This window comes from Hippoglossus stenolepis, chromosome 14 (assembly GCF_022539355.2).
Source record: "Hippoglossus stenolepis isolate QCI-W04-F060 chromosome 14, HSTE1.2, whole genome shotgun sequence".
NCBI lineage: Eukaryota > Metazoa > Chordata > Actinopteri > Pleuronectiformes > Pleuronectidae > Hippoglossus > Hippoglossus stenolepis.
This window is the reverse complement of record NC_061496.1, coordinates 3,921,267-3,991,010: the sequence shown is the minus strand read 5'-3', so window position 1 is coordinate 3,991,010 and position 69,744 is coordinate 3,921,267. Positions and strand designations below refer to the sequence as shown.

The window sequence follows — 69,744 nt, the reverse complement described above, 5'->3', positions numbered from 1 at the left end:
TTATCTTGGAAAATGTGTTTTCGAACCCTACGTCTGATCTTGATCTTTGAACTTTGACCGATCGGCTCCAAAAGGTTAATCATCTGTATCAAATAATCAAATTCTGGTTCCAGGAATAAACTTCCAGGGTCTTCCAGGCGCTTTGTGAAACATTGGCCGAGAGTTTTGAGAGTTTTTTGAGGTGCCGCCGCACGACAGCCTGTTCAGCCTCTAAAGACTCTTTATTCAGTACATCCTTCACTGGCTGTCCATCCACTGTAACGTTTTATGAAGTGCAACTGCAGCTGCTGCCGCGGCTGCTGCTGCACCAAAGGCACAACTTTCAAAAGTGATGCAGGAATTCAAGGTTGGTTGGTTCCTGGTCCGGGCGATATTACCCTCTGGAGGGAGGGTGCATCAATCTCGCTTGTCTGGAGGAACAAAAGCTCGAGTCTACAGCCGGGGAGGTTTTTGTTTTTATTTATTTATTATACTTCCTCCTTCCTTTCCTCCCCAAAAACCTCCTCCTCTGACTTTCATCAGACGGGGCTCTCGAAATTGCATCAAAAAAACATTAAAAACAGAATAACAATAAAACAAATCTTCAAACAAAAATGTGAAATAAAATTAAAGCATTTCCCTTTGAAGGAAAAACACAGTGAGTGCGCATTGTTCTGTTCCTCTGTATTTTTGTCGGGAGGCTCCGGGACGTCGACTCCTATTTGAATTCTCTCGCACTTAAATTGCAAAATATGCAAACGAGGATTTTTGGAAAAATGATGAATAACTGTTCGCAGAACCACGGGCATCAAAGAGGGGGAAATAATGTGATTTTAATCTCTGACTTATCTGCCAACAAGATGCTTCACTTGGTTCATTTTCCTCAAATTAAGTTACTTGACCCGGAGATTTCGAAAAGATTAAGTCGGGGCACGCAGCCAATTTTGCCATTTCATTTCACTCCCCAGTTCCCAGCTTTGTTCTCGGCCTTATCTCTTCCTGGTGTGACTCTGGGTCCGGCTCATATTTCTCAGACTCTCCTCGCGTGACATCCCTCCGACCACCTTCCTCCCGCGCTCCCAGCAATTACAAAAACATGATTAATTTACTTCTTGCCCAGTTGATGTAGTGCATCCTGAGGCCTGGTGGATATTATGCAGTCTGTCTCTCTCTCTCTCTCTCTTGTCGTACACTCATTCTCATGCACAGCAACCTTTCTTTCACAAGGTCAGCTCCGTGCACGTGATGTACAACAGTAGCTACAGTTCAATGTCCCCGCTCTGCACAGACAGTAAAGTTAACTGTTTGGAAAAAAGGAGCACCGTCATTCTTGGTTTATTCTAATTATCCGTACTGTCTTTTCTATAAATACGCCGGGTCGGCCGTCGCTGGGGAGAGATGAAAAGAGGGGGAGAAAGCTGGAGAAATGAAATGAAGGAGCGGGGAAGGACAGGAGGAGATATGGAGGAGGATGGAGGATGGGGAGGGGGGGGGGGGTTATCTGGGATTGACAAAGTAAGCAGAAAAAAAAAGCACGTGGGAGAAGTAAAGGTGTGAAATCTGAAGGAGGACTTGGCAAAGGGAGGAGAGAGAGGACGACGAAAACAGATAAAACCTTAAGAATGAAATAGTTTTCTTCTAAAAAAAAAAGGATTATTCTCTGTAAACAACCTGGTCACATGGGAGCTGTGTTTATTAGTTGTTTACCTCTTGGAGAAAAGATCTATTACGTCCATATTGTTTTTTTATTGTAGTAAACTACATCGTGAAAGATACGACAGATGCTACTTAAAGGGAAAAACAATCTGAGATTACGAGGATTAAATCACAATATTACAAACATGTGGTCGTAACAGAATAAAGTTGTAATTTTGACATTATTATCATAATATTATGACTTTTTTTATCAATAAATTACAACTTTCTTCTCATAGATTTGACATTTTTCCGGAAAAACATGTTTTTCTTGTAATATTATGACTTTATTCTCATTTACGACTTGATTTTATTTATTACTTATTATTACTCTTTTCCTGTCTATGGCCCTGATCCTCTGTGGTAGAGAGACGAGCCGTCAGAGGGTAAAAACCTTGTGATGACAGGCTCCTGGTGTGTGAAGCTTCTTTCCAACATTTTAAAGATATTTCAGTAAACATCCTTCACACAGAGTCTCTTTAACTACAAAGAAACAAAACAAGGCCTGACAGCGCTTTGTGTGTCTTCCTCTTTTCCTCCCTTTGAGTTTGGTCATTATTCTGCACCGAGCGGAGAGAGGCAGCCGAGTGTTGGCAGGTGAGAGCATCTCGACTCGACAGCTGTCAGAGCCGCTCCGAGTGCAGGGGCAGCATCACCAGCCGAGGCCTCAGCGCTCTGACGGCTCAGACGCAGGTACAGTCGCTGTACAGCAAACACACGGAGCGTGCACGCAAGGGGCGGCCTCGCGCCACCGCACGCACCTGCACGGGTGGTATCGTTGCCATGGCAACCGCTGATTGATCCCCAGAGTTATGCAGAGAGAGAGAGAGAAGGAATATTAATGAAGGAGAAGAAGAAGCAGCGGACAATGAAACATGGAGGGATGGTGGGAGAGAAAACAGCTAATGTACACACTGTGGCTACCTAATGTGCCGAGGGACGGACCAGAGGAAACAGCGTGTGCAGTGATTTGTGTTGGACGACACTGTCACATGCTGGATTTTAAACTGCTGCTTGCCACCGATCGTGAGGACGAGTGTTTGTTATGCACGAAATGTTGGTTGTAATCCACGGAAACATGGGAGGGAAACAAAACAAAACACTCTTCAGAGATGCTTCTGGGACGACGGAGACTCACTAAGCACAAAAAGCTGATTTCAGACTGGTGTGAGTGGGAGTGGGTCCTGTTTTATTTTGAAATCTAACCTTTTCTTAAAAAGTTCCCAAGTCGAACGAGCTTCGAAACAGCACTTCTTTTCAAACCAATGGAGTCGCCCCCTGCTGGTCATTTGACAGAACACAGGTTTCAGGCGCTTTCGCATTGGCGTCACTACGTCCATCTTTATAAGCAGTCAGTGGTTTCTCATGGAGTCCGGATGTAAACGCTGTCTCATGCAGGGTCAAGGTCTTGATTCCTGCAGCGACAGAGGTCAGAGTGAGGATGAGTCTCGAGGACGTGGTTGAATGTCCATGTTTCCTCTAAATATTCAAACATGGACTCTTTGTACATGGATCTCCATGATACAGCTTCTGCCATCAATACTTGTACTCATCATAGTAGCAGCTATACCACTGCCTGAGGTGCTACTTAAACTAGCATTGCCACAAATACTTTTACGAGCATCACTTCAGGTACACATGGTTTGATGCTACTGTTGCATTTAGCATCTGGCTACAATCATCCTGCACCGAGCAGCGTGCAGAAAAAAGAAAATCTCCAGAAAACACTTCAGATTCATATTTGCAGCACATTCCGTGTCTTCACGGCCCTGACGTGTGGAAGGTAGAACGCAGAGCTGAGACATTTTCATATGCAGTGTGAACACCGTGTACGAAATGGGGGATTAGACAACAAGAAACAGAGCCCGAGCAGATAAGAGCGGTATGAGCCACGGAGAAGAAAGTGATGAGTGGATTTGCTGACGCTGTGAGGAAACGATTCTCGGCGATGCATCGGGGAACGTCTCATTATCAGAGATTCTTCTTCTTCTTCTTCTTCTTCTTCTTCTTCTTCTTCCTCTTTTTGGTGGAAAAGTGAAAACATAAATCTGTCAATCTGTGTAGGAACAGACGCTGGCGACCGCTCGCTCCCATCAAACGCTTCTAATCTCAACACCACATGTAAAAATAACTCAGGTGCTCCTCTGTGGCAACATGAAAGAATCCTCTGTCAGTCATTTTCTTTTCTTTTTATTCCAAATGAATAAATATTATGCAGACGAACTTATTTTCCAGAACCTGATTTTCTCCCACATTCATTATTGATGTGTTTCTTCCACTGTAGGGAATCATGGGATGCACAGAATTGCTGCAACAGATCAACACGTTTCCCCATTTTCTCTCTTTGAGGGCGTCGAGGCTCAGCGTGGTGAAACCTCGCCGTCTTTGACTCGAGGCCAGCGGCTCTGTAACCCCACCGCGTCAACCTGGAGACCCGCTGGCCCGCAACTCGTTTATTTTCCTTCCCCCCCCCTTTTTTTTGTTCTGCTGAATCGCTTTTTCCCCGAGAAAGAAGATTATTGTGCCTCTGATAAAGTGTTTAAGTTGCCGCAAGGTCAACGTAATTCCTGCTCCTGATAAAGCAACACAGAGAGACCTGGCGCTCGGGAGCCAGCGGATAAAACTGCACTGAGGGGGAAAGGATTCTCGGAAAAGATAAGAAAGAGGGAGAGAGAGAAAGGGAGAAGACGATGAAGGGAGAGTTTGGGGCGGTAATGGATCGCCAGGTTCCACAGCCAACGGGACGTCATCTGTGATTGCTGCAGGCCTCCCACACAGGAGCAGCAGCAGCGACAGGCCGCTTACTTATCTACCTCGGCCCACTGAGCCTCAAGGGTCGAGTATTATTAGAGATAAATGCTGCATCCCCCGATGAGTGGAGCGACTGGGCCTGATGCAGCAGAGTAAGCAGCAGCACTTTGTACAAACAAATCTGAGGTTACTTTTCAAAAATGCATGTGACAGGTGATATTAAACCAATGTAGATTATTGTCAGTTTAAACTGAGCGAATTCAAATTGTGACAAAAGTGTCCTTTTTTTTATTTATTCCTGCTGTAAATAAAGTTTTTCTGTGACTTCTCAGTTTATTGGATCATTTTCAAACTGTGTTTTATATTTATATTTTATTCACTGTCAGGTTTTGTCTCTGCAGTTTGGCTGTCGAGCAACAAAACAAAGCAACTCTGCCCTCCGCAGTTCAAAACTGAAATTACACTGAGCTCACCTTGTTTGGCTTTGACAGAACAGGGAGGAAAACGTTTTTCATAATGAATTCTTACCTTGATCTGTAGATTGTGGAAACATAAGTGAAGCATTAGAAAATAAATCAGCATGGTTTAATACATTTGAACAACTTGACTCGCATTTTAAACTATGATCTACCTCAGATTTTGATAATAAAACATCAAAGGAACTAGTTTATCATGTAATCCTCAATTAAAACTAAACTAAAATGGATGATTTATAACGAGTCGGGGCGTCAAAATGATTCTAAACATTCACAAATATAAAGATAAGATGAGACTTTATTGATCCCACGCTGTCCTTGTTACAGCAGCAGAGAGTCAACATGAGCCAGACAAGAGAACACGTAAGAATACAACACTGAATAAAGAATGAAATGAAATTTAAGAGAATATGTACATAATACAGTATTCACCTTTTACTACAGAGGGAAATATTATATGCAGAGAAAAGGTACCTGAGTAAAATGCAACAAGAGTATGTATAGTATACTGTAAAAGGAGATATGGAAATATAAATATGCATATACAGACTTAAGGAAGGAGGCATTATTAATTAGTGTATTTGGGACCAAAATAAGTGTATTTAAATGAACTGAAAATAACATTGAGATGCTGTTGAGCTTATTTGCCGGTGACGAGAGGACGTGACGTTGTGGAGCGACACAGATCCGAGGGAGTCGGCCTCAGTTGGTGTTTCAGCATCTTTTCCACGGGAGTGTTTTATTTGCCATCTCGTATCGAGAGCTCCAGGATTACTGTGCTCAAGCAGCTGTGAAATCTCTTACGGCACCTAAAGCCACTGGAACAACTGGTGGCGGCCTTTCCTATTACAGAAACACACACTGGCCGGGGTCCATCTTGAATAACAAGGAGGACCCACACTCACACACACACACACACACACACACAGAGTCAGAAGGATTGGGACCCGTCTTTTTTCGACTTCCAGACACCAACCTGACACGCCACCAATCCAATTTGTGTCAACCTCCGTCCGTCCACCCGTCCCCTGCACCACGACCACAGCAACAACAAAAACAGCAATTCATGTTGACAGTAGACGGGAGAATACTTACTTGACACGTTGTCGTAACCTTCCCCCAAAACAAATGTCATCATAGCACAGCCCCGACTCGGCTGACACGAGCCGTGTCCGGCGTTTCAGCTGAGACATTTTAAAAAGTGAAGATGACACATGAGCAGGAGACGTGGACAGAATCCATTTAAACCCCACAAATAGAAATGTGGACACGTGTTTGTGGTTTTCTTCAGCCTGATCCTTCATCTGGAGTAAATCCAGGTGGATCACTTTAAAATGCAAAAAAATATTACATTTTTAATGGTGACATTTTTATCTGCAAAAACTTATTTAATTAACTTATTCTGGCTGTCTGACAAGTCGTAGTTGAAAAACAGAAGCAGCCGGGGAAATGTTTCTCATAAATAAACAAAAACACTCTGTGTCTGAATTCCTTTCTCAAAACTGACAGAAACCTTCCGAAACATCCACACAAACAAACACACTATTATAAAGACGTACGAGGATGGAGCAGCTGTTTAGGTTATGAACCGTTATTCATAATTAATGAGACGACATCGTGCTTAGAATTGGAAAACTTTTCTTTATCCATGTTGGTCTGGAACTGACTATATGAAGATTCTTAATATAAGTTATGAGACAGTGGATTCCCTGAGAGGATTATCGATTGGACGTCAAATGTCAGTTGCCGCGTCACCTTAAAATAAGTAAAAAAGTCATAACTTGTGTCTCACTTCAGGATCCGCATCCTTGAGAGGCTGCTTCTGAAGACAGATTTCATCACAGCAGCGTGACTCAACTGTCCCGTTTCGAAAGGCTTCCTCAAATGTGTCTCTTCGTCCCCGAGCAACGAAGGATCCAACCGGTGGACGAGTTGTTTTTCAAAGAGAAAATGGCGGCAACAAGCGACAGGACGTCTGAAGGATCAACTCAACCAAACACCCAACAGGACACATGATTAAAAAACCAAGGGGCATTTAAACTTTTGGGAGGAAGAGACGCGTCGCCAATCTTTATATACAGTCTATTTTCAAACTGTTTGATTTTTTGTTTATTACAGATATCTAGGAATAAACTAAAAGGTGAACATACAGTGGATGATCTCTAAAACCTCCACACACACTTGTTCCACCGATCAAAGAAATCGACTTGCTTTTTACTGCGTGTACTCAACATGGCCGCCTTACTGGACTTGGAAAAATATGCATGAAAACACATTTGAATTGGTCTCTTTTGTTGATTTAATCAGACATTTTATTATGCACCAGTTCAGAGACAATGTGAGAAAATAGCAGCCAACTATTGCATGAATATATGCAAACTTCAGGCTTGTGAGACAGATCCAGTCTCTTTAAATCCCTAATGGAGCGCATCATCTTTGTTACGACAGTTTTTTAAACTGCTGACTCTCTCCAAGTGTTTCTCCCTCTCGTCAACGCTTTTATTCCTCGGCGCAGAAAACAGATTTCTTCTTTTTTTTTTCTTCTCACTTCCTCTGCAAGGAACACACATTTGCATTTCAAACCATCACATTCAATCATTTTGACAAAAATTTCCCGAGACGACGCTGCACCAAAGGAGAGCAAAGACAAACAAAGAAAACAAACTGTATGCGTGAGTGCACCCTGACAGCCAATCGGCAACCTGAGTCATGAGTGTAATCAGGAGTGGCGGCAGGATCCGTCGTGTCCTGCTGGCGAGCCGGTGATTGTCCACCGGAGGAGGTGGGGTTGGAGGGAGGTGTCGGGGGTGCAGCCTACAGATTCATGACGGCCTCCTGCAGAACCTTGTGGACTGATTACACTTCTGAGAAAATGCATGCGGCAAACGGATATTAAATCACCGCAGCTTATTGCCATGCCAGAGCAGGGCCGAGTCCGAGCGTGGGCAAACTGCCTCTGCTGCTCAGCCCCATGAGCACTGGAGGTGATGGCAGAATTACATTTCTATGGGGGGGCTCCGGATGAGTTAGGCAATCTCCCTTTCCACAGCGATGATTAATAGTGATGCTCCCATAAATTGTTCTGTCTGAGAAATATATTGCCGCCATAGTATCTGTTGTTTTGCACCGGGAGGCCCCCCCCTTCTGCTTCTGAGGGCATAAGCAGACCAGGAGAAATCCCCTCAACCTACAGCAGAGCCAATCACAACCATCACAACCATCAGGTTAAAGTCCTCTCACGTGAAATTAAGCATCTGCATCAGGCAGAAATCTGAAATCAGGCTGCATTGTCTCATCTGTATCTCCCTGACCCCTCGCTGCTCGTTCAGCCTGTCATCTAAACAAAGGAGGAGTCTATTTTTAGCTGACTGCGAGGCAACAGTCGCACTTGAATACGATCCCCGGACCGTTTTTTTTTGTTTTTTTGACAACTCTCAATTTTCACAAACATGATTGTGTTTATTCGGCTTTGTCTCCTAGAAATTCATGTTTTCTATTCAACAAATGTGCCACAGCTATTGTGTTGTTGTTGGAAAAAATGTAATTTGAGGCCAGATAATGTTTCCTGTTAACGTAATGATGATGTAAATTTACAGATTTAGCAAGTCACTGAATATGTCAGTGAAATATTTATAGAAAACATATAATATCACTGTCTATTTGCAGTGGCCTTGGTAAACTTGGTTTTATGGTTGTGGTCTGGAAGACATATTCTGCTCATATTCAGGTTCCTAATTTTAATTTGTGTCATCAGTTGAAAACACATCACTTTCCTCAGACTGTCCATTTCTGCTGCTCCTCTTTTCAGCCTCTGTCTGAAACTCTTGGTTTCAGCTCCTGTCTCTTTAAGACCCCCCCCAGTCTGCTCTGATTGGTCAGCTGGTCCACTCTGTTGTGATTGGTCAACCGCTTCCAATGTGTGTAGTAAGAGTCGGCTTCCGCTCTCTCTTTACCGAGCTTTGTTAGCTAGCTTGTGTCATGCAAGTGTGTGGTATCAGGATCTCATGCCACATCACACTGATACAGAATTGTTGGCCGGACGACTGACGCGGTGTTTCAGGAGCGTCAGTGTTTTCTGAGGAACTCGCTGTTCCACAGACTTTGGACTTATTAACTTTGCAGAACTTTAACATTCATAAAACACACTGTATAACACACTGGAGGAATGAAACGATGAAAAAACATCATACGTCTCTTTTAAAACAGAAAAAAACAACCGAGGTGCTTTTGTTGAATTACGTTTCCTACAAAACTTTATTTGCTGTTGCTGTTTGGTTGTACATAAAAGTGAGTTTTAGGAGAACGGGTTGTGACTCGTAACTTTTCATGGTTATTGTTCAAAGTAGACTCTAGCATGTTTTTTCATTTACCTGGTGTTTTCCTGCAGTGCTGTTCCCACAGAACTACAGCACTTGAGTAAATGCACTTAATTACAATTTATCATGAGTTAAAGAGAATAGAAGCTCAACAGATTCAGTTAAATTAATCTTACTACAAACTGGAGGCAACCAGTGTTGGCGGATATCTGGGCGAAGACTTCCGACAAGTTTCTTTTACCACACAAGTTTGTGTTTAGGTCCAGACAACATTTTTATCTAATCTCTACTAACATCTCTCTCATATGACTTCAGATAAATCAAAAAGCTGATAACATTTACAGAATCAATGTTAATCAGTGTAAGTTTGAATATTTTGAAACAAGTTTGAAATTTACATTAACAAAAATCCATCCAGTGCACTTTTTTTTTATAACTTAGCCTGAAGGTGTCCTGATATTCTGTGGTCGAGGTTTTGGCTCCGTCTCGACCCTGTTGGACCTGTTTTTACAGACTTGGAACGAGCCCCCCCGGTCGTCCTGACTGCAGCCGGCTCTGACTGACAGTTTCCTCAACTCACAGAAATGGGGAGTCTGGCTTCTGCTCGGTGAAAAATCACAGTGACACACACTTTACTTACCCTCGTGATAAGTGTTATGGATTTTAGTGTTAGCTTATTGATGAACTGACTAAAAATGAGTTATTATGCACTTTGCCAATTGCCTGTTAAGCAGAAAATCCACAGCACTCAATCAAGTCACGGCCAAGAGCAATGCTTTGATCAATGGAGAATACAAGTGAGATTTTCCTACAGCATCCGGCCACTCGGCCTCAAGCGACTGAGAACTGTGGAGAAACTAGAACGCTGCAGAAACCTGAGGAAGCAAACAGCTGGAAAATCACCTCTTTCTGTCCTAACACGACATGATGACGAAAATAAAATCATGCATGTTAAAACTTTAATGAATAAGAAATAAAAATGCTTTACATTGCTTCTTTTTCATTGTTTATACAACGATTTTTTATCAAATTTCATGTGAAAATCCAAGTGCAACACGTTGAAAACCTTCAAGAAGCAACTGTCGGATAATACGTGCCATATATTGAACCTATACCTCATCCCCCCTCTCTGTTTGTGTGTGTGTGATTCACTCGAGAGTGGTCTTTCATAACAACCATAAGCAGCTTGTCGAACGAAACCAATTCTTATCGAGCTGCACCCGACCTTAAAAGCGTGTGTGGGGTTTTTACACGGCCTCCCTGTGGAGAACCTGTGCCTGGTGTTTGTGTGGGTTTCCTCCACCAACCCACAGAGATAAATATCAAGCAGCCTCGAGGCGCTGCATTGCTGATACGCATGAAGGTACCACTCCATTTGTACCAGTGCCGTGATGGACAGCTTTCCAGTCCATGAACAGGTTTTCGTGGGCACCTGCTTGTGGCACAATAAAAGCCGACAGTGTTGCCGGTGAAGGGCTCTAACCTCACGTGACCTCAGTAAAAAAAACACAACATAAATAAATGAACCCATGAGCACATTGTGGATGTCTCGCACAGACTTCAATCGCAAACGAATGTTAAATCAGAAGAGCTAGTGTCAACAACTTACCCCGTGATGGCTCTAATTTGTCAAAGTGAATCATCAGTCGCCCTAATGCCACTGAGATGTGTGATATATAGATCACACTAATGGCTGCTCATTCTTTTCCGAAAGACAAATAACACAACAAAAAGCAGTTCATCTATTTTCTGAGTAATGTCCTGATTTAAAAATGTCTCTTTAAAGTTTACAAATCCCCATATGTAGTAATGACTTATTTATAATTAAGGTTTTATAGATGGATGGATGGGGGATGGATGTGATGATGTATCGTTTCTATATCTAGCTCTTTGTCTTCATGCGTGTTATTTAATTCATCCGGGAATTGAACCTTTGATCCTCCGATTAGTGGACGACCCACTCTATCCCCACAATTGTCCATGTCTGTTCTTTTCTGCTCTGTGATTATAGCCTAGATTCCCTTGTTTTGTTGCACCAGCATTTCACATTTACAAATCATAAGGATATAGGCATACTTTTAATATACGTGTATACATCAAAGCACATGTGCCAGGAGACTGTGTAAATGTTATGGTGACATTTCAGTCGCATGTGTTATGAATGAGCTCTGTGGAACTAAATAGAGCGAATACATCCACCAGCAATTCGTCAACAAATCCCAGTTTCACGTGTCAGGATTTCATTGCAGCTTGAAATGTTTTTGTTCATGCCTCATTACCAACCTGTTTCACATGACGGGGGGGGGGGTGCACACATTCCCCTGACAGTCTCTGAAATGGGACATGAAAGATGCTTTTTTTATTATAGTCACTTTTAAGAGTTTGAGTGGATTATCATATCCTTTGGCCAAAAACGTGGGAAAGTTCTTTATGCCACTAAATCCGTCTTTGTCCACTTGTACTTGATAACGTGCTCTGTTTGGGACCCAGGAAGTTGAGGTTACATCCCTTTTATCATGGCAACTCTTCAGCTAGACAGTGGGAATCAGCTTTCCTCTTGCCCCGTGAACAACCTTTGGTAAAGTTACGATAACCCCAGTGCAGGTTTGATACTTGGAAGAAAGAACGAATGATTCTCCTCTCGCACATGGGACTTTGTGATGGATGAAGCCTCCTTACAGAAATAAGCTTTTACCTTTTTTAAGGGCTCTACACCTTCAAATCCAGGCAGGAGGGCAAAGACTGCAGCTTTAGTTTTGAAGTTCAATCCATCCTGACTAAAATGACCAGGGGTTGTAGAGATCAGTTGGACATTCAAGCTGCTTTATCCGCTCCCTCTTGTCTGTTATCATATGTATTAATGCTGCGAGCAGGTATTTGAACCCTAATGCTATTCTGCGCCGTCTCTCATAACATCTTGGGCTTTGTGTCAGGATATTACCCCCTTAAGGCCAAAGCTGTAGATCTCTTTGATGGTGTGAATCCAGTCTGAAATGATGGATTTCTCCCTTGGCTTTGAGAAAATGGAAGAAAAAAAAAAAAAAAAGGCATTTGAAGTGAAGCACTTCTGTTCTGCCTCATCAGAGATCTTTAGATTTGTGATTGATTCCCGGAGCCTGTGAGCCTATTCTGGGCTAACGTGGCGAATGTGAAATGGTTAATTCTGAACCAAAGCATTTCCACCTGCATTTGATGAAGGAGGAGAAACAGAAATCTTTGAGGATGAAGGAAGAAATAATCTGCAGCAGCAGCAGCAGCAGCGATGCCTCCGCTGAACAGACGGAGAGAGATGACTGAGGAATCGTATCTGGCACTCGGGCGATCCACTCCTGTTTGCCAGATCTGGGCCACAAGTAAGCCATAGTAACATCTATCTAACTGTGTATCTATCTATCTATCTATCTATCTATCTATCTGTCTATCTATCTATCTATCTATCTATCTATCTATCTATCTATCTATCTATCTGTTATCTATCTATCTGTCTGTGTATCTATCTATCTATCTGTCTGTGTATCTATCATCATCTAATCTATCTATCTATCTATCTATCTATCTATCTATCTATCTATCTATCTATCTATCTATCTATCTATCTGTCTGTGTATCTATCTATCTATCTGTCTGTGTATCTATCTATCTATCTATCTATCTATCTATCTATCGTCTGTGTATCTATCTATCTATCTATCTATCTATCTATCTATCTATCTATCTATGTGTATCTATCTATCTATCTATCTATCTAATCTATCTATCTATCTATCTATCTATCTATCTTGTTCCTATATCTATCTATCTGTATCTATCTATCTATGTGTGTATCTATCTATCTATCTATCTATCTATCTATCTATCTATCTATGTGTATCTATCTATCTATGTGTATCTATCTATCTATCTATCTATCTATCTATCTATCTATCTATCTATCTATCTATCTATCTATCTGTCTGTCTGTCTATCTGTGCATCTCTCTCTCTCTCTCTCTCTAGCTCTAGCTCTAGCTCGCTCGCTCGCTCGCTCTCTCTATCACATGTCTTTTGTTTACATGTGACGTCATCGTGAACGTACACGCTGGGGCTCGCGCGCCTGCCATACCTTCGAGGGTCACGTGCGTTGTATTTTGGACGACGTCACGTGGCTCGCCGTCAGACGCTGCTTTCCGGTTTGGTGACGTCAGGTGGGCTTTTTTTTTTTATAGCTTTTAACCGTTAGCCACAGCCGCCGCTAACAACAAAGGCTGGCGCGTGAGTGCAGAGCTTCCTGTCCCGTCGCCGCATGTTGCATCCAGGTCAACAGCTCGATCACTTTCTGGCCGTGTGTTCCTTTGTCTCCATGTTGTCTCGGGCAGGAAGTCTCCCGAGGCTGGCGTGGACCGGCTGCCGAAGGTCGTACCCGCTAGCTTGACTCCCAACATAGCTAGCTAGTCAACCATCCACCTAGAGATCATTAGAACACGTTTAAAGAGAAGATTAAAACACGTTGTTCACGTCAGCTCATGATACGACAGCACTGGGATCAATGTTCTGCTCGCAGATGTTTGAGAGGCTCGTGTTTCCACTGCCACATGTTTACCTAGCGTAACTTCACGTAATTTAAAGTTCGATTCACTTTAAAGCGTCTTTTTCGTGAACTAACGCATTGTTTTCTTCATTTTTACAATTCAATAGGTTATTAAGGGGAGTTCGGCGTAAATATGATCCATCGCTGAGTTGTTATTTCGTCAAAATGTTCATATTTATCTCTGCAATCTCTTATCGCTGTCATCGTTAGCTCAGACATACCGGTCACGTTCCAGCTACTGCGAAGCAATTACAAATATTGTGTGTTTAGTTGAAACCAGTTCTGTGACGTGTATGACAGTGATGCCGAATTTACTCTAAGATGCTTCGGTTTCGTTAAACACCTGCAGTGACTTGATAGGAAGTTTGTTAATTTCAAACTGGGCTGGTTTTCTTGATTTTGACAGATTTCCAACCAGCTTTGGTCAGACGCTCAACCACGTAAGAAGTTAGTTTTAAATTGGATGTTGGGATTACAGGGGTTTTCACTTTTAGGGACCATTGATAAATTCTTGTTTCAGCAGGAGATACCTGAATTGTTTTAAATGGCTTTGATGTCATGTGACTCCAAATCACATCAAAGAGGTCAAATTACATTAATTAAGAGACTTTGATGATCAGGAATAATATTTTAACCGTTGAAACAATGTCATATGCTCCTTTTGTATAAACCACAGGTCGGTATGCTATCAACTGCTTTTTAAGAAAAACGTGTTTATTCAGAATGATAAGTGCTACACGACCCACAATCCGAGTCAGTCATTGATTTCTCTCTCTAACATGCCGCAGTTTTTCAGAGATTAGGAAAAGAGTCCAAAGGTGAAATTCACAGCAACAAGGTTAAAGGTTCAGTGTGTAAGATTTAGGTGAAAGGGATCTAATGGCAGAAATTGAATATGAAGTAATCCTAGTGATGTTTTCACGAGTGTGTTTCATCTAAATTGTACAAATTATTGTTTTCTTTACTCTAGAATGATCCCTTTATATTTTATATGTACATCAGGAGCAGGTCCTCTCTACGGAGGCCGCCATGTTTTTTTACAGTAGCCCAAACTGGACAAACTAAACAGCTTTTGAGTTTTTATGACAACTGAAGTTTACCACAGGTTCTCCTTCATGTTTGGAAGTGGAGGGTGAGTTGAGGGGTGTTCAGCTGCAACATGACCACTTCACCACTAGATGTCACTAGATTCTACACACTAAACATTTAACTTCAAGAAGTGCACTGGAAGTTGTTGGAAAAAGGATCAGCTCTTTTAAACTCCCCCAAGACAAACAATAATTTGATTATTTGATTTTAGTACATCCTCTATTTATATGAATATTTATAAAATCGTATTTTTAATAGCTTCCATGTCATGTGACCCACTGACTCCAAACAAATGCTGAACTGTATTGTAAACACGGTCCCTAGTGAAAGCCCATTGATCTGGAGGGAACAAATACATCCAACCTAAAACTAACTTCACCAAGGTGTCAAATCTCAGCCAATTACCAGTGACAGTGAGGAGCGTGATTACTCCTAATCCTGGATTAACAGCAAATAAATCTCACTGCAGTCGCAGACCAGGCATCGTACGGAGTAAAACAACGCTGCTTAAAACGTGGTATTCATTATACCAGAACTATGGACATGAGTATTTTCAGACCAGCAGTTATCCTCCAGTTAGATAGTATTTTAATGCTAATTATTAGCCTTCAGCTCGTCTCTTCTTATGAAATCTCCTCACTTATAAGGTTGCCGCTGAGTTTTTCAGTTAATAATGGTTGTGTGTAAATTAGCTCAGTAGATTCTAATGTAGAGTAATGTTAAAAATGCTTTATACTGTAGACTGCAATGTTGTGATTTGTCTTCTTCAGAATGGGGAATTTCACATCGTCCACGACTGGGAGTCTGTCGAGCACATCCTGCGTACAGTATGTTCAGGTAAGAAGATGCTGGGAGATCTGATACCTTTTTAGCAACTCGCTAAAACCTTTTGGGGAAAGTCTGGTGTTGGAAGTCTTTCTACAATCTAGTTTTAAATGTCTGCGTCAGATAAATTTGGCATTTAAAACTAAATGTTAAATTTCAGTTATTCAGTTATTCCATATTTTGATTTCCCACAGTTCAGCCCCTCTCTTTGGGGTCTTATTCAGTTGTATTGCTTGATGTCTGTCAGTTTGTTCCAGTGTATTTCATCCTGTTCTCAAGCTTTTCTGCAAGTCTGACTCAAAGATCCTTTATGATGTCTACCCAAAAGCTACGAAAAACAAATAAACTGTATATAACACAAAACGATACTGAGTCCAAGAACTTTGTGGTTGATTTTTTAAGTCTAAATTTCCTATAAAATGAAGTGAGGATTAAATTTTAATTGTAGCATCTTGAGAATGTATGATTAAGAAAGTTGTTTATTTGATTTACCCTCTACCATAGTGTTCTCACTTACCAAAGGTGAACCATGGAGAGAATGGTTGTCTTCTCTTTGCCCATTGTGTGATTTTGCTGTGATCTGTTCATATTTACCAAAATCTTGTTTTTGTCCGTGTTCTCAGGAAGTGGTGTCACAGAACTGTGTCGTGATATTCTCCAAGTCCACCTGTCCTTATTGCAAAATGGCCAAGAACGTGTTCAATGAAATCGGTGCCAACTACAAAGTGGTCGAACTGGATGAACACAATGACGGGAGGAGACTGCAAGAGGCCTTAGCTCAGGTGACCGGTGCCAGAACGGTAAGAATCTCACGTCATGTTTCGGGATTTGAATTTTCAAGTAACTCCAAGTCTGCACTTTCAGCATCTAATAAAGAAAAGGTTGCCTTGTCATCCAGTGGTTTTTATTGGGGCTGCAGCCAAGAATTTGCTTTTTATTTTTACTCCGAATAGCTTCATGTGATAAACAACAGAACAAATGACATCTAGTCCAGATTGTTATTTGCAACAGGCAGTCATAGAACCAGTCATTCACACTGTGTCAATGTCACGACGTGATTTGTGTGCTCAGGTGCCGAGAGTCTTCATCAACGGAAACTGCATCGGCGGCGGCTCCGACACCAAACAGCTCCACCAGCAGGGGAGGCTGGTGCCCCTGATCAAACAGTGTGCCCCCTGCTGCTCCAGCTCCGAGGGCTCCGCCAGCGGACAGTTCGCTAAATGACTAACCGTTCTTATCATATCTCTCAATCCTGTATTTATTCATTGTTTGCTCGATCTGATGCGACAGGTTTTACAATGCTTGAGCGCACCTGTTATGTTTTTATCCAAGTGCATTGGATGTTTCATGTTTAAAACGCATATGTTTTCATGCAGGGATGTTACAGTACTATTGTTAAAGCTGCCATATTTTAAACACAGCCTGTGAATAGGTGAACTACTTCAGATCTCTTTTGCATGGTGGTTTTTTTTTTTTAAAAACCATATTACACTCACGAACAAGCACGACCTCTGGCATCAAGCGTCATCAAAAGTGTTGACTCACGTTCTGTTAATGGATTTTGAGGGAATTTGTTAATGTCTTGTCACACTGAAATAACTGCAGATTTGTTTTTATGTTATCAGCATTTAAAAAAAACGTCATATCTAATTGAAAAATAAATGTTGGTTAATTGCATAGACTGTAAATGGAAAATCATATAGTCGTTTTGTGTTTTTTACTTGCATGTCGAAACATTTTCCATTTCAATCGCTGTGTGAGTTTATTTAAAATTAGGTAGGTGGTTATTTTGTGTGTAAGGAATCATGATGCTGCTCGGTGTGATGCATATTTAAGTTAATGGGCATATGTATGAAGACAAATTATGTTTTTTAATAAACTGAATGTATTACGATATTTAATAAATATGAAACAACTATTTTTCTGATTGTCTTTGCTGGAGTGCTTCATTTATTCACCCGTTCTGCGCAGGAGGGCGGGTATCAGTCGTATATCAAGGGAGAAATACGCGTAATCTAGACTATTTAATTAGTTTTAATCTGTAAATATTCATTTTTATTTGTATTTAGAAAAATACGTTTATCCGTGATGTCTGGGAGTAATTTTCTGCAAATAAAACGGTGCGCGCTGTAGCGTAAAACGAGCGCGCCCACGCTGTCCGCGTCGCAGCTCTGACGTCACCTCCAGCCCCCTCGGTTAAATTAGCCTGACTAACGGGGACCACCGCTAAGCTAGCACGTTAGCATCTGGTTTTATGCGCGCAGTTGCGTGAATCCTGTTTTGTACTTGACCGTGAACGATGGCCGGCAGCGCGGGAGAATGGTGCCTGATGGAGAGCGACCCCGGGGTGTTCACCGAGCTCATCAAAGGTTTCGGTGAGTGGCGCGGAGCTAAAGGGTTAGCCGCTCATTCAATGTAGCATCGCGAGGCTAATGCGACGGCGCTAGCTAGCTAGCCGCTCTGCAGCTAACGACAGCGTACAAATTAGCTAGCGTTGACTTAACGCGTGGAAATGGAGGTAAACAAATCTACGCAGCATGACAGTGAAGTAGTCCAGAGCACGTGTGTTGTTAACGGCCACACTGACGCTGTTTTCTCATGGAGGTTGCATGTAGTGTTTGGGCTAGCTTAGCTTATTTACTCAGGCTAGCTAGCTGGCTAGCATTACTCAGCGTTCAAAACAACGGCTGGTGAAAAACCATTTATTGTATTTATTTATTTAATCTTTATTTAATCAGGCAGTCGCATTGAAATCAGGATGTATTTTCCAACAGAGGAATGAGAACAAGAAACACAATCAGCAACAAACAATTAAACACGAGCAACAACAACAAAACAACACAGTGCAAATCAATTAATAAAAACAGTCACATAGTGAAGGTGTTAGATCTCCGAGGGGAACGAAGACATGACTTCACTAACACACAGGTAGTGTTCACCTTCATGTCCAAAGTGTGACCGACTGTCCGATGCTTCATTTGTCCCCCGTCAGGCTGCAAAGGATCCCAGGTGGAGGAGATCTGGAGCATGGAGCCCGAGAACTTTGACAACTTGAAGTGAGTCCACGTGTGCACCGTTACGATCCCAGTGATGACAGGACTTCACCTAATCTCTCTGCTCTGTCCTCCCCAGACCGGTTCACGGCCTGATTTTCCTGTTCAAGTGGCAGCCGGGCGAAGAGCCAGCAGGTTCCATTGTCCAGGACTCCAGACTCGACCACATCTTCTTTGCAAAACAGGCGAGTAGAGATAAGAAAAGGTTTATATGTACCGTTACGGGGAAATCTGCTGTGTTCAAGAGGTTTCCCAGAAGATTTATAGTCATTTCAAAACATGACGGACGTGAGAGGGAACACAACTTAGCACCAAGGTCCCAATAAGCAATACTACAATTAATAAACTGAGCAGGAGTCAGCAAATTAATACAATGAAATGGCAGCAAAGGGAATCGTAGAAGTAGAAACATCAGTAAAGGTAATGATTAAGTAAATGTACGATATAAACACATTGAAATATATATAGTAAACAGTATATTTAAAGTTTACAGTATTACACATATGACACAGAAGTTCCCTGATAGAAACTGAGTATGGTGCAGTTACCTGTCAAAACCTTTTAGTATTGTTTTTGTAGTAAACTTGCACGTTGAGTGTTTTTAATATTAACATAATATTATGATGCAGCTGTTGTGTAGGTAACTGCACGTCCGTCACCAAGATAACAGTTTTTATGGAAGTGTGTCCTTCCTGTTGCATTTGACTCAATATCTCTAATGGAAACTTAATTTAAAATTCATCAGCAGGGTTATTAAAATGTTTTTACTGTCTAAGATCATCAGAAAACACAGTGAAAATCTCCATCACGATTTTCTTCAATCAACAGTCCAGAAGTAATAATGACTCGCTTTTCTGATGAGTAAGACAAGGAAGCAAAACTTAAATGTTTTATCAAATAGAAAAATAGTTGCCAATTATTTCTCTGTCAATCAACTAATACATTCATCTTTAAAGTTCTGATGATGAGAAACAAGCTTTGGTATATGTACATGCAAGACATCATCATATGAAATAACACATAAGTTCAGTTACCTTGAGTAACTAACATAATGAGTTTGATAATGAAGTCTATGCTTCTGCATTAACTAGCAATATGACATAACCCCCAAAAATGATATTTCTTTATATGGACACGAGCATTAACATTCAATTGTCGGATTTAAAACTTTGTTCACTCTAGATTTGCAAAGAAACAAGCACTTGTAGAAATTGTAAAACCACAAAATCAGATTATTAAAGTGTGCTCTCTTTCCCCGAGAGCATCAATAACGTACGATGTGTTTGTGTCTGTTTTCAGGTCATCAACAACGCTTGTGCGACGCAGGCGATTGTCAGCGTTCTGCTCAACTGTTCCCATTCTGACATGTTGCTCGGAGACACGCTGACAGAGTTCAGAGAGTTCTCACAGAGTTTCGACGCTGCTGTATGTTCACGGTATTTTTGTCTTGAATCCCAAAAAAAACTGTGGCTTTGGTTTTGTTTTGAATTGTGTGATGTTTAGTTTTTTTCAGGGACTTTGCTTGTTTTCTGTTGTTTCTTATTTTTAAACCTTCCCATTTTATGTTCAGTGTCGGGAACATTAAAATTCAAATAATAAGTGGTAAATTATTCATCGCTATTTCCCCAAAAAACCCACTTTTAATGCTTTTCCCCCTCAGAGGAGAAAGTCATTACACAACTCTCTACAACATCCCCCCCTTCTATCTATAGCAGACAGTTTTATCCTCTTACCTTTTAAAAACTGCGATGACTCAGTCCGTGCCGCACTAATATTCTGGAGAACTTTCTGATTTATGATGCTTGACTTCTTCGGTTTGGAAAAACCCAAATTATTCCTACCTAGACGTGACATTAACGATGCCAACATCTCACGAGGGACAATGAGCAAAGGCTGAAATGGTTTTATGATATAATCTATACATATATAGGCATAGAAGCAACAAATATGACATCTATCTTTAATTGTAATTGTAATTATATTGCAATTAACATGCTGATGAATGTAGAATTTGCTGGATACAGGGTTTCATCCCCCCCACAGCATGTTTTAAGCCCGGGGGTTACACAGTCAGCGTTGTAATCATGCATCTCCCGCTCTCCTCAGATGAAAGGTTTGGCTCTCAGCAACTCTGAAGTGATCCGACAAGTTCACAACAGCTTTGCCAGGTGAGCTCCCGTTCGTATCACATCCAGCTGGAGACGAGAGGTTTGATTGGCCTCGTGTTATTTTTAGCTCCTCGTTCCCACCAGGAGAAACACGATTGGCCCATTTGTCGCTAACGCACCAGTTTACGCTTTGCAAAATATACCCGTACGAGACCAGTTCATTTATTGGACATTCCTATAGTTTTTCAGTGCTGATTTTCCTCTATACCTGATCTATACGTATTTTTGAGGAGGCTGATGCTGATATTAGGAGTATTGCAATACTTATATGTATTTATTTATGTTTGTGTGTATATATTTAAATGTATTTTACAGTTAAACTCTGAAGTATATAAAAAACAATACATAAAAACAGCAACTTAATATACAGAACTTGAATTAATAAAGATAATTATGTTAATGTAAACTGTAAATTCACATATTTTCTAAATAGTTAATTCTGTAAGTTTTTCATATCGTCAAACAAACCGATAACGATTTGTCATTTCAGCCAATTTTTATCCAATAAATCAGTCGGGTTCTGGTTCATCAATCATATTTAGCATCTCAGTGAATTATAACATTTAGAATTGAGGATAAATTACATTTAACAGTTAAAACATCACACTTTTTATCGATACGCGAGACCAGACATTATTCCCACTTCAGTACTTTTGCATTTTTTATGTTTGCAGACAGCAAATGTTTGAATTCGATGCAAAGCCGTCAGCGAAGGACGAGGACGCCTTCCACTTTGTGAGCTACGTCCCTGTGAACGGCCGACTATACGAGTTGGACGGACTTCGAGAGGGACCCATTGACCTGGGTAAGCAGGAGAACAACGGTATCTGTTGTTTTTCTTTTTATCGCATTAAGGTTTCAGCTCCAGATCCGGCAGTTTGATGTTTAAGGTCACTCTGCGTGAGGCCCCCACTGTGCACAGCTGAATACTGGGCTTGTTGGCCTCGGTCAATTTCCCCTGAAACTGCCCGTTTTTATGATGATGATGATGATGATGATGAACGGTGTGTGCTGGCTGTGGTTGTGTGTAAACAAACTCCTGAAGTCTCATTTATCCCCGTCTGTGTTTCTCCAGGTGCCTGCACCCAGGACGACTGGATCAGCGCCGTTCGCCCAGTGATTGAGAAAAGAATACAGAAGTAATTATCTTTTGTGTGTATAGAACATTTTTGGATTAACAAAGTGCACAGGGTTCAAGCAACACTATGTAACGTGTAGTGAGCAACAGCGCCCTCTGCAGCCACATGCAGGGACTAATTCTGTTGGGCTCTGTGTCCGAGCAATGAAGTGGTTTTATCTTTCACTTTATTTTAAAACACCCAGCAGGGATTTGCTGTATGTTCAGGTTGGACTTTGATGCCAGAAATTAATTAAAGTATTGTGTCATCGAGACATTTCTCATTCTTTATGATTTATTAGACCTTAATTATAGTTTCAGGTTGTACAAAGCAAAGTTTACATTCAACTTGTATTTCTTCCAGCTGAATACTTCCCTGGTTTTCTCAGAGTGTATCATTCTGTTCTCGCTGAACTTGGCTGGTTTTCCTCCCCAGGTACAGTGAGGGAGAGATCCGATTCAACCTAATGGCCATTGTGTCGGACAGAAAGATGATTTACGAGAGGAAAATCGCGGAGCTCCAGACTCAGCTCACCGAGGTGAGTGGCAGCACAAGAGCTGAATCCAGCGCAGGAATGACAAAGAATCATTTATTATTTTTCGCTCTCTTCCATGGGAGACCACATTTGAAATGCATCACTTGTCAGCTTTCAGAAAGTTAGAGATGGTAGCTGTGGTTTGCTTGAAGATAATGGTGAGTTGGGGGCTGCGTGCACTCACCTGTCATGTTTCTCACATCGAATGGAAGGAATGGTGACTGAGATGCACCTGCAGTATCTGCATCCATCCAGCTGTAGGACAAATGAGTCCATACATTTTGATGTAAAGATATAAACATCTTGGTGCTCATATTGACGGCTCACTAACATGGTGTGTTCATGTGGAGAACCTTTTGTTTTCGACTTTAACAGAGGATTTAGTCTTTAAGAAGACTTTCACTGTGAGCTACATTAACTGCATCAGGCTCAGGTCGGGTCGGGGGTGCCTGTTGGGGTCGGTTGGTTTTCTTTTGGGGGGTCGGACCAGTTCGGATCAGAGCTGCTCTCTAGTAGGAGGACTGTCTCTCTCTCCTTTTAGATGCCCACACTCGACATTTAGAGCAGGGTTTTCTTTTTGTAGGAGCTTCAATGTTTGATGTATTTATGTGTGTGTGCACTTTGCTATATGTTATGTGATGCAGTGGCTTGGAGCCCAAGACAAGTTTAGATTTGGTACAAGAAAGTATATTTTACCTTACCTAACAGTACTGATGTCCACTATATGACAACTAGTAGAATACGTGTGGAAAAAAGAGGCACAATTCTGATATATTCAGGATAATCTGTGACACGTGTATTGTGCAAGAGAGAGATTAAGGATTAACAGCTGATGCCACACCCTCATCATCACTGGGTGTTGACACAAGGTTCTGTTCCACCTGTAGACCATCACACCTTAGTGATGACTAGATACACGCCTTAAATACACATCCGCATTAGTCCTGCAAGGTTGACCCTTCAACCACTGAAGGAATAAATGTGAATAACTCAAGTCCGGGACGTGCATCAGGGTTTCTGCAGGTTCTTAAAAAGTCTAAAATCCTGATACTCATCTGAATTTCAGGTCATAACTATTTATTATATATATATTCTCTATTAGGTTACTTCACCATGTCGTCAATTTTGGGATTTCTGGGACTCCAATATTCCTTTATGTCTGTGAAGGGTCAATTTGACAAAGCTAATAGTGGGATTATGTGAGTTTAATCAAAATGAGCATTTTCAGTGTGCTGATTAATGTTATCTTTCCCCCCCGTTCCCACTAGTCAGGATATGTCCTGTATGTATAGAAACCTGTTTCCCCCTCTGTTTCCAGGACGAACCGATGGACACAGACCAGAGCAGCACGTTCCTCAGCTCCATCCAGTCAGAGATCGCCAAGTACCAGCTCCTTATTGAAGAGGAGAATCAGAAACTTAAAAGATATAAGGTGGGTTTCCCCTCAGCACCACATTCCCTACTATTACATTATGTCTTTCAAATTCATTGTGGTAGAAGTAGAGGGAGAACGTACATGACAGTACAGTTTTCCCTCCTGCCTCTTAATAAACCAGCACATTATAAATGCATGTACTGTTTTTGCTGCAGTGTTTTCTGAATGTCGATTTCCTCCCATCACCACATCATTTTTTCCTTCACATCTCCTGTTTGTGTGCGTCGTTGCAGATTGAAAACATTCGACGAAAGCACAACTACCTTCCTTTCATCATGGAGCTTCTGAAGACACTGGCAGAGTACCAGCAGTTAATACCCCTGGTGGAGAAGGTAGATTCACATTCACATGTTTCTTTATTTATTTATTACTGTAGCTTTTGGCAGCACTGTTTGCTTTCAGTGGATGAGTCTGTGGGAAGGTTTAAAGGAAGCAACATGACATTTTGAAACGCAGTTATTTCTCCTCTTTATGAAACGTACATGATTTCTAATATCTTGGATGTCAACAACCTGTATTTTTTTTTTTAAAGACATTCAAGGACAAATAATAAAATACTTACTAGGTGACCTTTCCTTCCTGTGAACCTTGAAATTAGTTACAAACATAATTAAACTGATCTAAGATGTTTGGAAAACCAGAGCTGCAGTGTTTATATTGTCCACTAGAGGTCACACAGATGCCTTAGCTAATGATTGAGAGTTTTTAGTTGAGTATTAAGAACTAAGGCACCAAATACAAAAAACAACACTTAACTTACCACTTGAAAACAAACACCTAAGTCCTGAAGGTTTTTTTGAAGAGCTGACAGAATTTACAAAAACTTAAATTTCTCAGCCTCTGATGCAGATTGAAACATGACGTAAAAACATTTGATACCTTAAACATTTGTCTTTCATTGTTGATCATTGATTTCTCCCTAAAGTTCTTGAACATTTTGTCAAACGCTAATAAAGCCGTTGAACTTCCAGAGACCTGAAAAACATCTCTGATCGAACGAGCCATAGTCAGCGGTTCAGCAGGAACTTCACCTGCGTCTGAATCTTATTAATTGTTATATTCATCGTTTTCGTCAGTGAGAAAATGCACACAAGTATTTTCCGGCTCTAAAGGGAGAAGCACGCAAATGCTGCATCAGGTCTCAATGGGTGAAGGAGCCACAGTATTAGATTCTGTATTATTGTCTGATTTCTGTGTGAATGAACAATACTGATGAAAGTACCTCTGTTTGTCTCGCCAGGCGAAGGAGAAGCAGAGCGCCAAAAAAGCTCAGGAGGCCAAGTGAGCAAGGACGCACTTCATCAAGAGAAGCCTCTGGTTACACACACACAGACACATCCAGAACCCCCCCCACACAGTCACTCTTTCATCAGTGAGCCACATACTGATACTGTACATCATGCGTCATATTCATATTAGCGACCGTGGGTGGTCTGCGGCACTTCCTCGCTGTGGCGTCCTGTGAACCGCACGGACACGAAGAACCGAACTGCAGGTGTAGCAGAGAGACTCTCGGCAACAACCCTCTCTCCATGTGTGTCCCATCCGCTCTATTGCATGATAGAAGGAAAGATGTGCTCGAATTATGTCCTGTCTTATTTTCATAATAAAATGTGTAGATGTTTATGAAATGGTTTTGCTTTTCGTTGCCGGAATTCCAAAACCCTAATTCCAAAATCAATTTTTCTATAATGGATCGGATCCTTTTTGTTTTTCCCGCTCGGTGGATCTTTGCCACCACCTGCTGGTGCAGTAGAGGACTGTTGACTGTTTATAGTACATGACAAAAATCTGATGAGCTTTAATTTAACATTATAAATCAAATAGACAATCTAAATAAACGATTGGACAAGATAAACACTGAATCTTATAAAAACTTGATCAACAATCCAACATGTAGATCCGTGTGACCTGTCGAGGGCCCGCTGACACTCGGCCAAGTCCTTATAAGTGCATCGTTAAGAAAGGAAACAAACTTAGGGACTTGTGTGGTTTTTGGAGAGTTTCCCGCAGCAGTGTGTGTGTGTTTTGTGTGTGTTCGTGTGTGTGCGTTGATGTTTAGGACATGGGAGTCTGACGTGGCCTCTGATTTATCCTGTAAATCAACTTCTTGCTTGCACTGGGTAATGAAGCCGTACTTGTCTGACTTACGGGGCCACGCTGTGTCCTGAGGCCTGCGTACTCTGACGTCTCTGCAGTCTCCTCACCCACACTAGAACGTGGCCCTTGTTCTATTTCTGGTCTCCAGTGTTTACATACACACCTTAAGCACTCGTTGGATCAGAGCCTGGTCGCCTGTTTCCAAGCTGCTTCATGACAACAAATGTAAACACGCAGGTTTTACTACCAGTTCATAGTGAGAACAGTGTGTGCGTGTTGTGTTGTTCTTTCTGAGCTTTCCTGGTGACTGTGCCAGCGTTCACAAATATCTTTACTCCCTAACCACACACGTTAATTATCACCTTGTCTCCTTGTCGCTATTGTTTCCTTTTGTAATTGACTGATGTCACACAACTTACTGTAGAATGTGTGGTGGTTGGACGGTGGAGCTGATGCAACAAAAAGGAGCGAGAAGTAAAAATAGATGACGTCTGCTGCGTAATGGAATGTGTGCTGCGTCGGCCGACTTCAAGGTCAAGGAAAGTGTATTTGTCCAGTGTATTATCACATGCAGCCTCTTGTGGAGTTGTTCCAAACTCGGATGAGGACCAGGCCTTTAAAAAATAAAATTAGCGCCCGAGTATCAACAAACAAACGTTATCAGCGTTGATTGCACTTCTGATTTATTGCTTATTGGAAAACGTCAGGAAAAGAACTCGAGATGTGTTGCATTATTCTCTGAACAGCAGTCGGAAACTTCAAGGCATTTAATTAAGCTACTTTTCTTTTTGATATATTTGTCAAGTCCAAAAAATTGGAGCCAGCAAATGTTTTGTAGATAAAGAAGATTAGTAGGTTGTCATAAGTAAAATTAGGACACGATGAACAGAGAAAACTTTGGCAGAGGCAATTCAAAGACAAATCATCTGTCAGTCGACCGTAAACACTAAAATAGATGTTGAAAATACTTTACAGGAATAAGAAGAAAGTGAAAATGCTTCTTCGGTTTCATGCTAAACCACCCGAGAGGTAAAACTGCTAGCTTAAAATTGGATTATAAAAAACCCAGTAATAATGAAAAGAATCCAGTATGAACCCAGTCCAGCCAGTGGGGTTCAAACCGTTCACGTTCAGATCACAGATCTCCTCTCAGCTGTAGAGCTGCAGAGCACATGGTTGCTGTCGAGCTGCAGCTTTACACCATGACCTCATCACAGCTCGACAGCAGGTCTGAGGAGGAGGGGGGGGGGAGCTCTCAGCTTTTTAGGAACAAGGTGCAGACGTCTGGACACCGTCAGCCTCCACTATGAGTGCAGAGGACGACTCCCTCTGCTGTCAGTCACGCTGTTCTCTCACTCGCACCTTGAGGCACCGGGGGCCATTGTTACAGTACGCAAACCCAGCTGTGCAGAGAGGAATGCCTTGCTCCAAGAAAGATGAGGAATGTTGTTTTGAAACGTTCGGGACATTGTCTCTGGAAATATGTCGGTGGACAGTTTGTGCTGTTATTGAGTCTGAGCTCTTTTCTTTAACCAAACACTCAGAGAGATCATCGTGTATCCAAACCACTTCCAGTTCGGACACAGTCGGTAAACATTTGGAAAATACGCCTTCTTAAAATACCTTTATCCTGCGTGCTGGATGGACTTTCCCCAAACTTGACCTTTTGGATGTTATTGGCTAAAGGTCGAGCTCAACAAAAATATCTCCTGGAAAACACTTTCTCAAAGATATCTCCATAAATTAAAGGGCTAGAGAGACGATATAATGCTTATAACGTTATAATGTCTAACATCAAAAATACAATATTTTGAGGTTTCTCTGCAGCCGAGTGTAACCAATAAGATTAGAAACACAATCTTCAGCTTATTTAAATTAATAAGTCACTTGTCATATGGTATAAATGACGTCATGATATCGCATTTTATATACAATATATAAAAAGAATCGCCCCTCTGGTATTTTTCATTTCTATCTGAGGAATACTCACCTATGATGACACTGTCTTTAAAAAGACATCAGGCATTTTACTGGCTTATGTTTAGTAAAGCTGCTGCAATATTCTATTTATAATATATTCATTTACGTTGGATTAAATAAATACTTTAATGTGTGAAAGTATGTGCCCACTAATATTCAACACAGCTCTTTGGACTTGATATTTGATTTATATTTGACAGGAGGATATAAAAACATAACTCCACCTCTGTCATATCTGTAGATGATCTACGGTTTGTTAACCGTCTCAAAGTCGAGCTGGAAAAGTGTCTATTTTGTGTTCACAACTTTTTTCTCATTGACCTGAGTTGAGAACATTTAGCATTGGTAAACATTTGTATGTATAATAAATGTGTAAATAATATAAATAATGTTACTTTGATGAAATCAAGGAATAATTTGCTAGATCAATTTTGAGATGTGGGTGAAGTTTTGTTAAACAGATGATTTCCAAAGTTTCCCAGTGAACCTCTTTCATTCAGTTAGGAAATAAAAGCATCGAAGCAGAATTTCAGCACCGAAGAACAAAGTTTATTTCTCCCTCTGCTCTGAACTTTCAGTATCACAAAACATTACAATATTCACAATAAATATCATTGTCAGAAACATCAGTCAACACAGTCCTCAGTAAAATTTGCGAATGTTATGTAAAGTAAAATGCGTAAACTGGTGTAAATCCACCCGAGCGGCGAGGCGTCGGCGTCACACAGGACGTCCTGCAGCATCGACTCCTCTCGCTCGCTCTGTTAATGCAGTGACGCTACGACGGCCTTTTCCTGAGCGGCTCCAGTGCTCAGAATATCAAACTCTTAACAGCACAGCGAGGAAAGTGCAGGTAAAGTCCCAGTGAGGAAAAATGTAACCTTAATCCCATCTGGTTGAAATGCTGTGTACCGCCTGCAGCGCCACAGAGCGTCACCGCGGAACGCTCCCAGCAGGACGGACTGGAAATGGCTTCAGATTTCTTTTTTTTGCATTTCCCACACTCGCCGTTAATGTTTATGCTCAGGATTTGCGTTCGGGTCTATTATCCTGAGGCGGGGCCATCTTCAGTGGCCTCATCTCCCGGTCACAGTGGTAAACAAATGGCTGCAGGAGTGGGCGATCAGTTCGACCAGGGCCTAATGTGCTTGGCCTCCGCCCGGGAACACAGTTCTTTGTAGAGGTCGGAGTTGATGAATCTCGGGTACGAGTTGTTCTCCATCAGGCTGTAGACTTTCTTCTGAGCTGCCAGGAAGCTGGTCACCGTCGGGTCGTCCAGGCTTTGGACGATGCTGTTCTTTGTGTGGTAATCCAGGTTTATCTGAGCAGGAGAGAAACATCCAGAGTGAGACGACGTCCATATTTAATAAGGAACATTGCAATGAATAAACAAAGGCATCTGTTTGCTGTTACCTCCTTGGGAGCATCGTTTTTAATGAACTCCTCGTAAATGTCGTTGGCCTTGGACACCAGCTCTTTGTGCGATGTGAGCGTGCTGAATTCTTCACAGGCCGTCCAGAACTCGATGTTCTCCTCGCAGAACTCCGACTTCAGGAAGATACAAAAGATCATTTTCCCGTCTGCGGAGGAAGAGAGAGGGAGACGTGTTAAAACCGTGGAAACACGTCCATACGGTGTAAGGTGGAGTTTTATTGATGCCAATAAACCCCGGTTAACTCGGCCCACGGCCGACCGTGTGACCTTTGAGTAATCGCGCAGCAGCAGCGATGCAGAGAGCGACACTTACATTTATGACTGAGTAGTTTGTCGAGTGACTGCGCCCATTGGTTCACGTCATCGGGACTCGGCCTGAGGGGAGAGAGCAGAGGTTGTGTAAGACACCAGTAAAGTAGAAGAATCCACAGATTTGAGCTTTTTCCAATTAATTCTTTTCAAACTTTAGGTTCTGATTTTATGCCCATGCTATAATATAATATTTAGAATTTAGTTATTTATTTACAAGCATAAAATCATAAGGTTTAGTTTGGTTTCTTTTATCCATAACACAATTTATACATATTAAACATGCAACAATACAGCAACAATTACTATGGATATATAAACACAAAATCAATATAAAATAAAAATAAATAAATCTGACTAAAACCAAGGTAATAAAAATGTCAAATTATGCAAAATAAGACAAAACAAAAACTATAACATGTAGTTAAATGCATGCAAAATACAAAAGAAAGAGTTCAGTGCCGTACCTGTATCGTCTGTTTCTCACGAGATGTAAGACTGAGTGTGAAGAGTTTGTCTTCAGGAGAAATCTTATTCTGCTTCTCCAGTTTTTCCTCCTGCAAAAAGAAAATTAAGACAACTTGTTAGTGGTTTGTGTCAGCGTGAGTCCCAGTGATGTCCCATCATAACCAGGAACCCCCCCATCAAACTCCAGATGGACTTACTTTAACCCCATCCCCTCTGGGAACAGGTCAGCAGGTGTCAGACAGTCAGTGAACGCCATGTTTACAAGGTTCTCTCTCATGGTTCAATATCCTCCCTCTTGACTTGTCAGGCCACTTTATAGTTTCTCTGCAGGGTGTGATGGGCGGGAGGCGGGGACTGGAAAGACAGGTCTTTAACGCGATTGGCTCGGCCCTGTGTAAACAAAACGACTTCTCCCTGGTATGACTCTCAGGCAGTGATTGGCTACGACTGCATAAACATTCCCCCTCACTATCCCGTAGGCTTCCACTTCCAAGCGTAAGGTCGAGATGTGACGTACGTTTCAGACTCGATGTTCTGATTCCTCACAAAAAGCTCCGTCAGGGACGAGTGGAACTTTTTCTCTCCTCCTTTTTTCCCTTGAGAACATTTTTCTGCCCAAAGTGCAGCTGCTCTGGGATTCGTATCCAGACACATTCACCGAGCATCTGCCACATTCACACTTTTACTTTCTGCACCTCATTTAAACAAACAAAGGTGCATCTTACTTTGAAGAGATGAAGGTTCCCAGGATGTTAAGTCGTTAAACTGCCCTGTGCCTCATTTGTGACCACTTCTGATTCATTGTCCCTTTGCAACACTACATGAGCTGTGCATATCTCCTGGGTGAGTCACACTGGGAGTGAAGCGTTACCTCGTCAAGTTATAACAGGTCGGAGCAAAGGTAATGACGAGGCTTTGTACTCTCACCTCAACAGGATGCTGCCTGTTAATTCCGCTCATATTTAGTGAATAAAAAAAAACTGATGGAATCAAACCTGCAAGGACGTGAAAGGTTTTAGACGTTTGTTTTTGTTTGACGTGTTTTGAAAAGAGCAGATTTCAGAAAACAGTTGAGACTGCTTCTCTCGAAATGAAGAAATTGACCATTTATAGCAAAAAGGGTAACGCAGTCAGATTTAGCGGATAAGCCCTCGAAGGGTCAGCGATGAGATGCTGCCAGGAGAACTGATCCCCCTTCAACAAACACATGCACGGATAGAAAATGTTATTAAAGTCAACAGCACCAGGAGCTGCAGCACCGTAGGAGGAGGTCGGGGGGGAAGCTACGGCAGCAGAGTGGAAGTTTTCAGGCCGATGACGGATAAATGAGTCGGGGAAAATTACGCAGCTGATTATAGCTCATGAGCTTTTATAGGTGATGCAAGTAAAAGTCCGGTCTGATCTTGTTGAGATTCAGTTAAAGGTGAAAGATGAAGATCTGGAGGATGAGGAACTCCACGTAAAGGGACAAACGTAGCTCAGTCATATTATCACCAAAGCACAGCTAAAGACCTGGGTCATGTTTTTGGTTTTGCCTTTTGCCAACAGACCCCCCGACTCTTTGGCTGCTAGCTTTTTTTAAAGAATATTCTGCTGCAGGAGATGGATCCAGCGAGAACAAAATCCAAAACAAAACAAAGAGTCTGACGCTGACAATTTTCTCTCCGAGCTGCAAAATGAGTGAATTCTGTCTAAGCACATTGCTGCATGTGACCCACGATCGATTTGTACGATCAAAATATTGATTAATGGCACCAAATCTGTACGATAATATAGATTCATCCTGTGTTTTTAGCGTCAGTTAAATCTATACAAGTGGTAACAGGACACTGATGTACAGGATCTGATCTTTGGTGGCAAATCAAGTCATAAGTTAACCAAACATCAGCTGATCCATCTATCTGAGGTATCTTCTTCAATAGGTTGTGCACGAGGTGACACTTATTACACTCCAGCTGATCTGTTTAGGTAAACGTGCCGGATGTCATGCACAGATCTTTCTGTTCTTGCTCGTACAATACACTCTATTGTGTTCACGTAGTCACGGCTGCAGTGCAGAGGCAGGTGATTCAAATGCGTAATTCAGCTGCACCTGCGGGTCCGGGCTCATCTGTCGCAGGGCGAGTAACCCACACCACCTCCACGAGCTGGCACCGGCAGCGCCAGGTTTCCATTCGCTCATTGTTTGAAATAGTTTCACATTCTGTTGTCACAGGTACAAATTGTCCGCTGTGACTCGATAGAGCGCGAGAGGAGAACATTCTGTATGAGATAGAATGTAATAATATTATATTATATTATACTACTTATACTAATACGAGTATATATAGTATAATAATAATACAGTAAATGTAAAAGTGCATGCAAAACATAGTGAGTGCAAGCTTTGTGTGGTTGGTGGAAGAAACCGTACAACGTTGAAAACACTGCTGGACAACGTCACTATTCAAGCACAGTGGAGTTTTTATTCCAGTAACAAAGGCTGGACATCGATATCATTTCCCAGAAGCCCTAAAAGAGCATCTATGTTGTGGTAGACGCATATGTAAAGAATAATCAAATTTTGTTCCGTACTATCGACGCTTTCGTGCGTCTGCGTCACCTGCTGTGTTGTGATGCTCAGCGGCCCCCCCCTGTGTTAGACCAGTTGGAGATCTGTTGGGTGAAAACACGGCGTTGGCCTTGTGTGTTTATTATGATGTGCAGACTGTGTGTAAGCAGCTGTCGGTTTGGAAGTGGACGGCGAGCGGAGCCAAGTTTCCACTAAGACTCGAGGTCTGTCCTTACGCAGGAGGTGATTCCCAGCACCGGAGAGCAGAGCTTGTCCTCTTCTTGTGTTCTGGATGTTTTTTGGTACCAGTGAAGTCCGGCTGCACTCTCAACCTTCTGCTCAGCCCAAGAACCAGGAGCCTAAACTTAGCAATGAAGCTTCACGTGACTGAAGGAAAATAAGCAGCGCATCATAAGCTGCTTTCAGACGTGCACAGGACATTTGCTTGATATTGGGGGTGTTGTATGTGAGAATGCAGATGGGAATCCAAATATCTCAGGATGAAATAGAGGAGACACACACACACACACGGAGACACAGATGAAGATGTCAGCTCGGAAAACTTTTGACAATAAAGGTGGACGACAGTGTTTATGTTCTTTAAACAACAACACGCCATGTCCCGCCTCCTGTAGCTCTGCACAGCCGCCTCGGAGTGTTGTGGACATTTTCCTGTTGTTGTGACTGTGTCTGTCCCCCCGGCCGCTTTCCGCATATGTGAAAGGAAAACTCTGGAAAATTACCGGAGCCACGTTTTCTTAGTTCGTGTATTAGACCGGAGCGATTCAATGGATTTTGGGAGCCGCAGGCCGAGCGGACCTGAACCACATCAAACAATTCCTTTTTTTATCAAAACTATAAATAAAATGATCAAAGTGCAGACTGCATAAGATGAATAATAGTAAAATAGAGATGGTTTAAGTGCTATGTTGATATTCTTCAACCAAACCTCTGAAATTACGAACCTCTTGGCTTTACCCTGTTGCAGCACGATCATAATAAAGGCCAGTATGACTTCAAATGGGGACATTCTGCATGTGGAAGGTCGGCAGAAACAAAACACAGCCACAGTGTATGCATATACTATATATATATATATAAATATACACTACACAGAGTAGACACCACCAACATGAACCACTTCGGTCTGCACGTGCACTCAAGTCCAAAACAATCGCTAAGTGGAAAGAAATTAAAAGAACAATGGACCTGAACCTGATTTTCCACTACACGGTCTGTAACATGTAATTAAAGATCAGGTAAAAACGTAGATGTGGGATATAAATAACCAAGCTGGCGAGCTGCAGCGGATTTGTGCACGTAACCAACAGGAACGCTTCTCACGGTGAATCGGGGTCAGAGCGAACGTGACAGACGTGACGTTTCAATTAAGGGGACAATTAAAACTGAGTAGATATTGAATGTTCATCATCAATAAAACTGCTGCGATTATTTTTAAGTAATCGATACGTCATAATTGTTTTATTAAGTCTATTTTCTTACAGTGGCTCCATCCTCTGCACACAGCGATGCAGGAAGTCAGAAAATAAATATTTGATGTGTCCCACTTTCATAATTCAACTCATCGAGGGTGTGGAGCCTTTGACTGTTTGAGGTTGGTTTCCTTTTTTCATTTCCTTGTCTTTGTTCATACTATTTCCTGTTGGAACAAAACAGTAAAGTGCATTGATTTCTAACATGAGTGTGGAATCTGGATGAAGCTGACATCTCCTCTCTGTCATTCAGATAAACACGGACGTGCAGATGAACCCAGAGTAGAATTCCACCTCCGCCGCCTGCGTCTTCATTAGCATAACGTCTGTTGTGTGTCAACCGCTGATCGCCCCAAGTGGGCGTGTCCTTCATGTGGTCAGGTTAAGGTTATTACCTCAACGACTGAGGTGTTATTTCTGTCTGGCCTCCTCCTGTGTACATGTACACTGACACCAGCAGTGGTTGATGTGGTTTGACTGGGACCTGCTTTTCCTGTATTTTTCAGTTGTCAGGCAGGCTGAGACGAGAACTGTCGATGCAGCCTTCCTGCCCCGGGCAATGGTCCAGGTTGGCAACACAGCGTCTCCATGGTGACGGGTACATGTTGTGTTGGTGTCACAGCAGGTAATGAACATACCTGCCTTTTGTTTTCGAGGCACGTTGACCCCATCAGGGTTCTAGGTGAGCTACGACAACTTGTTTTGAGACGGTTTTATTTGAAGTAGAATCCTCGAACCCCAAATGTTAATCCTAGTTGATGCCCAAAAAGAGTTTCCCGGGGAAATCTAAGAGCGTATGCAAAGTTGAGCAAGTTGAGCACCATGAAGTAGTCGCAGTCAAGTTTTTTTAACCCAATTCAGTGGCGGCATCCTTCAGAGGACTTGGTCTCCGAAGACATGGCCGACGTGTACTTCACAAAGCCTGAGCTGAAATCTGAGGGTCTGGTGTACGCAGGATTTCCTCTTGGCGTCCCCAGCTTGTCCCGCTCTTACTATTTCTACTTTGAGCGGCTGCGTTTCCTGCCTTTGAGCTTTGTCTTCAGCGTGCAATGAACCCTGGGATAGGTTTGCTGAAGGGATCCACCCGTTGGATCTTTTGTTGCTCGGGAATGGAAGGATGCATTTGAAGGAACCTTCGAAATCGGATGGTCTTCAAATGCAGCCCCTGAAGGATGCCGTCCCTGAAATGGGACACAGCTATAGACTGTTTATAAAGATGGCCGACATGACGGCCCCCAAAAGTTAAGCCAAAACATCTTGATCGCCCCCTAGTGGATGGCTGCAGCAAAGGTCAAAAGTCAATTTTGCACAGCAGGAGGAAGATGAAAGTCCATCTTTATACACAGTCTACAGTCAGAGTACATAAACATACACATCTATATTTATGTATTTGTTTCATTCTCACAGTGGCGGTAGACGATAAACTTCCCTGGACCACAGGGAGAAGTAGCAGAAGTAAAGCAGAACATTATATTTGCTGCAGCCAAAACCAGGAACATTTATTTATAGACACCGATAAAATACAAGAAAAGCAAACACAGAAATGTCTCATTCAAATCTCGTTAATTATGATGCAGTTAAAGGAATGAGCTGCCAATTTGGGGAATTAATGTTTTCTTGATTATAACTCATAGAATCGTTTCCTGGTTTGAGCCATGCAGTCATCGTGACCTTTTCAGAAGAGCTCATGCTCCTCTTATGTAACTCATACAGTGATTCACAAATGCAAATCTACGCCTCAGCAATGACTGTGATTTGTGTGTCTTCACACACCTGTGACACCTTAACTGTCACCAATCTATTCACCCTCCCTGTTGGCTTCATCATCATTATCGTTCTCTGGGCTTTGTGCCACGAAGGAGTGACCTCCAAACTTTCATCCTCTTCTTTTGTCTCCTGCCTCAGAAGCTCATCAGTGCTGGTGGACTCATTCTGAAACAGCTCTGTCCCCCCCCTCCCACGTGTCTCAGGTCAGAATCCTGACATGTCCGAAGTTCGGGATTCACATTAGACATTAGATCTGTCTTTAAAAAAGCCGCTGTAGGTGCGATACTGAAAACATTGACATTGACACCAGTGGCAGATACACTTGAGCAAACTTAAATAAAAGAGCAACATGACGCACCGGTGAAAAAGACCAGAGGCTAACTCCTCTACTGGAATGGAGTCAATCGCCTTTTTTAGCAGGTTTGATCTTGTTTAAAAAAACCTGTGTATACCTGTTAACTTTGGTGTATAATACCCCCCCCCCACCGCCAACACTTCTGCATCATCATAATATCTCACAAATTTCGTTTGTACAAAGATTTATATTCTATTCTATTCTATTCTATCAGTAGCGTACTGTATGTGGTTGTAGCATTTTCAGATTAAGCTTTAAAATATCACTATTTTCTTTGAGGGGCGACATGGTGGTTTGCACCGTCACCTCACAGCGTGGAGGTCCTCGGTTCTATTCCCGGTTCAGCCAGAGTTTGTATGTTCTCCCTGTGTCTGTGTGAGTTTTCTCCCTGTGTCTAAAGTCATGCAGACTCGGGTTCAGTCACCTGAAGACTCTATACTGACCGGAGGTGTGAATGTAAATGGTCGTGTGAAATGAAGATCGAATATTACTTTAAAATAGTTTCCATTGATCGGGCTGGTGAGTGAAAAGAGACGGTGAGCAGCTCAAAACGAAGCAAAGGGACGTGAACACATTGAAAACTCAAAGCAACAGAACAACACTAGTGACTTTACAGTGTTAAAGATGTGTGTTGTTTCTGTCCAAAGCCGACGTCCTACTTTCCTGCTTCAACTGTCCTGGAGTTCCTGGAGAACTGCAGTCAACACTTACAGTTCAGGAATAGGGGGGGGGCTATCACTGCCCAAACATTTAAATTCCAAACCTGTGTGTGTTTGTACTGAACGCCGTGTGAAGAATGCACACAGAGCACAAACACACACATACGCACACAAACTGCAGAGGGAACCTCCCTCTTTACGGAAGCTGATAATTCACATTACACAGCCCGTGGGCGTAATTGAGAGTTTAAAAAGAACATATCAGGACCGGTTCATATCAAAAGATGCAGGCTCCGCCCCGACAAGAATTACACTCATAAACCTGGAGCTGGCAGCTGTGATCAAACATCTTGCAACAGCTTGGCTCGACGGAGAGTTTAAGGTGTTGTCTCCGATTCGTCTCGGCACGTCGTCGCATTTCTCTGCTGACAAACAGTTGTCTGTGGTGCAGTAAATCTTTTACAAGCTTGTTGCACAGTATGACCGCAATTTGGTTTGCAAATGTTCTACATGTCTTATCCAGATCTATCCCATAATGCACCGTGCTGTCCTATCTGCATTTTAAGGGCAAAGCTGCAGAGTCCACTTTGGGTTTTGTTCCACGTGCAGGTGACCAGTAACGTAGCTGTTAGCGTGGTACGTTATTGTCGTAAAGGAATCAAACCATTACTGACTTCATCTTTTGCTGTTTATTTGGGAAGTTTGAATCTCACATGCACAGTGTGGAAGTTACTCAGTGGCTTCTGCAGTGGCACAACTCAACACGTCACATACACGCACACATGGAAGCACGTGGCAGCGCCGTCGGACCTGTCCAAAACTTACAGTTCGATCTTTGAAGGTTATTTGAAAATAGTGGTTTCTGTGCGCTGATGCTCATGACACCCATTAAACACAGATACTGCTCTTCAGGATAAAAGAAGCTTCAGCTGCTGCATTTAAAACCTTTTTCCTCCAAAAGGAAAGTGGGCATCTGTCTGTGTGACTCACACACAATCAGCTGATACAGAGGCTGCACTAACTCAGACGTTGAAGAAGCAACGTAACATTAAAACATAAGACTTGAGGGCAGCATGGACGCTCACAGCAGGAATACACCCAGCGTCGTGTTAATTAGAGGAGACGTATGTTCAAGAAATGTTTTTTTAATGAGTGAAAACCACACATTAACGTATTTCTTACTATTATCATTTATTTCAGGAACAAAAATAGATGATGTTCCAGCGCTGCCTTTCAGGGATGCTCATGTCCGAACTCCCTTTAGCTCCCTAATTCAAACCATGCACCTGGGTCAGTATCTGCCTGGTGGAGGAGGGGGGGGGTCATTCTCAGTAGATAAGGTTCAGTCAGACAGGGTTAGTGACATAGTTATGATGCACGAACCTGAACTGTCTCAGTTACCTAACAAGTTCTACAGTCAGACGTCAGCGTTGCGTGATTTGGGGTTTATACAGATTTTCATTTTTCCTCCGTCAGCAGAGTGTCATCATTGCATCATATTCCATAATCCACTTCCTTGGGCCCTTAAAGGTACACAGGCCAAGTGTGGAGCCAACAAGATGAACTGTTCTCAGGATTTGTGAGACTGAGGTTTTTTCTTGAATCAGATAAAAAAGTAAATATCTCAACATCTTCTCATGTTTTCTCACAGAGCAGAAAGACATTAATGTGAATCTCTCATGAACTAATCAATTACATTTATTTATATTTGAAAGGCTGTAGAGAAAACACACCCGTCTGTTGAATAGTGCTTCATTCCAGAGAAAATCTCATTTCTCACATCAGTGACTGATTTCATAAGAAACTGGAAGTCTGGGCCTTCCTGTTTTTTAAAAGCAGCACAAATCACTCGAAGCACTTGATTTTCAAGTTCACAGAATAACAGGAAACTGCGAGCACCAATATCCTTCGTCAGATGTGACTCGGATACGTTTTTTGCTTTGATGTCATTTCCTGTAATGTTTGAAAACACAGGTTGCAACTCACAGCCATCGAGTCAAAGCTCCTATTCGGTATTTTTCTTAATATTAATCTTATTTACTGCTTTTCTCGTTAAAGGAATCTGTTTTTTTATTGATTCAACTGCTGGAAATGTCTGAATATGAGAGACCACAAGCAACATTAAAAACACACACACATATATATTCTGTCACTTATAGGACGGAGGATGAAGTCCGGCCATCGGCTGCTTCTCCACAACAAGTGAAGATAACTGCTCCTCTGACGAGAACTTGGCACAGCCTCCGTGTTTCCATCCCGATGCGGTGGAGTGAAGCTTTAAACACGCAACAGACAATCGCTGTGCAAACATCCCATCGCTTCGTTCTGACGCCGTGTTTAAGATCTATTTCACTGTCGCCTTTAAACAGACCACAACACTGACACCACGGCGGCGAGCGCTAAAAAAGCCGCGGCGTGAAAATCCAAGAGCGGGGGGGGACAAAAAAATGAAGGTCACTTACTTCAAAGTGAGCAATTTAAATAATTTAATGTCATTCAAATCACTAACAGTTGAACAAGCACGTCAGCACTGCAACAGAGGTTGTACTCAAATGGTGACAAGTAACAATAAATAATGAAACGTTGAACTTTTTAAAGTCAATTAACTATGAACTCCCTAAGAACACATTGAAACAACATGGTTTGGAAAAGCAGGAGTAAGGCCCATCCTCAGGGTATATGAGGAGTTTTAACATCCCATCATGCATTGTGATACTAGTTCTACTACATCTCCACTCGTAGTTTATTCAATAAAATCACAACCGTCGACACAAGAGGTTTTTTTTTTATACTGTGGCCAGAAGTCGTGCGCTGAGGAATTAAATCAGACACCACCGGCCGTCAGTGTTAAGATGCTGTGACTTCATATTAAGATTCAACACAAAAAATGTGCACGGTTATGTTTTGTCATCATTCAAAAATATAATTTACTTTTGTTGTTTGAATACTGCCACCTTAAAGATGGTAAAATATTTGCACAAAAATGTCACAGGACCACAGGAAGCTTAAGACTAAAAAAAAAACATCAGCGTCAGTTTTTAAAACCTCACATCAGTCCAATCTAGAAAAAAATATCCTTTTGAAGTTTCCCAGAATGCCTCTTGCCTCTGAACTCAGTGGCCTTCTGCTTCACTCAGGATGACATGTGACTCGGAGCTCCTCCTTCCGCTGTGGGTTTGATTCTGTCTCTGGAGCATCGGCCGGCTCTTTCTGTGACAGCTCATCGTGTGTCAGTGGCAGTTAAGTGCGAACAACTAGATACACACACACACACACACACACACATGCAACTACTCGAGTGCGACAGTTGCACAGTCTCACATCCTCAATCTTTTATCTGCACAGGAAACACCTCTGCAAAGAAGGAGCGCAGGCTGCTCCACGGTCAGTTGCGAGCGTCAGCGGGCGCCACTGATTCATTCACAAAGTGCTCAGTTCGCCTACGAACACACACACACACGTATCCTCCGGTGCACGGTGCACGCTACAGGGTGGTAAGGCTGTTTCTTCTGTGGTGCTCAGTGTGGGGATCCTGCCTGTGACTACAAGACACGGTCTGCCTCTGGATCTAGTGCCAGCGGCGAGGTGCGAGGCCTCTGTGCGTGTCCGTGTGCCGCGCAGGTCGACTCGCCTTCCTCCTTTGTTGTCGGCCCTTCCTCTGGAAGGAGCTCAAACATTCCAGTTATGGGTTTTCATGTCCGTTCTTTCTCTTTCTCTCTCTCTCGCTCTCTCTCTCTCTCTCCCCCCCTCCGACTGTGCTTTCATCCCTTCGTGGCATCGGCGGCGAGGTTTTCCAGGAGAGTTCTATAAATGTCAGAGCGGAGGAACCGTGGGTACGAGTCTCTCTCCATCAGCCCGAAAACTATCTTCTGAGCGTCGTCGAAGCAGTGCGTGGTGGGAGTCTTGACGTTCCTTTTGATCTGCTCTCGGGTGTGATAGTCGATGTTGATCTGGAATGAGGCACATGGAGAGGAATGAGGGCAACTGAGCCAGGAGCCAGAGATTTGAGCAGCAGGCACCGTGATTCCCTTTCATTTCGTCTGATTTAATCATACACAAAGATTTACGTTTGGAGCAGTGTGTGTGTGTGTGTGTGTTTGTGTGTGTGTGTGTGTGTGTGTGTGTGTGTGTGTGTGTGAATGAATGAGCAGTCTTTACCTCTTTTGGAGATTCTGCTTTGATGAACTGCTCATAAATCTTCTTGGCCCGTGAGGACATTCTGAACGAAGACTTGATCTTCTTGTAGTCCTCGCAGGTGAGCCAGAACTCAATATTCTCATCGCTGTATTCAGACTTGAGGAAGTTACGAAAGGTTGCCAGTCCATCTGAAGCAAGAGAGATTTAAAAAAAACAACTTAAAACTCATATTCTCACAAACATAATTCACTGTTTTTGCAGTATTCTCATCTTTGGGGAGGGGTGGGGGAATGCAACCTACATTTAGACTCCAGAAGCCTTTCCAGTGACTGTGACCATTGTTGGGTATCTTCTAAACTTAGCCTGCTGGGAGAGAATGCAAAAGGGATTACTCAACCAGAATCAAATTTGGGTGAAATAAAGCTGGGAGAGCTGCAGAGGCTGCGAGGGACGCAGAGAGCAGCCTAATCAGGAAAAGCAAAGCGGATGTGCTTATCAAATATGTACCCAAATAAAAAAAAGAAGAGATATGTTGGTGTGTGTGTGTGCATGCGGAGCCAAAGCAAACATGGTGTCTGTGGTTCATTTGAATCCTTCCATGATGCCATAGATGGAAGTGATAGGAGCAGGCCGGCTATTTTAGAACCGCAAATGTATGCAAAACACTCCATAAGTTGTCCTTACCTCTCCGAGCTGGACGAGTGTGAGAACATGCACTGCAGTCTGCACATGAAGTTCTTTCCACTGTGTAGAGATAAGAAAAACGTTTAAAATATGAATTCCTGATGGATTTTTGCTGCTGCTCGATTAGTTTCAAAGTGTCAAAGCATGCTGGCTATCTGTTAGGAATCAGAAAGAAAAACTGCGTGCGGTGGGTTCACTTAAGATTAAATAATAAAAAATATCCTTTTGAAATTCAAGCCTCGTATGAAATAGACAATTTAACAAAAATCTAAACTACTTCTTTTTTAGCGAGTTCACTGGAAACTCCGGCTCGAGAAAGTTTCACTCACATGTTCTTGTTTCTCTTCCTGTCATCTTTGTCCATGATGAAGTGCTGTGAGTTGAGTGGGTCGGCGGTTAGGCTGGGCATTGTTTTGTTAAGTCCACACTCTCAGGCTCTCGGTCCTGGTCATGCTGCGGCTGAGAGACACTTAGGAGGGTTCCCCCTGCGATGTGCCTTTATATACCAAGGTTTCCTGTTGCCATGGGACTGGGGCTGCTGGGATACATCAGCAGTTCAGCCCAGAGCGAAGAGGAAGCACCCCTTCCTCCTCCCCCCCCCCGGGTTCCTCCCCTCTCCTCCTGCCTCACCGTTGGAAACAACACACGCTGCACTGAATGTACGATTCCCTCGTCTGGTCGCCTGACTCCCTACTATGTCTCTCTGCTTCCTCTCCATCTGGGCGTCCCCTCCTCCCGACTGGACGAGCCAGACGAGACAATCCGCGCTGTGTTCACATTATTATTAGTCTTTCAGAACAGATGCAAATGACAGTGATGGTGATAGGCAAATCGTGACCTTACCGTGTTTTGACACAGGACGAATGGAAGAACTCTCTGTCCCTCGGAGGGAAAACGTTGGCATCAATCCATCGCACAAAGGCAACTTTATTCAGAGAGCACATTTCATAACAAAGACATTTTAACGTGCTTTACATTTAGAAAGTCGTCAAAAACAAACCATTTGGCATGTGCTTCACAGTGGCACAGCAATACAGATAACGACAAAGCAGCATGGAAACACACACACACATCCTTGCACTTTTATCTTACTGAGGACACTCATTGGCATCATGCAACCCCTTACCCTAACCTGCACCATCACCTTGAACTTCTTCTAACCCTAAAATCAAGTCTGAACCCTCAAACTGCTCATTGAAAGTGGCCCAGAAAGTGATTACTGACCAAAATCTCCTCACTTTCCCAAAATGCACCTTGTTCCATAAGGTCTAGGCTCAAAATTCTCCCTACAAACACGTCAGTACAAACATAAAGCCTTAGTGAAAACACTCACTGGCATAACGCAATCCCTGGGCCCCTTAACCTTAACCATCACAGCTAAGTGGGTATACCTAAACCTTAACCTCAACCATTAACCTTAACCATAACCATAACCATCACAGCTAACTGGGTATACCTAAACCTTAACCTCAACCATTAACCTTAACCTTAACCATAACCATAACCATAACCTTAACCATCACAGCTAACTGGGTATACCTAAACCTAAACCTTACTCTAACCCTTAAACCAAGTCTTGACCCTCAAACAGCCCTCTTAACGTGGCTCGCACTGACATCGCTCATTGGCTTTTTTTGAGTTTGGCTTTAAAAGGTCACAACTTTATCAGGTAAAGACACATTTGCCAGCACCTGATCTTATTCTAGCATCAACCAGGAAGCCGCTGTCTGAAGACGTGACTGCCTTTGAATCAGAATACGGCGGAAATTTCATGCAAGGACATATGTGAAAGAGGAAACAGCGAATCGATTGCAACAGAGAGACTCAGCAAGGCGCCAGGAAGTCGGGGCGTCATGTCATCACCACAGTCTGGTTTCAGCTTTATTGTTGAAACCTTCCAATGAGGTAAAAGATTAAAAGCTGATATGTGGATCCATGTTGTTTAACTTAAACATCTATGAGGCCAATTCACCTTGAAATGAAGATACATCACATCATATCACTTATGGGAGAATTGACTTTAATAACAAACATGGAATCCGATGCCAATGTCAACACTGACCCACGTACACAGGCCAGTTACTCATTGAAGAGACTCAGAGCAGACGTGTGAACCAGTCCAACTGTGTATTGACGTGTGACTGAGCTGAAGTGAGTTAGCAATGACCCATTACCTTCCAGGTTTTGTTTCCTCAAATCGTTGCCTCTCTACGACAGATAGTTTGCTGACGTTGACGCAGCGGTTTCTGCAGAAGATTGGAGCTGGACAACGACATGTGGGAATTTACAAGCTTCATGGAACACCGGCTGTGGTTTAGCCGCCGTTCAGCCGTGCTGCTCGCCTAGAGATTCGAGGTCTCACCCCTTTTTTCCCACGTTCCGTGTGCGGTTCACAGCTGAATAGACTGAGAAGATTATCTTTCAGCACGGTTTTACATGCTTTACATGCTGATATGTCCCGAACATAAATATACACTACACTTCCTGTAGTCCACCCATTTCAAAATAAAAGCACTCCAGCGTTTCTGTTGACGGAATCCATTCATTTGTTTTTAAAAGGTTTTTTAATTGTGAAATATTTGCAGGAGTGGAAGATGCACGGCTTCATACTGTATAGTATTTATTTGACGACACAGAACTACCTCAGAAAGGCTGTAGTTATATTAAAAGTTAAAGTAAAGAACTTGTGCTGTAATCTCCCTGGTGACGTAACCTGGAACCCCCGCTGATATACGCACTCAACCACGTCAGTCTCAGCCGTAAATCATTGAGTTTCACCCCGTTTTTTATAGCATCAAAATATTAATTAAACCCAAACTTACCGGAAAAAAAGAACATTCGAACATACGTCAATGTAATAACCCTCTTTTGAGAAAAATGTACTTGCAGGTCCCATTTAGCTTCACTTTATGGAAGCTGTCATGTCATCCATCTTTAGATACAGCCTATGGTTCGTATGAAGAGTTGTCTGGACACGTCCACGGGGGAAAAGAGAGATGTGAGATGTGACGCTGTTCGACGATCCACCGACCAATTTGATGGGAGCATGCTGGGTCCTCAAGGGCTAATTTGTGAGACATGTCCAATCGCATTGGGAAGTGAAGAGCGGGTATAGATGTTCCATACTGGGAGGCAGAGAGAAACCATCCATGACGGAGAGGTGATCTGTGATAGAGTCTAAAATCTGGGATAATGGCTTTTTGTTTTTCACGGTCTCGTCTGTACGACGTTCATAGAACTGCACTCAGTTGAAGAGATGAAACAAACAACGAACGAAGAGATGAGAGACACCATCATTAATCAATCGGGTCACGTAGGCAGCAGGAAAGTTTTGACTATAGAAACAGAATCAGTCAATAACAGTTGGGGCCATAACATGAACCTGTGACTGTTGTGTTATTGTCCTGCAACACAACTCTGACTTTCAACATGGAAAAGACTCTGAGCTGATAAGAGCTAAAACACAACAGATAAGAGCTAAAACACAACAGATAAGAGCTGAAGAAAAACAAGAAAAACTACTGTAAGGATAAAAGACACAGATTAGATAAAGATGTGAGCTGCAGTGAAAAATTCATTCGAATTAAATCTCATTTAGTTGATTTAACTGACTACCACTACATTTCTGTTGTGTTCAAATATCTCACTGATAAATCGAATAAATTTACACTCCGGAAGGAAAATTTCAGCAAATAAAGGGATTTTAAAACATCCTGTAGAAGTTCTGTACGATCAGAAACCTGACTGAATGTACATATATCTGATGTTTTAGTGTTTCCTTAGCTTCTCCTTCCCAGCACCTGGTGCCACAGGCCGCCCGGTTGCAATCTGCCCTTCGGCTTCACGGACGCTGCTCCTCTCCCTCTTTTGCCCAAACACGGTTAGAAGCACCGAGGCGTTGTGAGGCGTCACCAAACACTGAGAACTGAAGGATGTCAGTGTGAGTCTGACACCACCTTCATATTTGATTCTGTCTACGGCCACATTAGAGCAGGACACACATGTATTTAAATAGAGTGACATAACCTCCAATATCCAGATCTGGAAGTGAAGCAGTCTTGACCTAAACTGCTGTCTTCCACAGTACTCACTTCCTTTCCGTTACTATGGTAACCGGGCTGCGCTATGATTAAACAGCCACAGATTGTGTGTGAAGGACTGAGTGTGATGCAGAAGACGTGAGACCTCGGTCACTTACCAGGAAATACCCCTCACGCTCGCGTGCTCTCAGATTTACTGACGTGAGACCAGTGAAGCTGTGGATTGTGAAACCGTGAATAGATTCACACCAGCAGGCCCCAAAATTACATTTATATATCACTGATCAGCAATTTAAATACATTCTGAGGGGATTTTTTTTGATATTCGGATAAATGTTTTGTGTTAGCAATCAGAAATGAGAAAAGTTTCATCCGCATCTCCACCTGCTCTTGTGAACAAAGTATCTCAACAACGCCAAAAGGGAATTCTTCCAAATTTTATACAGATTTTCATTTGAACTAAATGATAAACTGATTAGAATTTGGTGGTCGACGGTCGATGGGCGACATCACAGTGACCTCTTGTTCTTGTGAAGATGATTTATCAGGGATTTTGATTGTTTTCATCAATTTGACGCAATGATTAGAATTTAAAAACTCTTTCTTCCTTGTGAATGCGTTAACACCTCGAGAAAATCATTTCAAAAGTGGCACAAACTCACTGATTACCTGATTAGATTTAATGGTCAAAAGTCTTGGTCACTGTGGCCTCACGAAACTTCTTCCTGGCCTCTTGAGCAGATCTCAAGTCAGCCTGGAGCGTGTTTCTTTACACTCTGACCAGTTGTCACTTGGACTCAAAGATGAACTGATTAGATGAGAAGTTAAAAAGTCAAAGGTCACAGTGACCTCAATTAAAATGGTATGTCGCCTGAAACTGCACCAAAAGGTAATTCTAGTTTTTCGACATTTCAACATACAGAAGGAGACTTGTGGTCTCATGCAGCTTGTTTCCATCGTTGTCTGGAGGAGTTACCTACAGCGTCAGCAGTCAGGTTGTGTCTTGATGATCAGACACTGGGAGAACGCACATCGTCAGGTTTAACGTTCCATCGCAGGTCAACACCAACATTTAGTAACGAGATTTAAGTTTCATCCCTGCAGGCGTTATGTTTACCTTTTTTAATTTATTTTAACTTTTTGAAGCATACCGGGAAAGACTTCCTGCTCAGAAGAAACACAACAAGCAACACAACTTTATCAAAGTGAAATATAAAAGAGGCTTATTCTCCACGTCCACATGCTTTTATTTGAGCAAAAGACACCGTGATCTCATCGTCCAGCTCCTTCAGGTTACTTCTCTCAGTAGATCTCTGCCATCGTTGTCTGTCTGTGTGTGTGTGTGTGTGTGATGAGATTATTTCCCTAACAAGGCAGAACATTTCAGGCTGATCTGTTACGCATCAGGTTGTCTGATGACTCCCGTGTTGTCGTTTAAGCTGCCGGGTTATTATTAGCTGCCTCACTACTCCTTTTTAAGGCACATTTCTGAGGAATAAGGCCATTTACAGAGCCGAGCAGGATCAAGGGTTACCGCGGGGGTTACTTTTTTCCACTTTGGTAAAACCCTATTGCTGGTGTGTGGAGTCATCTCTGCACCTAATTAAGAGGATATATCAGACATGTGACCAAAAACAGAATCTCCTTGCTGGGTGAGCGGTGGAAACTCTTCTCTGGCTTATTTTTTTTTTTTTTCATAGTCATGCCCGTGTCCACGCCTGCAGTTAGTCAGTCAATCAGATAAATATAAACCTTGGTCTCAGACTTCTGATGATGTGGAAATAGAATAAAAAAAGACGAAGAGTCTGGATGAGGATCAGGTCACAATTTGGTAAAAAAATGTTTTTATTTTATTTTACAGAGAATTTTGCACATTGTTGAGCCCTATGACAGAAATCTTGATTTGTAAATATGGAACAAATAGAATTCGATTTATTTATTGATTGATTGATCAGAAACCACTTATTTACCATTCTTCATCATTTATGATTCTTTCAGTCAGACTTTCGGTTTACAAACAAGTTATATCAAGTAACGATTAATTCTTCATAATCATCTACTCACACCTACCAACATCTTTCTCTCTCCTCTACGTACAAATACTTCTTTCTACTCACATTACTTTTTATTCCTCGTAGCTGTATATCATTACTTTATTAATGCCCACATTTCATTAATACTGATCATCAATAATACATCAAATACCTTTATAACAATGTGTTTTCTCAGGACTTTGAGCTGATTTCACTTTCTTAAAACCTTTTATTGTACAAAATCTTTATCCTGCTTCTGAACTTACTATTTTATTTAAAGCCAAAGTTTGACACAGATCCAGCTTTCTGTCACTTTCCTGCGAGATAGGGCAATTTTTTTGGACAGGCAAATTTAGGGGACTGCTCTTTATCATCGTTTTAAGTCATGAACTCTGGTAAATTTCCATAAAATTGTTTTTGGGACACACACGAAGGACCCAGCGGGATAGTATGCGGGTCGGACGCGGTCACAACAACAAGATTCAGGTGAGGGGCGTTTTTGTTTATAGCAAATCAAGACTGGTGTCAACCCTCGTCACCAAACGCTTTAGAATCTCGTTGTTTTTCCAAGTTGAAATCTTCACACGTCTTTTTCAACTTGAGATATTTTCACAGAATCTCCGGAGCAACTGACCTGGACGTGTTTTCCCTGGGGACTGTGGAGCTCTACTGACTGGCTTCTAGTTTTATTCTACTCTTTTCTCAGCTGCAGCAGTTTTTTTACGATCTTCAAATTGCTTCTGTGTTTTTCCAATTGTTTGCCTTTTTTGTCATTTGCGTCTCGTAAAACACGTTTGTTATTGTGTTTTGAAAGGTTCCGTATTTATAACGTTTATTATTATCTCGCCGTCTTCAAAGGGACATTGACGTTGATGACATCGGGTTGTAGAGTTTGTGAGAAATGCTCTGCCTTTGTAAGAAAACATTCATGATTGTGTTATACATTGTGAAATAACTTTTCAGTTCAAACAACAGAGACTCTCTCAGCTAAATGTACCACATAGTTCTGGATTTGCGCTTTAGGCTCAGGTAGGCGTCAGAGTGCAGGAATCGGGGGCAGGAGTCTCTCTCCATCAGCAGGTACACGTGTTTCTGGGCCTCGTCGAAGCAGGAGATGCTCGGGTTCTCCAGGGACTTTTTGATGTTCTCCCTAATGTAGTGGTCAACGTTGATCTGGAAGAAAAACAAAAAAACATGATTTTTGATGTAGAATGAGGTGGAACTTATATCCAAGTGGTTTGGTCGTTTGCGTGTTGTTACTTTTCTTAGAGAATCGTGACGTGTCAACATGACCCTCAGAATACAAGAGGTCATGGCTGTAACCAAGCAGTAGATGATTTGTCGTTTTCTACCAACTGGGATGGTCCCAATGCTCCAGATGTCTCCCTGCCTTCCTGCCAAAGATGGTAAAATCTTTATGGATGGCCACAACCACAAGCCACCAATGCAGGTAGGACTTTGCCCCCGTGCTGCTAATAGCTATCATGAGTCACCGATGTTATGTCTCATTGGGCTTTTCTGATCTGGTTTTAGATTTCACTGGAAACAGTTTTTTTGATTTTAAAATACATGTATATTGACTCTTGGGTCTCACAGCACATTCAGTATCCGGCCTGCCTCATTAATCCACTTCATTGAATGAGATATTTGCAGCTGGCTAGACAGCGAGCTCAGGATCAGACAGCTCAGACCCGGTTGGACTCAAATAGCCGGTTTAATTTAGGATCCAGTTATGAGACGGTGAATCACTTCAAGATAATGATGCTCAAAAGGTTCAGGTTGACATTTAGAAACTTAGACACTAGGCACGGACAAGAAAAGTGATTAAATGAGAAGTGTTTCCATTTGTTGAGACATCAAATTTGGATTTGAAGAGGATTTGCTCTCGTCTTCCATATTGCTTGATCTACTTTTACTAATCTCCTCCTTCCAATATGAGGTGCAGTTTCCTGTGTGTGTTGCAAAAAATGCCTGATGCTGTTTTGTAATATCAACTTGGAGAAATGCAGTTTACATCTGGCCTGATAAAGTATAATCTCCTGGCTGTTAGTCCAGATGTCATCCTGGTGTGACTGAGGCACTGACCTCTCTGCAGGCCATCGGCTGGATGAACTCGGTGTAGATCTCCTCTGCTTTCCAGCGAAGATCATCCGGTGAGGCGGTCGACCTGAAGTCCTCACACGCGAGCCAGAACTTGATGTTTTCCTCACTGAACTCCGACTCCAGGAAAGTTTGGAACGCTGCTAAATACTCTAAGAGAAAGATTTTTTTAAAGTATTTGATTATTTATTATTAAGAGATGGTCAGGGTACGTTGAGTTCACGCTCAAATTCAAATTTAGAACAAGTTCATTTAGTTTATTGTATTTTATCATCAGAAAAGAGTAAAACATATCTCACTTTTATCCCGTAACAGTTTCTCCAGAGTTAGGTTCAGTTTATGGTCCGTCTGACAACTGTAATGAGATAAAGATTATAAGATTAAGAACGTTAACTTTCACCCGATAAGATATAAATACATTGAAAGTGCAACATTAACTACCTGAGTTTCAAAGAAGATGGCTCATCACTTATTTTTTGCACCATCAGGTCCTGGACTTCCTTCTTACGCCTCTTTCGATTAAGAACAATATCAATCCTGCAAAATAAAAGTTAAAACTTAGTTTAACTAGTTGAACTTTAACTGAACATGAAGTAAAAAAATCTAACATTGAGCCTCTCTGCCCCTTTTTCCAATCACTCATCACTCATCACTTGTCAGGCTTACCTTCTGGGTCTCTTGACATTTTGCATCAGATCCCGGATTTCATGTAAGCGAACCTTTGAAAACAAAAGTTTGGGCATTTTAACATCTCTGTTAGTGTCCTCTGAACAGTGTAGAGGAGTTGCCTCCAGACAGAAACAGGGTGGAATGGCTGTGATGCCGAGGACCTGCAGCTACAGGTACCTGGAAGCCTCCTGGATAAACATGCAGCTGCTGTGGAGACCGCTCACTGACTCACTGCTGTAAAATTCCTGCTGTTTGACTCTGATTCATGGAAAATCTGTTTCCTCGTCTTAATGGTGTACGTTTTACTACATATCATGTACACGCGTGTGTGCGTTTTGTCACACGACTTTACATAGAGTTGCTGAGGAAAATCTATTTTTAATGAAGGCAATTTTTATGAATGATTAACGACTTGATTAATGGAGCAAGGGTTGGGCCTTTGAGGATATGAACCATGAGCCACACATTAGTCAACACAGATCTTTAATATTGCATCATGACCGCATTTGTTAACATCATGGGTGTGTCAGGGACAGCTTGTTTTATATCAGAGCTGTGACTAGGGTATTAAGAATTTATTAAGGTGTAAGGTACTTGTCGCATTAGTAAAAAAAACATACTTCTTTAATATGCAGTACAATATCTTATGAATGGAAAAATGTGGAATACAGAGAAGAAACTTTAAACCTTAGATTTGCGTGTAAATGCTCGATGCCCGGTGACCCAGATTGAAATGGAATTCTACAACATACTATTGTGACTGTGTGTGTGTGTGTGTGTGTGTGTGTGTGTGTGTGTGTGTTGATGTGGGTGTGAGTGGGGCTTTACAGGAGTCCCTCAGGGGTCTCATTGCTGTTGTGGGGTGGTAACCTTGTGACCTTGTGGGTAAGAAAATGCTGAAGTGGGTAATTTTTCAAAGCTGCTGTCGATGCACACGGGAGGTCGGGGACTTTACTTCCCGGTGGCCGACACCCTCACCCCCTCATGCTTCATTGAGCAGTGCTTTGCATTGGGGGCATGGGAAAGTTCAGAGGATGCAAAAATGAGGGTAACTCAGCGTTCACAGTGACGTGATCAGTAACTTTTCACAAATAATATATTGAGTTTTGCTTTTCCTGTTGGCCAATGCTCGAGCAGAAAGGTAGAATGTAGTAAAAAGGGCGACTGGGTTTGACTGAATGTTGAGTTGTAACTTGATTCTGCGGTTTGTCTTCTCACCTCAGTGTTTGTGGAGATTACAGGACCACATTTCCCATAATCCCCGGCGCTTCTGCTCACAAAAAGCAGAGCGTGCTGCAGTTATTTTATTTTTTTAACCTTTGTCCTCAGCCACTCAAAATCAACAGTGGTTAAAACTTCACGGATCAGAATGCAAATTATTTTCTCCATGACAACACAGTAAAGGCATTATCTCATTTTTTAAACAGCGTATGTGGGTGTTGCTCCCGGTGTGTGTGTTTGTGGTTCTGATCTGCATTCAGGTATGTGACCACACCTTTGTGTGGAGGGGGGGGGTTGTATTGAACACCATGTCCTGATTTGTCCTCGTTGAAAGACTGACAGACGTCATTGCAAATTCATAGATTCCTTAAACCGATCAGGATTGTCACAGGTGAGGCTGAACTACTCAGTGTTCATGTTCATAACAGTGACACGGTTCCTGAAGCACATTATGAAATCCTACTTGTCCTGTTAGTTACCATAAATGGACTTGATTTTGTTTCTCAATGAAAATGAAAGAGAAAAGGAAACAGAAATGGAAAAAGGAGAACACAGAGACACAAACTGCAACGCTCCAGCATCTTATCTCAGTGGTTGTATTGAAAGTGCACACACACACACACACACACACACACACACACACACACACACACACACACAGGAAGCTCTGTCTTGCAGCATCTTGGTGGAGACTCAGTGATGTGGAAACCAATACTACCGAGGCTTTATGAGAAGTGGTTTTCATTTGACAGAGCCACACTGAGTGGCATCAGTAGAGGGGTCACCTCCGCCAACGCCCAACAGTTTGCACCAAAATTACACACGCTCATATTTACCAGTCCCCTAAATATGTGTGTGTTTTACATAAAAAATCCATTCATTATATCCTGGGGAATGTGAAAATGACCCAAAAAACACCATGTTTCAAAGAAAGTGATCAAATAAATTCTCGGACCTGCCCATTTGTGGATCGGCCCTAAAGTTGTATGTGATTTATTATTTTTTCTGGAAACCCATTTGATTGTTTTTGCGTAATCCTGCTGACCGAAAACAAACATGACCTCCTTTGGCGAAGGTCACTTCACCGATTCCTGGCAGCTGAACTTGAACTAAATATATGACGAGATCTCCAGCATCTTACGCCAAGCTCGTAGCTAGGACGTCGTAACCTATGGTTGCAACAGATCCAAACAGCAGGGGGCACTTCCACTAGTGTGGTTACCAGTTACCAATGACACCCCCCCCCCAATCAGCTCTTTTCCTTCCTTTTACAGTCAGTGAGGACACGTTGACTAAACACCTGAGGCCTCAGCCCTGATAACACTTGGTTTCCTCTTCGTATGACGGTCGACAGAGTCGTGGAAAAGAGATGATGACTAAAGTACTGGCAGCACGTCACCGAGAGCAGTACTTGTACTCACCAGAACACTTTGCCTGCAGTACTTATATCTACTGTGAATGGCAGTGATGGCAGGACACCCTCTTCTGAGGTGTCACAGTTTAAATTTCATATTTTAACATTTATCATTTAACATTAATATGAGATTTTCAAGTTATTGAAGTTATAATGTGCATCTTCACTGACATTAACTGATTAACTGAAATAATTCAATGTAGTGGAAATCGTAGCTTTAACAAGACGACAAAGTAACGTCATGGAAACAGGAACAAGTTGACTGTCTATGCAGTTTTGAGTTAGAGTAAAACTAAAGTGTGTTTTTCTACGTCAACTTGTTCAAAATGTAAATATTTCATTCCACCAGCTCTGTTCTAGTCAAATGTGTTTAATACAAAGATAAGTTGTGAACGTCAGAGTGTGAAGACGACAAAACTAAATCAACACATGAGATTAACAAAACATTCCACTGACACACGGAGGTAAAAATGAATTAATAAAAGGAGGAAATCAGGATGAAAAACAGATATCTCTCAGCAAACAAGGTTATTTTTAGCCTCTGATCACGTCGTAGATTTACTGATTAAATTCCTCAAAAAACTTCCCAGTTCCTCTCCCTTTGTTTCACTTTATGTTTGATTTTAAAGTCGACACATCAACGACGGACCACACGCACTTCATTTCTATTAAAAGATTTCCCATGTTCACTTCCAGTAGCAAGATAAAACATTATTGACGCCTGATTATCGGCCTGAGAAGTGTCTGATTTGTAAATACTTATACTTATGTCACGTGTACTCTCTTCAGAATTCAAAGTCTAGGTGAATCTTTATATTTATTTTATTTGGTTAAATAATACAAAAAGAATAACGTTCATCTCTCACAGCGAAGATGAACTTCACATAAACTCATCCACTGCACTTACTTGGTCATTTTGTTCTTCATTATATTTTATTAAAGAGCTCATGCAGAGTTTGTTAGAGCGAACACACACTGAACTTAAACCTTAGACACAAAGATAAACTTCCATTTCTTTTGTGTTTTGTCTGTATCACACTGTCGTCATTCGGGGATAAAGTTTGTTTTCCGTTGTCTTGAAACTGTAAAGGTCTAAACTTGTCTTCATGAGCTGATGAAGACTATGTGTCATATCATTTTACTGCCGATTATCCATTGACCTTTTTCACTCTAACAATCAGTCTTTCATCTGAGACACGTTTTCTCACTCGTCATCCGTCTCGTATGATTTGGTATCGAATATTCACAACGGCAGAATTTCCCCTGTTTGTCAGCAGCCTCCCTCTTTCGTCAGGACGCTGTACAACTCTGACTTTCACACGTTTTCACACAGACTGTTGTGACACTGACGTTGCAAAATAAAGGAAAGTCAAGAAATATCACATCCGATCGACAGGAAGCTGACTTCGTGAGGCAACGCCGAGGGAAACTGGGGCCTGTGTTTGATTTGTGGACTTTTGAGCTCGTCTGTGGAAACACATTGTGCTGATTGAATGAAACACAGTTGATATGTTCTCATTCGGGCAGGCGTGAGGCAAAAGGAACAGTACACAGCGTGAAGTATTTTGAACGTGCGTGTTTAGTGTTTGCATACCGTGGCATTGTAGTTGTGTATCTGATTGATTGACTATCAGTGTAGGTGTGACTGGTGAACGGAGGCTGGGCCTTTCTGCCGACTGAGTCACGCACACACACACACACAGCAACAAGCTGCAGCATGTGCTTTGTCTCAAGAGGCCAAGTTAATACTGATAATACAAAACCAATGAGTTCCTTAAAACTAGTGGAGCAGCTGTTGTACCACTGTGCTCGGGGGTCACGCGTGAAAAAGTGCTGCAGTCACAGTGAGAGGAGAGAAAACGGCGTGAACTGAGGTTTCACGCAGCGACAGTAACCAGTGTGTGTGTGTGTGTGTGTGAGTGTGTGTGTGAGTGTGTGTGTGTGGCCACCTCTGTTGTCTGAAATTAATTTTTTCCATCAGAGTGAGAAAAGTCTCGATGAGTGACAAGTGCGAGTGAGCGACCAGCTGAGAGAGAGGGAGGACGCGGGGACGTCCAGTTCTCGCTTCCACGCTAACTTTCAGATCTGTACCAAGAAAAGTGCAGAAAAGGGGATTTGATCTCACGCTGCTGATTCATCGTCCGTGTGCTCGTTTCTCACAGATAAGATCTGATGACGGTGGCCGGCTTTTATCATCTCAGCCGAGGAGAATGTTGTCGGTTCTGTTTGTGTGGCGGTTATCAGGATTAGGCCAGGACTGCTCCTGTTGCCAGGGGCGGGGTCAGAGCCCGCCGAGAACTCCTTTATCCTCTGGAGCTGATTCAATAAAGGGGGCGGATCCAGGATGTTTGTCTTCTGATTTTTTTAACATGGCGAGATGGGGCGTTTAGCTCTGATGGCTCCTCCTTCTGGTGGAGTCATGGTTCAGGTCAGTTTGACCCGCTCTACCACCTGAGCCACAGTCGCGGTTCGTCAACTAACCAGAAGGCCGGTGGGTTTGATCCCTGGCTCCTCCAGCCTGGATTCCAAATTGTCCCTGATGTGTGAATGTGTGTGTGAATGGGTTAAAGCAACTACTGTCCATTAATCATTTAAGCCTCTGGACTCTAAGATCAAGATTAAAATCATGTGAGGTATATAAAGCGAAATTCAAAAGCATTTAAATGATTGACAGAATACCGTCTCCACAGCCCTGTCGGGTGGAGAATCAGTGTTTCACCATGAGTGTGTGTGTGTGTGTGTGTGTGGAAGTGAAACAGACTTCGGTGGTGGAGGTCCACGAGGCCGAGGCCGATTCAGGGGGGAAGTCAGACTGACAGGTTCCTATTACGCTGTCGACAGTCCTCAGACACAAGCCCCTGATTCATGAGCAACACTTCAGTCCCTCAACTGGTCGACTTCCGTCAGCAGGAACCTGACCACATGTTCCTGCTTTTGTAGAGTCATGGATTATTTAAAATCTTCCACCAGTAATAAGGCTGAATGAACATGGAGAGAAATCTGGAGATCCTGTGGTGTTCGATTCATTCTTGAAGTGTTCCCACTTAAATATCATAGATAATTAGCTGACTAATGGTTAAATTACAGGGATTAGAGTCCCAGTTATTAAAATACCTGTTAAACCTGTAAAACGTGGCTTCCTGGGCTAGGTTATTATAATATAATATAATATAATATGAACAAGTAAACCTGTCCTTAAAAGTCCTTTACATTCTGCTTTTTAAATGAGGCTGTTGTTGTACAGTTTCTAACACCAGGCCTTTGTCTCCATCTAGTGGTGAAACGTACACAGTGATTTCACAGAGAGACGACTGCAGGTTCAGGTTCAAGACCGAATCACTGATCTGGTAAAAGGTGGCGCCTGCATCTGTGTCAAATCTCGTCTTTTATTTAATATCGCGCACGATATCACATTTACATTTTTTATCAAGTCCTGAAAAACAAACTCTTGGACAAATGGGTCCATGAGAAGATTCCCACTCAAGGTTTTTGCAAAGCGAGCCTGTTGAAAAATGTTTATTAAAGCACAAATGAAAAATAATATGATATTCACATTAAAAATTCACACAGATTTTACCAGACTATTACAAACATATTATCTACAGCTAATTAGTTGTGCTTCTAATTAGTCTTTTTTCAAATTTATATATATGTTCAATTTTTATAGCATCAATAACTCATTAAAACCAAATTTATAAACAAGTGAACTCCTGAACATACCTCAGTTTGATAACAACTCCCTAAAAGGACAAAACAAATATTTGAGAAAGATATATTTCACAATGTACTTTGACCTTTTAGTTTGGTCGATGTCCCATCTGCTAACACGGAGGAGGATGATCCAGATGATTTGGCTCCATCTTTATTTTCTTCATCTATTTTCACAACATCGCTCTACAGCACTCCTAGTGGTCAAAAAACTACACTCAGCAACTTGACGCTGTCGTATTTTATGTGATCTTATAAAATGTTGATGAAAACTAAGATGAATATTTATAACAGGTTTATTTAACTGGGTTGCAGCTTCTCTCTCTGAGTCTCTGACACAAATACACTTGTAGCTCTAAGGGATGAAGCTAAAAGAGAAACACTCATGTGACCTCAGATCAGGAAATATGAGAGAAAGTTCCACACTAATCACTTCTTTAATCTTTAAAGCTCAGTATTAACACACAGGAGATCTGCCACAGGAGGAGTTGATGTCTGGGAGTTTCTGTGATGAGAGAGAGAACCCGTCTCATCTCCCACCCACAGTGAACTCCTCCACTCGTGTGTCCCTGAGCCCAAAGTCGTGGGGAGTTGTCTCTGCCTCCTGCTCAGGTGACATGGACCATGCTGGGGCTTCTCTGCCTCCGAGCCCTCCCCCTGTTCATCCTTCCTCCCTCCTCTCCGTCCTGCCGAGTGTCCTCCCTTCAATCATGTCCCACTTCCCTGCCTCGCACCTTCCCCCCCTCCGTCCTCTACAACCTTCCCTCCGATGTTTGTGCTCAGACCTAATTTCCTTTTTCACTCCTTCCTTTCCTCTCTCCGTTTCCTTCTGCCTCTGCTAATACCCTCACCTCCCACACCTTGTTCCATCTCATTGTCCCTCTCTACAAATCCTTCCTTTTCTCATTACTGACTCGCTCCTTTCCCTTTTCTCTCCACTCTTAATACTCCTGCCTCCCTGGCTTTTTATGTGTCCACTCTCTCCCTGGTTATTTTCATCCAACGTCTGAAGCTATTTTTCAAATCACAGACTTTCCTTCTTCTTTCCCAACTTCTTGACCTTCTCTGTCCCATTTTATCCTATCCTATCCTACCCTCCTCTATGTCCTATCCTACCTTACCTGACCCTATGTCCTATCCTACCTTACCCCCCTATGTCCCATCCTCCCCTTACCTGACCCTATGTCTTATCCTCCTCCCCTATGTCCTATCCTACCTTACCTGACCCTATGTCATACCCTATCCTACAGTATCTATTGTATCATATCCTAATCTATCCTATGTCCTCTCCTACTCTATCCTACATGTATGTCCTATCCTATTGTACCCTATCCTATCCTAAGTCCTACCCTGTGTCCTATCCTATCCTATCCTTTATCCTAACCCTATCACTCCTGGCTGTGGCCTTGACCCTAAAACATTCAAAATATTACAAATCATCACTCAAAACATCAGAACTACTTTTAATGTTTGATTAATGATGTGTATTTCTAGTTATTTGCTTTTACTCACTTTCTGATTGTACCTAGGAATTATTAGTATCATTAGTAAATATAGACGCAGAACTAATCCCTGAAAAGTGGAGAAATTCAGTGGGATTTTTCCTGATGTTTCTATCAGTTGCTCATAAATTGAGACACAACACTGACACACACACACACACACACACACACTCATTAGTTGATCATCAGAAAACAACCAGTCGCTGTAGTTCCGGTCCAACAAACACAAAACACCACAGTTTTAATTGAAGTATTAAACTGAAACAATAAAACTAAACTCACACAGCAGGCAGCGAGACATTCTTTACAGTTGCCGTTATTGTACTGTCGTGTAATATGAATACAACAAAAACAAAGTTAGACTTAATACACTGCTGGTAACAGGTTATTCAGAACAGAATAATAACAGGTTTTTGGTCTTTATCAATACTCGTCTTTCCAAACAAACACATCTTTTCAGAACTTCATGTCGTCTTTTGGCTGAATTACAGGACTTTTCCTATGCTACACACAAAGCAGTCAGAGCCAGAACCAGAACTTGAAAAAAAAGCTGCTTAATACATTATTTTGATAACGTTTGGCTGCGAGATGCCGTCAGTCCTCGCACCGACAGCCGCGTATCTGCGTCCTCTCCTGCTCCCCGTCACAGACGAGCCTCTTTGTTTAAACTGAAATTCTAAGGAGCGCAGTGCAGAGTCAATCATCCGGAGAAGGCGTCGGCCGAGCTTTTTATTCCCTCCAGCTGCTTTCATTGCTGTTCCAGGAGAGCTTGGTAGATTTCTGATTTGAGAAATCGTGGATAACAGTCGTTTTCCATCAGCCTGTATATCAGCCTCTGCGCCCTGTCGAAGCGAGCGGGCCCCGGCTGAGAGAGATTCTCGCTGATTTCCTCTCGCGTCGCACAGTCAATGTTTATCTGTGTTCAGAAAACAGCAACTTTTTATTTCACCCATGAGTCGTTTCTGTCTGGAGACGGTTTTTACATTATGAGAAAGTGCTGCATGCGGAAACAGGGAAAGTAAAAAAGCCGCGTACGACTGAGCAGAGAAAGCAAAGGTGGCTCATAAACACGGATGTAGCTCATAGTGGGAAGTGAGTGAAACCGTGCAGCCCGACAATCGGAGCTGATTTAAAATGACACAGGTCTGACTTCTTTCATATTCCTTCGGTTTTCGAGAGCCGTACCTGTCTCAGAGCATCGACCTGCACGAACTCTGTGTAGATCCTCTTGGCAGCTGCCGTCATTTCTGCATCGCTGGTCATTTTCTTGTAGCACTCGCAGGCCCGCCAAAATAAAAGGTTCTCCTCGCTGTATTCTGTCCGCAGGAAGTCTTCAAACACCAGCTGGCCCACTGCACACACACACACACAAACACACAAACATACACAGGCCTTCAACAGAGGTTAAATTATTCTGGAGTAAATTGACCGGGTTCCTTTGCCATAATCCTCGCTTTTTGTCGAGCCAGCAACAAAACATACAACGACAACAGGAAAGGAAAAAGACAGACGTGTAATGAAAGTACAAACAACTCTAAGTGTAATCCCAACCACTGTAAGTACATTAGTTTATTTGTATGTATGCACATTTCACAGGAAATTCAAAGGGCTTCACATAAAGTATCAAATTGTGAAAGCAAAATGAGACAATAGAAAAGAGAGAGAAATATAAAAGAGGTTGGAGAGTTTAAAAAAAATCTATAAAATGTAATACGAATAAAATAAAAGTTGAGATTTGTTTTTCAGACATATTGATCCTGAATTCCAGAGTTAACTTCCAAGCTCATTTTACTGTAAACATCAACCATTCACTATCTTTACCTCTTATTACCTCTGGAGCAAATCCATAGATCGTATATAAAAACAGACGTAGACTCCGGGTCCAGAAACTCTATTTCTCACTTGATTTATAACGTCAGTAAAAATCTTACTTCTTCAATACGGCATAAGTCTTATTTTGTAAATTATGGTCCCATCTAGAGTCAAATGGACCATAAAGCACCGGGTCCATTGGGGGTGTGGACACTGTGTGATTGACAGCTAGTCGTGCCCAAAAAGTGCAGGGCGCATGTGCTGGCAGTGTCAGTCAGGCTCCACCCCCCCCAAATCTCCAAATATGGTTATTTCTGGTTCCAAAAACCCAAGATGGCGGAGGACAACATGCCAAACGGTTGACATGTGGTAATAGGAGGCGGGGTTCATGCGGTCGCCAGGGCCAACAGATAAAAACCAACCACACTCACAAAGAGTCTCCAACTGATATATTTTAGGAGGAAGCTGAAGCACTAAACCCAGAACCTCCTCGCTAACTTCTTTTTTCTAATACTTACTCTGGGTATTTTAAATCACAAGAGCCACGAGCCCTTAGTTAAATGTTATTCAGTTATCTCTCGCTCACATTCTCTCTTCCTCAGCACAGCCCTCGTTAGCTCAAAGAAGTCAGCGAACAAAGTGACGACGCAGCAAACTGCCAGGTTATTGTGACGAATGTCTGGAGGCCCGTTAACTTCAAAACCCTCCACGCCGCCGCCCGGGCGTCCCGACGTGCACCGCCTCCGCGTCGTATAATTGCATGCACCTATAGTCCTTATCTCCTCCTCGCACCCCCTTACCTTTGTTACAGGCCTTTTCACGGCGCTGTGATTCCAGCGCAGGTGTAAAATACTTCTGGGAGCACAATCAAACAGCTAACTGCAAGCACCGGTGTTATTCACACAAATTGCTTTACATAAATCACAGCCGGCGCTCTGACAGTAATTGACAGGAAACAAAATATGTCCAGAGAGCGCGGCGAATCACTCCGGCTCCGCGCCTGAGCCCTCAATCATAACAGAGTCGACTCTTTAAAAATCGCACAAGATGTAAAGGTAAATGCCGTCAGATTGCATCTGCCACATGCGCGACTATTTATCTTTCCCCCCCCCACTGTTTACCAATTTGTCATTTGTGACACCGCATTTCTAACAAAGGGAAATGGAGCAAGTGGGGTGCGGGGGAGAATTTATCTTCCGGGAGGACAGTTAATCTTGATGCTGGAGACACCGGGGCTGAAATATTACAGATCAGCTGAATTCGTTTGAGTAAAGTAATGAGAGAAGAGAGGCAGCGGAAAGAGAGGCAGAGAACCCATCTGTCCCTTTAGTCTTTTTCAAATAGAGGCAGGGGACGTGGTCAGGTGGAAGCCGGAGATATAAATGAAAACGAGCAGGGCTGGAATCGCCCTATCCACACCGGCAGCTCACATCAGGCCTCTTATCTCGACCGGAGTCAACCCTCCTTTAAATATATCTCCGAACGGATTTGATGAAGCTGAAGGAAGAATATAACCTCCGTCCTCCTAAAGAAGCCCGAGGGCGATTCTACATGATCCGAGGGATTGAGTGAGTGAGAGGGAGGGAGAGAGAGAGAGAGAGGGAGAGAGAGAGAGAGAGAGAGAGAGAGAGAGAGAGAGAGAGAGAGAGAGAGAGTCTTACTTTTACACTCCAGAAGCTGGTCCAGCGACTCCGCCCACACCGTGACATTGACAGGAGCCCTGCAGAGCGACAGGGTCAGAAAAGTGTAAATCTTCTCAAAAACGTGATAAGTAAATTGTTCAGAGGGCAGGAGGTTTGAGAAATTACTTATTTTTTAAATGTTTATCTATAAATCACATCGGATCGTAGATTGTAAATAAAGATGGACGACATGACAGCTTCTAAAACGTGACATCTAGAGGATTGGAAGTAATGAAAACTCACATATCGGCTGTTACTGGAATACAAGGTATCAGCCGTCAGTGTTTTCCTCCAGAAGTGAGTTCCCCCCCCCGACGACACCTACAACAAAACAAAGTGGGAAAATTGCAATTAGGGCGAGTGCTTCTGTACACATGCGTATACACGTACACACACGTGCATACACACTCAGTCACAACACACACACACTAACAGACAAATACTTTTACTTATTATCTTAGTTATTGTATTCCAATTTTTTGGGGAAAACACGATAAAGTTTCGAGATATTGTTTGTAAAGTAAATCTAATCGATATCTTTTATTCTAGCAAATACAATTTTTCCATTTAATTTAAAAGATGTGACAGATCATCACAATGCTCCTGCTCAGCATCTTTATTGTTCGTATGAAAAGATTAAAAAAAAATCCACATCTGAAGTGAAAAGTTAGTGGAAAGTAAAAAAAAAAAAGAAGTGAAATCTTGTCCTTTAGCGTTAAAAGCAGAAAGTTAAAGATAAATAAATCACGTTTAATCAAGGTCCTTGGTTACTTTTCAAAGTCACATATACTTAAACGTCCGCCTGTTCTTCTATCTTGGGTTTTTACACGATTTATATTCTGTGGGACTCGCTGAAGCCGCTGTGGGGATTGGCTTCACTAAACTAAGCTGAAAGTCCTATTTCTGTAAATCTAATTGTACCAACGAGTTAGATTTATGTCAACATGGCAGCGAACTGGCTGCATCTTCTTCCCATTACTTCACTTGTTGGAGAATCCTTAAGTGGATGGAATTTTAATGAGCCCAGTGGGTAAAAGTGGGTCGTTGTAGAAGCAGCAGAGATATAAAACCCCAGATAAGAACAAGTCAGAGACGTGAATGTAAAACGAGGAATTACAGGTGAACGAGATTAAACGTGGACGCAAATAAATAGGGAGCCGGCATCTGCAGTGACGGGCTCTCAGGACGGAGTGATGTGTGCAATGGATGAGAGATACTGAGCAGATTATGTCTATGGAATTTATATCAATATGCATTGTAAACATGCAGGTGCAGCAGCTTCTGTGTAGATAGAGACATATGTTGTTTACATCGCTTAAGTTGTGACTCATCCCCAGAAAATCTGTTGAATGCACATTATTTTTTAGTTTTGAACAGTCGGCTGCATATAGATGGATTTCATTTGTAGGAAAAGTTTAAGGAATTCACTTTTTGCAGCCTTGTGTTTGGCAGCATGCATCCAGCGAACACTAAAAATAGTAATAACATTGTTATAATACACTTTTATAGCATAAACAGCTGCTGACGCTGCTTTACAATTAAAAACACATTAACAGAACAAGTAGTTGCATGACGAGAAGCAGCATGGGATGGATGGATGGACTTTACCGATGCCAAACTGGGGAATTCCTGTGTGACGGCAGCACGTAAGGCAATAAGCAATTTTTAACAATATATATATATATATATATATATATAGAGAGAGAGAGAGAGAGAGAGAGAGAGAGGGAGATAATGCAACCATGGGATTTGTTGTATTCACCAGCATTGCTGATAAAACTCTACGTGATGTGACACAGACACGCATCATTATTCACGTTACGCAATGAATAATCAAGATCCATAATGAGAGACCAGTACAAACAGAGCAGGGAGAAAACAGCAGACTGGTTACCAGCATGTTTTTACTTTCGTAATACGTCGTTTTGCCCCAAGAGTTACAGCAGAGAGGCGGAAATCCACGGGTGAAGCCGATGTGTCTCAATAAAAAGGCGATTAAATGAAATTGAACTAATTAAACTGGGGATTTCTCTGGGTTTTAAGTGTTGTTGGAAGTACACAAGTCAACAGAATATCTAACATAAGTCAAGTTGTTTGTAGACGTATCAATGAAGAATTGTTACATATTATACACAACAAAACAAAGCAAGAAATCATTAAAAAGTTATTTCCAACATGTCGTGGGAGTTTGTTCTGAATCTTTGGTGCTTAAATACAGAAAAGCTGCTTCCTCATCTTCCTCAGATTTAATGTCGGGCACGTTCAGTAAACCAGCGCCGAGCAACGGTCGTCATGTGGAGGTGTTGTCACAAGAAAGGTGTTGTCACAGGAAATATCACAAAACCACAGCTGCTCTTCCTGCTGCTTGTCCCAACTCAGCAGTGAGGAGCAATGTGGGTGCAGCCGAGCACCACTTACCATCAAGGAAGTAACACTGCCGTTGTGTCTCCTCGTTTATTTCTTCACCACAATCAGACAATTACACACATTTATAAGTTGTTGGTGGTATTAAAACTTCTTAATGTACATTGTGCTTCCATAAACTCAACCGGTTTCAACAGGCGCGTTTTTTTTAAAGGCTTGTCACGGAGCCAGATCTGGACTCCCCCGACTCGTCATCAGCACCACAGCCGGCAGGAAGACGGCTCCGGGGCAGAACTGTCCATCCAAAGCAACTGTGAGAGGCGAGTGTCACGCTCTGCTGTGACAGACCTGACTGAGGAGCAGCAGAGTGTGGGAGTGTGAGGACACACACACACACACACACGTCTCAGTGATAAAACACATCTGAGCAGAGTTCACAGACACGAGTGTTCAGAGCAAACACAAACTGCGAGAACAGATTTCCAGGTTTTTTTTCTTGAGAACTGAGTTTCATAGATTGTCGTCCATTTTTGTCTCGTTCTCTTGGGTTTTGTCGAACGATTAAGGTTTCGTTAAAAAACAAAATAAAACTAAAATCGATGTGTTGTGTAGTAATCTGGCCAGTGTGGCTATTAACGATAATGCTAACAATCGCTATGCTGTCAGCAATACTATTTTGAGAGTTATAATTCAGAAAGTAAGTGTGTTTTTAGATACTTGAGTTTTAAGGACATTCATTTTTGCTGTTTCTCTTTTGGCTTTGAACAAGGATGGAGCCGACTGTCCTCGATGAATTAAAACAAACATGAGGATTCCTCAAAAGAGTTTAATATCTGCTTTAAAAAACAAAACAATAATCCAATTGTTCCAAAGTTGAACAAAGCTGGATGAAACCTCTTCCACAGAAACTTCTGACAGCTTCGGCAGCGCGGCTTTGAACTCTACTTTTAAGCCATGTGTTATCAGAAAGTCCCTCAGAAGTGCGGGACGAGGCATCAGAAGAAAGACCTAATGCAGCCACTCTCTCTTTGCTTGTCCTTTTATGATTGCATCATATAGCAGCACAGAGAAAATAAAACGCAGCCGGAATAATTCTCGCTCCTCTTTTGGACCTTTTTCATGTTTTCTCAGGGATGGAAATGAGAGCGCGAGCTGCCGGCTCACAGAGCGACACAGAAACACAGAGGGGAGAAACTTCCAACAGAAAGTGCGCGGATCACAGGAGTCCCCATCAGAAACACTTGCACACAAACTCGGCAGATGAGAAGGGAAACCGGCCGCAGAACATACGCCTGTTTTATTTTAGCAACATGCTTTGTGGCGTGGGCGAGATCAGAGGGAGAGCGAGAGAGAGACAGAGTCATTACCGAGGAACAAGGCAGGACGGGAGGGGAGGTAAAACATTCACAATGCTCAATGCTACCAGTTCATCCTAAAATATTCTCGGGAGCTTATACTTACAACATGTGTGTCCCGCTGCCAAAAAAAGACTGGAGAATGTTTCGTAACGCCAAAGTTGTTGTGGGAATCTCTGCTCAACAACACGCAACCGACCCTTATTTTCTCAAGCTTCCCTCTGCTTCCTTGACTCACCCTGCAGGTACAAGCCCGTGCATGTCGAGCTGCAGCGCAGGCCGGCCCCGGGGTTAGCTCAAGTGTCAGCTCTCATTCTTTTACTTTTTTTAAACCTTAAACTTCCACAAACACAAAAACATTTAACTGCAGCTTTTTTTGGGCTGTAAAGACAAAACCCCCCTAATTTGCAGTTTTCTGAAGTTAGAGACCACACGAACCTCACGAGGGTTTAAAGCTCTGGTGCTTCGAGCAAATCATGGGTTTGCAACGCGAAGCAGATGGAGACGGATACACAGCTGTGACTGAACCTGCCCTGGTATCGCTGCTGGAGGCCTCGGCCTCGGTTCGGCTTGGGTTCGGCTCGGGTTCGGATGTCGGCTCTTGAAGATAATCACGCATCTCTGGAGAGAAGCGAAATTCTCAGTTCAGTGAGGAGGGAAACACGTGTTTTAGATTTAGTAATATGAACGTTTTTACACCTTTTGTTTTGTAATTCATTTTCAACGTGATATTTCTGATTAATCAGAGATGTCATAGAGTCTTGGTGTCTTCTTGGTTTTCTCAGCTGTGTCTTGGCCTTGTTTTTCACTTTTAGCCTTGGTCACTCCTCTTACCAATTACAGTCTGTGCTGTGAATCAAGAACATTTATTGACTAAATGAACTTGGTCTCCACAAGCGACGCTGCCTTAAAGGTAACAGGAATATGGGAAGTAGATGAAACAATTTGATGGCGTCTTGAAAACCCTTGGGCAAGGCACCAGGTTTCTGATGTTCAATACATCTGGGATTTTGGATGGTGGCTAAAAGACGCCTTTTTACCTTTCACATTTTTTACAGGAGCATTTCACGGGACTTTAGGGGCAACAGCAGAAATGACCACATCATAAAAATTAAAAAACAAAGTGCATATATTGCATACAAATAAATAACAGTCGAGAAGAAAAACATTAAATTCAAGGGGCTTTGTTAACGTGAAAATGAAAACCCCTCTACTCCCATTGTGACATAGTATGAAGCTGCCAGCGCCTTTGGTATAATTTTAGTTATTCCTCTTGGTGAACCATAATTATCATTAATTCCATTGTGATTTTTCATTTTTTAAATTAGATTTTCTGTTCTGGATCAATCTCAAGTCTGAAACAAAGGGGCTATAACTAAGATAGAGGAAAAAAGTTTGGTTTGACAACAGAAAGATGATTCATGAGTTCACTGCCACCTCACTGGTTGGATATAATTATACGTGTAAGTACAGCACGAGGTCAACGTTTAAAAGCTGCAGTTCCAAGAAGATCAATTACGCATTAACGGGATATTTAAGTAGAAAAGTTAATACAATCCCTTATCGAAAGTTGGGCTGAATTGAGGGCGACTGGAATTGGTTGTAGATACTCGAAAAGCGTTTCACCTCTCACCCGGGAGGCTTCTTCAATTTCGACTGACTGGCGCTTCGCCCCAGGTGTTTAACCTCTGCAGGGGCTTTGGTATCTGAGATATTTCTGGTAATACTCGGTTGAATTGTACAATATCAAGAGGCTGTGTGTCGTCTCAAATGTGAGGATGTGAACGTTCTTTACTGCTGCAACCTTAATGTGGGATTCAGGGACATATCAATGGTCTATTTTTACATTCACTCCCTGCTTTGTTGACCTCTAAGTTACGCACACATGCAGTGCTGGGCAGGATTATTCAGCAGTATTCACCTTAATTTATGCCGAAAAGTATTTCCTCTGCATGTTATTGGAACCTATATTTCATTTGCATGAAAGCAAGGAAGCAATTTGACCCAGTTCACACAGAAGCCTCGTATGCATTGAGCTCTCTGGAGACAAGCGGGAAGCAGATGCTCAGGTATCAGGCAGAGGTGGGGTGCAATGTCCTCATCTAACGTGGAGGGAGAGAGCGACAGAGAGAGAGAGACGGGGAGAAGGATGGGGCTATGAAAATGACTGATGGGAGCACAAATGGCAGAGCTGTGATCGGGAGGAAAGAGGAGAGGAGGGGGGGGGAGTTAATGGAGACGAGGGACAATGCTGACAGCTAAGCGGGGCTACCTGTCCGCCCATCTCTCGTTTCCCCGTCTTGATTTGCAAGTCCTCGATGGGACACTTGTCGGGAGGCCAGCCTGGAAAACAAGAGCAGGTGTCATAAAACACATCTGCGACTGGGATTTGCATCTGTAATGACCCCAGTGGAGATGTTGGGAGTCTGACATTCACAACAGAAACCTGTCAGATACGCACTCGGAGTGGAATTCATCACCAGCCGGGCTGCAACAGATCTGCCGTCCTATCACTTAACAATGATGGAGAACTGCCTTTTTTTGGGGGGTCGTAGCAAATCAATAACGTGTTGTTTATCAGGGAGTTTCTGTCATCGTCCGACTGTGTTCACCTGGGATAGAATCACTCGCACATGCTTAATGAGTTTGAGACACAATTTGTGTGCCACGCCTTGTTAATATATGGGACAGATAAGAGTAAGAAGAGACTTCACGAGTGTGAGGGGATTACAGATTCACTCAATCCCAGACTGATCGACTCACATCTCAGCTGCCTCGGTGCCATCGAGCGGGTTTAATGCTTCTGACCAGGCACTTAAACCAGTCAGCTGATGTCAAGCTCCACTGAGGTGAGTCGACGAGTGAAATGACCTCTATTTGATCTCAATACTTCTGCAGTATTACCAGTTCTTGGCCTTTCTGTGTGGAGTTTGCATGTTCTCCTCTTGTCACTGTGGGTTTTTCTAGGTCCTCTTGCTTCCTCCCAGTGTCCAAAGACATGAAGAGTGGGGTCAGGTTATTGTGTGATATGCTGTTGACTTGTCCAGCGTCTACCCTGCCTCTTGCCCATTGTCAGCTAGGATTGGATCCAGCTACTTGTACCCGTAAAGGATAAATGATCTAGATAATGGATGGTTGGTGCAATGTTCATTAATTAAACTATGGCCATGGAACATTTCTAATTGTCTGATAGGCAGCATGGACCTGGTCTCTGTGTAGTTTGCATGTTCTCCCTTCGTCTGCTTGGGTTCCTTTACCAGACCCTGTTGTCTCTGCATGTCGACCTTGTGATGGACAGACGACCTCTCCACGGTGTACCTCGGTTTTTTGCCCTGTGTCAGCCGGGATGGGCTCCAGCCCCCCGGTGACCCTCACAGGATAAGCGGTGTAGTTAATGGATGGATGGATGATCGGTGTCTGACAGCGGCGTACGTTACAGGTCAGTGCTTCTGCTTAACGTGATCCTTACTCTGCTGCAGCAGACCTAATCACGGGTTAAACTTCCTACTAAAAACTTGGGAGTCCGATAATGCTCTGCAAGTTGTCCAAATGTGCCAGAAATAACAGACTGGATTGAGTTCTATGAAAGTTCACTATTGTTTCACCATAAGCAGCCGGTTTATTCTGCAGATGGTTTTAATTTGTTTGCTCATTTGCAGCAGCCAGGAGTTTAATGGAGACTGACTATTGAGGCGACGTTCATCAGGGTTTTGGAAAAATTAGCTAAAGTTTGTCTTTTCTCTGCTCGATGTTTAAATAAACAAGTATTTGCAAATGATAATAAGTTACAAATTCTCCTGTTATAGCTTGTTTCGCTGCCCCCAAGTGACTGAATCGTCTAAATCTATGCAGTTTTAAAGTCCTGGCATTAATGCAAAGAGAAACTAAAACACAGTCTCAC

General features: G+C 42.4%; 6 protein-coding genes across 12 annotated transcripts; 2 read left to right on the top strand and 4 right to left on the bottom strand.

Annotated features, from left to right (window-relative positions):
• Positions 1–12,545: 12,545 nt before the first annotated feature.
• Positions 12,546–17,629, top strand: glrx2 (glutaredoxin 2). 6 transcript variants are annotated; one of them, XM_035177323.2, is made up of 4 exons: positions 12,546–12,570; positions 15,643–15,709; positions 16,321–16,497; positions 16,769–17,629. In XM_035177323.2, the coding sequence occupies exons 2-4, from the start codon at positions 15,644–15,646 to the stop codon at positions 16,919–16,921; spliced, it is 396 nt and encodes a 131-aa protein (XP_035033214.1). In that variant the 5' UTR covers positions 12,546–12,570; position 15,643; the 3' UTR covers positions 16,922–17,629. The 6 variants fall into 6 exon arrangements, with proteins under 6 accessions (XP_035033214.1, XP_035033213.1, XP_035033211.1 ...); XM_035177322.2 differs by lacking the exon at positions 12,546–12,570 and adding an exon at positions 13,296–13,400; XM_035177320.2 differs by lacking the exon at positions 12,546–12,570 and adding an exon at positions 13,382–13,511.
• Positions 17,630–17,862: 233 nt separating this feature from the next.
• On the top strand, positions 17,863–25,630 carry uchl5 (ubiquitin carboxyl-terminal hydrolase L5). The gene is made up of 11 exons (XM_035177070.2): positions 17,863–18,072; positions 18,690–18,753; positions 18,830–18,935; positions 20,050–20,175; positions 20,857–20,918; positions 21,593–21,723; positions 21,994–22,057; positions 22,472–22,574; positions 23,890–24,003; positions 24,240–24,338; positions 25,247–25,630. The coding sequence occupies exons 1-11, from the start codon at positions 17,997–17,999 to the stop codon at positions 25,289–25,291; spliced, it is 990 nt and encodes a 329-aa protein (XP_035032961.1). The 5' UTR covers positions 17,863–17,996; the 3' UTR covers positions 25,292–25,630.
• A 2,983-nt stretch (positions 25,631–28,613) lies between these two features.
• Positions 28,614–30,650, bottom strand: LOC118121296 (regulator of G-protein signaling 2). Its single transcript, XM_035177071.2, has 5 exons — positions 30,495–30,650; positions 30,297–30,386; positions 29,834–29,895; positions 29,500–29,666; positions 28,614–29,407 (listed from the first exon to the last, which is right to left on the bottom strand). The coding sequence occupies exons 1-5, from the start codon at positions 30,572–30,574 to the stop codon at positions 29,210–29,212; spliced, it is 597 nt and encodes a 198-aa protein (XP_035032962.2). The 5' UTR covers positions 30,575–30,650; the 3' UTR covers positions 28,614–29,209.
• Positions 30,651–39,584: 8,934 nt separating this feature from the next.
• LOC118121577 (regulator of G-protein signaling 21) lies at positions 39,585–42,516 on the bottom strand. 2 transcript variants are annotated; one of them, XM_035177575.2, is made up of 5 exons: positions 42,273–42,516; positions 41,944–42,003; positions 41,561–41,622; positions 41,281–41,447; positions 39,585–41,072 (listed from the first exon to the last, which is right to left on the bottom strand). In XM_035177575.2, the coding sequence occupies exons 1-5, from the start codon at positions 42,350–42,352 to the stop codon at positions 40,884–40,886; spliced, it is 558 nt and encodes a 185-aa protein (XP_035033466.1). In that variant the 5' UTR covers positions 42,353–42,516; the 3' UTR covers positions 39,585–40,883. The 2 variants fall into 2 exon arrangements, with proteins under 2 accessions (XP_035033466.1, XP_035033465.1); XM_035177574.2 differs by having other exon boundaries at positions 41,561–41,625; positions 42,273–42,514.
• A 5,288-nt stretch (positions 42,517–47,804) lies between these two features.
• Positions 47,805–50,978, bottom strand: si:ch211-117l17.6 (regulator of G-protein signaling 21). Its single transcript, XM_035176748.2, has 5 exons — positions 50,783–50,978; positions 50,558–50,653; positions 50,416–50,471; positions 50,102–50,268; positions 47,805–49,189 (listed from the first exon to the last, which is right to left on the bottom strand). The coding sequence occupies exons 1-5, from the start codon at positions 50,857–50,859 to the stop codon at positions 49,004–49,006; spliced, it is 582 nt and encodes a 193-aa protein (XP_035032639.1). The 5' UTR covers positions 50,860–50,978; the 3' UTR covers positions 47,805–49,003.
• A 7,861-nt stretch (positions 50,979–58,839) lies between these two features.
• On the bottom strand, positions 58,840–66,078 carry LOC118120647 (regulator of G-protein signaling 8). Its single transcript, XM_035175772.2, has 5 exons — positions 65,950–66,078; positions 62,368–62,445; positions 62,104–62,162; positions 59,816–59,982; positions 58,840–59,546 (listed from the first exon to the last, which is right to left on the bottom strand). Coding segments are annotated over exons 2-5 (396 nt in total). The 5' UTR covers positions 62,370–62,445; positions 65,950–66,078; the 3' UTR covers positions 58,840–59,378.
• Between the last annotated feature and the right edge of the window lie 3,666 nt (positions 66,079–69,744).

Excerpts from the sequence above, each read along its gene's own strand:
- si:ch211-117l17.6 (XM_035176748.2), bottom strand. The coding sequence starts at position 50,859 with ATGCCCAAACTTTTGTTTTCAAAGGTTCGCTTACATGAAATCCGGGAT. Across the intron at positions 50,472-50,557 it reads CCATCTTCTTTGAAACTCAG|TTGTCAGACGGACCATAAAC; the intron begins GTAGTTAATGTT and ends ATCTCATTACAG. Across the intron at positions 50,269-50,415 it reads GAAACTGTTACGGGATAAAA|AGTATTTAGCAGCGTTCCAA; the intron begins GTGAGATATGTT and ends TCTTTCTCTTAG.
- uchl5 (XM_035177070.2), top strand. The coding sequence starts at position 17,997 with ATGGCCGGCAGCGCGGGAGAATGGTGCCTGATGGAGAGCGACCCCGGG. Across the intron at positions 20,919-21,592 it reads GTTCACAACAGCTTTGCCAG|ACAGCAAATGTTTGAATTCG; the intron begins GTGAGCTCCCGT and ends TTATGTTTGCAG. Across the intron at positions 24,339-25,246 it reads TAATACCCCTGGTGGAGAAG|GCGAAGGAGAAGCAGAGCGC; the intron begins GTAGATTCACAT and ends TTGTCTCGCCAG.
- glrx2 (XM_035177318.2), top strand. The coding sequence starts at position 13,499 with ATGTTGCATCCAGGTCAACAGCTCGATCACTTTCTGGCCGTGTGTTCC. Across the intron at positions 13,609-15,642 it reads GCGTGGACCGGCTGCCGAAG|AATGGGGAATTTCACATCGT; the intron begins GTCGTACCCGCT and ends TGTCTTCTTCAG. Across the intron at positions 16,498-16,768 it reads AGGTGACCGGTGCCAGAACG|GTGCCGAGAGTCTTCATCAA; the intron begins GTAAGAATCTCA and ends TTGTGTGCTCAG.
- LOC118121577 (XM_035177574.2), bottom strand. The coding sequence starts at position 42,352 with ATGCCCAGCCTAACCGCCGACCCACTCAACTCACAGCACTTCATCATG. Across the intron at positions 41,626-41,943 it reads CACTCGTCCAGCTCGGAGAG|CAGGCTAAGTTTAGAAGATA; the intron begins GTAAGGACAACT and ends ATTCTCTCCCAG. Across the intron at positions 41,073-41,280 it reads AAGCAGAATCTCCAAAAGAG|ATCAACATCGACTATCACAC; the intron begins GTAAAGACTGCT and ends GCCTCATTCCAG.
- LOC118121296 (XM_035177071.2), bottom strand. The coding sequence starts at position 30,574 with ATGAGAGAGAACCTTGTAAACATGGCGTTCACTGACTGTCTGACACCT. Across the intron at positions 30,387-30,494 it reads CCAGAGGGGATGGGGTTAAA|GAGGAAAAACTGGAGAAGCA; the intron begins GTAAGTCCATCT and ends TTCTTTTTGCAG. Across the intron at positions 29,896-30,296 it reads GTGAGAAACAGACGATACAG|GCCGAGTCCCGATGACGTGA; the intron begins GTACGGCACTGA and ends CTCTCCCCTCAG.
- LOC118120647 (XM_035175772.2), bottom strand. Across the intron at positions 59,983-62,103 it reads CCAGCTTCTGGAGTGTAAAA|TGGGCCAGCTGGTGTTTGAA; the intron begins GTAAGACTCTCT and ends GTGTGTGTGCAG. Across the intron at positions 59,547-59,815 it reads AGGTCGATGCTCTGAGACAG|ATAAACATTGACTGTGCGAC; the intron begins GTACGGCTCTCG and ends TTCTGAACACAG.